The sequence below is a fragment of the Callospermophilus lateralis genome, chromosome 1, assembly GCF_048772815.1.
Source record: "Callospermophilus lateralis isolate mCalLat2 chromosome 1, mCalLat2.hap1, whole genome shotgun sequence".
NCBI classification, from domain to species: Eukaryota; Metazoa; Chordata; class Mammalia; order Rodentia; family Sciuridae; genus Callospermophilus; species Callospermophilus lateralis.
In genome coordinates this window covers 33,796,180-33,867,841 of record NC_135305.1, presented here as the reverse complement: position 1 = coordinate 33,867,841, position 71,662 = coordinate 33,796,180, and the positions used below count along the sequence as shown (strand labels likewise).

At 42.9% G+C, this 71,662-nt stretch overlaps 2 protein-coding genes across 2 annotated transcripts; one reads left to right on the top strand and one right to left on the bottom strand.

Moving 5' to 3' along the window:
• The first annotated feature begins 18,256 nt into the window (after window positions 1-18,256).
• Dlx5 (distal-less homeobox 5) lies at window positions 18,257-22,142 on the top strand. The gene is made up of 3 exons (XM_076861438.2): window positions 18,257-18,611; window positions 20,545-20,729; window positions 21,813-22,142. The coding sequence occupies exons 1-3, from the start codon at window positions 18,257-18,259 to the stop codon at window positions 22,140-22,142; spliced, it is 870 nt and encodes a 289-aa protein (XP_076717553.1).
• Window positions 22,143-32,852: 10,710 nt separating this feature from the next.
• Dlx6 (distal-less homeobox 6) lies at window positions 32,853-36,817 on the bottom strand. The gene is made up of 3 exons (XM_076861428.2): window positions 36,388-36,817; window positions 34,978-35,171; window positions 32,853-33,104 (listed from the first exon to the last, which is right to left on the bottom strand). Exons 1-3 carry the CDS (start codon window positions 36,815-36,817, stop codon window positions 32,853-32,855), a joined length of 876 nt encoding a protein of 291 aa, XP_076717543.2.
• Between the last annotated feature and the right edge of the window lie 34,845 nt (window positions 36,818-71,662).

The window sequence follows — 71,662 nt, the reverse complement described above, 5'->3', positions numbered from 1 at the left end:
GTTTGGGGCCAATACCATGTTGTTTTGTTACTACAGCTCTGAAGTATAATTTAAAGTCTGATATCATGATACCTCCTGCTTCACTTTTCTTGTTAAAGATTGTTTTGTTTATTCTGGGCCTCTTGTTTTCCCAAATGTATTTCATGACTGCTTTCTCTATCTCTATGAAGAATATTATTAGAATTTTAATGGTAATTGCATTAAAAATGTAGAGCACTTTTAGTAATATGATTATGGTGTGAATTTTGAGATTTTCTCCCCTTTTCTCTGCTGCATTCCAACAAAACATCTGGGAATAAGGGACAAGATTGGGAAGACTAAAAGCAGTGAGAGGGATGGGATCAGATACACATATGGCCTAAGCTACAAAGGTGGCTGGGCAGGTTCTTGTACCTTTTGTCAAATGAAAGATACTTGTTGGGCCTGTGACTTTGGCCAAAATAAATCACAGATTTTTTTTCACACTCCAAGCATTACAGTTATCTGTATATGTCATTTTGTCATCACTATTTTGGAATTATGTTATTAGCCATGCCACCACATCTTATAATCTGATGCATTCATAAATAAAAGCATTTATTACTATATCACAAATTTGCTTTTTAAGATACTTGTTTAAGTGCATTTCGAAATAATTGAGTTTCATCATGATCTTTTTGTTTTATTTTATGCATTTCATAAATACTATTCTAAAAAAGAGTGCATAGATGTCACTAGACTGCCACGTGGATCTGTGATGGCTCAAAAGCTGTTAAGAACCCTTGCCTGAAATCCTCAGAGCTCCCCACTGTATTTGAGAGCAGGAGGCGCACACTGAGGGTTTTAACCACCCACCCTGAAAGTGGGGAGGCTATCAGCTTTGCCATATTTCATGTGCAAGATCTTCAACATGTGGTCCCACCTGACCACAAGGGAACCAAGAAATGCAGTCAGGGCATCTTCCAGCAAGTTTGGTGAGCTTTTAGCCAGCTTTGCCTCTAGGGCAAAGACTCTCTGTTTATGGTTTCCTGTGTCTGTCATTCTTTTTTTTTTTTTTTTTTTTTTTTTTAGTTGTAGTTGGACACGTACCTTTATTTTATTTATTTATTTATATATTTATTTTTATGTGGTGCTGAGGATCAAACCCAGGGCCTTGCATGCGCTAGGGGAGCGCTCTACCACTGAGCCACACCCTAACCCTCCCAGTTCTTAACTCCCACTCTGGAGCTTAGTGCAAAAGAGAATCTGACCACTTGCCCCCTACTATTGAGTTGCTCCTTTTCTTCCATGCACCCCCAGAAGCATAGCATTTTCCTTTTCTTTCTCTCAGCTGAAGCTCTTTATATCTTCTCTCTATTCCACCTAGGGCAGAACATGACAGCCTACCTGTCACAGGCAGAAGGTGAATCTTCCTCAAACTGTGGGAAAACTCCAAGATGTAAGTTTGGCTCTGGATGTGAGCCCTATGGGGGAGCTACTAATTAGAGATTGCCAAAGATAAAACATACCAGTTTAATATCCTCTCATATAGCTCCCCTGTTACATAAATGAGAGGCAAAAGGTAGTCAAGATTGATCACCATCTTTACGATCAGGAGCAACTTGGACTCGCTGAGAACAGAAACTCCAAAGCACGATGATGAATGCCATCCCGATGAAGTTGGGAGTAATTATGGGATGAACGGATATGTCCACTTGAAGATGTTTAACTAGAATTCAGGACAGAGGTTTGAAAAAGAGAAGTAAGATCTGGGATCGTGAGCATTAACAGGCTCCTGTGAAGAAAATCGCAGCACTGAATGACTTATTGCAGGAATAGGACATGTCCTGTCTCTCTGACCCACCCTTCTGTATTCAAGAGCTCATACGACTGGACTGAGCCCACTCAAATAATCCAGAATAATCTCCTCATCTCTAGTTTATAAACTTGATCACATCTGCAGAGTCCCTTTTGCTATGTAAGGTAACTTATTAACAGGTTCCAGTAAGACATTGATACCTTTGGGTGGCCATTATTCTACCTGCCACACTTGGCTTTCATGCCAGGATCACTTCCTGATCTAGTTTTCTATCTTTGTTTTCTGCAATCAGAAGAGAAGGAGAACTGCCTCATAGTAACTTGAAGGCAGGGGCCATGCCGTTGTCATTTCCATATCCCCAATAACCTATAAATGTATCATTGGAATAGATCTCATTAGTGTGTTAAGAAGGATAAAAGGAAAGAAGAAAGGCAGAAAACAAAGAGAGAGAACTAGATCAGGAAGCGATAGTGGCGTGGAAGCCAAGTGTGGCAGGCAGAAGAGTGGCCACCCAAAGGTGTCAATGTCCTACTCACTGGAACCTGTAAATAAAATACCTTTAGTAGCAAAAGGATCTCCATAGATGTGATTAAGTCTACAAACCAGAGATGAGAAGATTGTTCTGGATTATTGGAGTGGATCCAGTCTAATCGTATAAACCCTTAAATACAGAAGGGTGGGTTAGAGAGATGGGACATGAGACCCAGTCACTGTGGCTAGCTCTAAGATGGAGGAAGCAGCCCAAGAGCTAAGGAACACAATGGCCTCAAGAAGCTGGGGACAGCTTTCGACTGACAGCAGAAAAACAAGGACCTTGGTCCTACAAACGAAAAGGAAATGAATTTGAAAAACCACCTCCTGAGTGGGAATGGATTCTCCCCTAGAGGTTTCAGAAGGAACCCAGCCTACCAACACCTTGATTTTAGTCTGGTGAGACCAACACCAGACTTGTGACCTACAGACTATAAGATAATAAATTGTGTTATTTTAAGTTTGTGGTTATTGTAATGGCATCAATAGAAAACTCACGGGCCATGTAAAGGCAAATAAGGAAAGTCACTACAATAATATTGATACAAAACTTTCATTATTTCATGGGTTTTAGGCAAGTGACAGATCAGTGCTCTGAAAAACTGAAAGATGGTAAATGAAAAAGTTCTACAATATAAGGCAAATTTCCAGAGAGTAAATGCCCATGGATAAACTTAAGTATACCTAAGACAATCTTGGGAAGCCAGAGAAAGAAGAAAGAAAAAAAGAGAAAGGTTAAAAACAGGAATAGACTAAGATAAATTTCACTTATTTTGCAATTTTTCTCAAAGTTGGACTTGGAAACAAAAAGCAACACTAGAGTTTCTAATCTTAAATAGATGTTACTTTAGTGATTTGGAATTATTTCCTTGACAGAAAAAAAAAAAAGAGCAAAGAGAAGAAAATTTCAGTTACTAGGCTGATGTGGTGGTACACACCTGTAATCCTAGCCACTTAGGAGGCTGAGTCAGGAGGATTACGAGCTTAAGAACAGCTGGGAAACTTAGCCAGACCTTGTCTCAAAATAAAAATTTTAAAAAAGGGGGATGGCCAGGGATGTAAGTCAGTGGTAGAGGGCCCCTGGGCTCAATCCTCAATAATGAAAAAAGAAATAATTTCTAGGGTTCTATTTTATACATTTAAATTAATGGTCAATGATAAAAAGCATGAAAAATTTGAAATAGATACATTTCTAATTCCATTTTGAAGTGTAACGTTTGGTTGTCAGATAAAATATTATATTATATACTATCTGTGTAAGCTTAGAAGTTTACCTAAGTTATCTGGGCCTTGGTTTATCCATTCTTAAAGCCAGGTATAATACCTTTCATGCCTACAGACGATGTGCTATACCAGGTTATCTCTTAGCCCTTTCTAGATGTAAAATTTGATGATTCAGAAACTATTCACTTTCCCCCATAAATTCACAGGTGTCTTTATTGCAGACCATCAAACTATTCTAGGGAACAATCATCAAGTCAGAATTTCAACCTAATACATTAGGTTGTCCAAGGCTGTCCTGATACCTAAAACATCAGCATCAGGGATGCAAACTGGACTTATCTGAGGCCTCGTCTCTAATCGGTTGATTGAGGTTGACCTGATAAAAACGATTCCGAGGCCAATTCCAGGCTAAGTAAATCTTATGCTTTAATCTTGCAATTCAAGTAGGATGACTGGGACAGGGTGTGGCTATGTGAACCACCTATTTACCATCTCACCAATGTCGGATAAGGATAATTAGGATGAATAAGGTCTATCACTAACTTTGCTTGTTATTTCTTGGAGCAGAAGACATTTGGATTGAGGTTTGAAATGGACAAATAAAATTTTTGTGGTCAGAGAAGGAAGAGGGCAGACTTTGGGGATGTCAGTAGGGACTGCTGTTAAAACCACAGACTAGCTCTCCAAAACGCCCCGCATTCAATATACAGTTGCCTTCATGTTCACTAAGACTTTTTTGCAACCAGAATTCTGTAATACAGAATAAACTGCATGCCTTGTATTCTGTGTAGGAAAGATAAGAAAGGGGGAAACCATTTTCATATTCCTTTTGGCTCTTTACTGACAGTGATAGGATACGGAAGTATAAATTTAAAAAGGGTTCACCCAAATGCATTCTAGTGTTTTTTTCTCCAGCTGCTTTGGCTGAGAGGCAGCAGTTCCTGATCCTTGAGTCTAGTAGCATGTTACACAGTCAATCTTCCTGGCACCAGCTTTCCCAGTACTCCAGGAGTTGTAACTGGAAGCCCAAACTGGGCTCTTCCTCCAGTCCTTCTGACAATTTTAAGCATCCAATACGCTGTATAAAATCCCCTTCTGCCTAAATTAGAATAACATGTCCCTCTGACACCAATTTCTGATATAGGTAGGGGTAGAATAACCAAAGATGGAGAGGTGGAAAATATGATCAGCAAACAAGGAAGAAAATCAACCAGATAGAACAAATGAGATTGGGGAGCTCAAAGGACATGGAGAGATGCTGGTTTGACAGGCTTGGACAGATTCTGGAAGACTTTGGTGCCATGATGTGGAGCTCAGACCTGATCTCGGAGAAAGTAGCTATCATTGGTGAGGTGGCTGGAGTAGAGCACAGAGAGACCTAAAGTCGGAGGACCAATTGCAGGCCATTGCAATCGCCAGGCATGAGATGGCCTGAGAATGAGGCACTCAGGTTGGGAGTAAAGGGAAAAGAGGAAATCCCAAGGTGTAAGAAAAGACTGAAGGCTGTGCCTAAGATGTCAAAGATGCAATACTCCTCACCTCAAAGTCTCATTTGATTAAAAATACTTGTTTGTCACAAAATTAGTATGGCTGTAAGTGGGCCAATATATATGGATATATGGGGAATTCCAGGTGTTATGACATAATCCAATTAAAATGAAAATAGTATTCTTCTTATTTGGTTTCAACCTTTTGCAAGTGTGGAGAGGAGATTTGGTAAAATAATATTACTCAAAGTTAGATAAACTTGTTCTTTCTTTTTTTAATTTTTAGTAGTAGGGATTGAACCCAGGGGCACTCTACCACAGTACTATATCCCCAGCCCTTTTTGTTTCTTTCATTTTGAGACAGGGTATCTCTGAGTTGCTGAGGCTAGCCTTTAACTTGTGATCCTCCTGCCTCAGCCTTCTGAGTAACAGGGAGTATAGTTGTGCACTGTAGATAAACTGGGTTGGATCCATCCATAGGTTCTATATAGTGGCACAACAAAATTTCACTGCTGAATCAATGCAGAGGCTATCCAAGGGAAATCCTCAGAGACTCTGGAATATTGTCCCATCCAGCAGAAGAAGTGCCAAGAGGGAGGAAATGTCTCTGTCAAGTGCCACTCACAAGTCACCATTTCCTGTCCTAGTTCCCAGACCACTCAAGATCTCCTGAATTATAGAAATCATTCCTCCTTTTTCAGTGTCTTCTATGCCCAAGCCAAAGCCAAGAGTTTACATCCGTCATCTCATTTTACTCAAATGATAATTCTATGATAAATGTTTGCTTTCTAAGTGTATAAATGAGAAAACTGAGACTCAGAAAGTTTATAAAACTCTGACCAATTCATACAACTACTTAATTTTATCACCTTAAAATTAGAAAGCAGACGAATGATAGAATTTAGAAAAAATAATTAATTAGTCCATCCTATCCTATTCAAACACCATATCTCCCAAGTCTGGGATGTCACTGGTAGGGTATAATCTTTGTGAAACATTTTAGAAAGAAATGTGAAGGAATTATTGAGGTTCAATTGTGAAGTCCTAAAGTTGTTTATATATCATTCTTGGATTGCCCCATTTCCTGAAGAGCTATCCTGATGTGGATATTTTTTCCTTCAAACCAAATCAATTCCATTTTGTTATGATAGATCCTTTAAATAATTCCAGATTATTTATCTACCAAAACCTAGAATTGACTCTCACATGTTGCTGTGACAATGATGTAAAACGAAAACAGGAAAAGTAGACTTCCAAAATTAAGTGGAGTTTTCTCACATATAGGGCCTTTCAAGATAGTGATTAGTCACGATGAATCCTTACACCTAATTTTCTTAGGCTTAAAGAAGTCAAAGAAGTTATGAAAAGTTTAGCCACTGCCCATTCCTCTGATGTTGTCTAAGTTACTCCCTTTCATTATCCTACTTGGTGAAAAAAGAGAAGTAAGTTTCACTGGATCTCAGAAGCTTGGGCAGACTAATTAATAGCTATAAAATGCTTTCAAATGCAGGATGCTATATCTGTATGTGCTAACTTCTTCAGTGATTGTGTTAATACCCTATTCATTTCACTGGTAATTGTATAGCGCCATCATAATGTAATGATGTGCGCCACGCAAAAGTCAGGTGAGATGATCTAATGATGTCTAGATGAATTGCTGTCAGTGTAAGTCTATAAAGATAGTATAACACTGTCAAAAGTGAAAGGAAATTATGGCATTGTAAGTTCTACTACCATTAAAAGATGTTAGAAGGAAAGGGTTCCACAATCTGGGGCAATGTCTGTTATGACAGATCTGCTCAAGCAACTTATAAGACAAACTGGCATTCCTCATCTAATTTTCTTTATCCAAAGAATTTTATTAAAATTCTGTTAATTTTCTACATGAATGTCTTCAAGCCCAGAATAGGACCGTGATTCTCAAAAGCAATTTTTGTTCGAAATATTCATTGTTCTTTGGGTCTATGGTCCAATGTTAATTATACCAGATAATCATTTCTCTTGCAAGGGCAGGGAGTACATTTTAAAAGTTCTGTGAAAGGTAATAGTCCTCAAAGTTTCATTCTTTGAAGAAGCCTTGGCAGTAAGAGAGATCTTTGTTGTACAGGGCGCTCCTCACAGAAGAAAAGAAATGCACCCCTTTAATTCATGGTCAGTTTAGGCACATTTATCCTCTCTCTATATATTGGATTTTGAAAAGCCTTAGGAAAGTTGAAACTTGAAAAGAAAATAAAACCTTTCAGTATAATTTTGAGCATTTCAAAACCTCAGGTTTCAATCCTCTGAAGTTTTCTATTATGTGGGGGATTTAAATTAAGCGATTTAAAAAATATATAAAGGCATGATTTCTGCCAAGACTATTAAAAAGATAATAATGGAAATGAAGGAAGGGATATACAGACAACACTTAGGAAAAGTTAGACAAGGGACTGAACTTTTTTATACTCAGGGATTCCATCAGCCTTTCAGTACCTTTGTGTGAGTTAGAAACAGATGCCCCTTTCTCAGATCAGATGCAGTCCCTTATCTGGGCATATGGTAGATTTCAACTCCCATTACCTCTTCACTGTGGTATGCTTTTGCAGTGTACAACCTGCTCAACCACAGGGAGTGGTCCTGGCCATTCCTATCTGCTAAGTAGATCAGCCCTCAGGCATCTAGAAAATTTCTGCTCTTCCAACCAAATTTCCATGATGCCAGGCTACTGGACAGGAGACAGCCTCCTAAAGGACTTTGGAGTGTTATAAAAATACCACAAAATCAAGATTTGCTCAGGACCATTCCAGTTTACCAGTTTACTTCTACTGTCATAGTACAATTATTACCATCTCCTTTTTTTTTTTTTTTTTTTTTTTGGTACCAGGGATTGAACTCAGGGTCACCCAACCACTGAGCCACCTTCCCAGCCCTTTTTTGTATTTTATTTAGAGTCAGGGTCTCACTGAGTTGCTTAGCACCTCACTTTTTGCTGAAGCTGACTTTGAACTTGAGATCCTCCTGCCTCAGCCTAACCAGGTTTGGATGTTAAATTACATGGTCATCGAACACAACTTAGATAAGAAACAATGTGAAAATTTTCCAGAATAGTATGCAGATAGCCGTGTGATATGTGAATGAGTGTGAAGAGGAAGGATAAGGAAATAATGGAGGCACATCCAGAGACAGGATGTCCTGCTAAGTTCCCTGTGGATTTGTCCTCGGTTCCAGGGACCAGTTGCTCACTGATGTGTAATAGCAGTTATAAATTAAGCCTTCTTTTTTTAAATATATTTTTGTTTTTGAGTGACACATAGTCATTATACATATTTATGGAAAATGGGATACAGTGTGACATTTTGATACATGTACAGAATGTGTAATGATCAGATCAGGAAAATTGGAATATCCATACCTCAGACACTTATCATTTCTTTGTATTAAGGACATTAAGCATTTCCGCTACTAGGTATTTTAAAATATATGTTTGATTGTTGTGTCCCATAATTATCCTATTGTGCAATACAACATTAGAAGTTATTCCTCTTGCCCAGTTGCACTTCTGTACTTCTTAACCATTGTCTCTCCACTCATCCTTCCCAGACTGTAGTAGCCACTATTCTATTCTTACTCTCTTTTAGATCAATTTTAGCTTCCACGCTTAAGTGAGAACACGCGTTTTCTTTATGTGCCCAAGTTAGTGGAATTAAACTTCCTGCTGAAAAACTTGCTCCTGAATTTCCTGTGTTCCAGTGTTAGAGACTCCCTATCCCAGAACACAGCATATTTCAAATCAATTTGCTAAGATATGGATGCTTATATCTAACAATTGGATTCCAAAGAAAAATGATATTCATTAAAGGAAAAGGAAACTATTGGTAATCATTACAACTGAAGGAGACACTATTGCATACGTCTTTAGATATACAAATACAAAGAAAAGAAGATGAGCAATGGAAATATTATTCTGAATTAATCATAAGATCATCATTAAATTTTCTGATCTCTCTGTATAAAATTGTATAATAACAGCACCTCCTTACAGGTTGTTGTAAAGAGTAAATGAAATAATGCATGAAAGACATTTAGCACACATAAAATGCCTACTGAGGGTGGTTATTTTTTATATTAAAAGAATAGCAAGGGGCTGGGGATGTGGCTCAAGTGGTAACACACTCGCCTGGCATGCGCAGGGCCCTGGGTTCAATCCTCAGCACCACATAAAATAAAAATAAAGATGTTGTGTCCACCGAAAACTGAAAAATAAACACTAAAAAAAAAAAATTCTAAAAAAAAAAAAAAAGAATAGCAAGTTTGCTTCAGTCTATGGCCAACTCTTATGTGTGTATAGACAGATCACCTTTTGATTATGGGAAATTTTGATTATTCTTAAGTAACAACACAGTTTCACATAGTGTATGTCAAATAAGAAGTTAGGAAATCAGGTTTCTCCCTGCATTATTTTTACCCTTTAATACTAAAAGGTAAATATTCTTAAATATTAATTATTAAATATTGAGGGAAAAAGGTAAATATTAAATTATATAAGAATGTCCTGAGGTTTTAAAAAAGTGTTTAATACTCTAGGCAAATTATGATTTTTATTATTAAAGTGGACTTTTTGGGCCTCAGTGTATTAATCTTGACAAATAGGTATTTCAGGAGAACCTTTTATTCAAAATGAATGTATTGAATGTAGATGTCCATTCCCACAGAGATAAATTAATATATAATCCCTAACTGTGGTTCCTGTCAATGCTACCTCCCTTTGCCCCAACCACCTGGAAAGCAAGTGAGGTAGCTTGTCTTTCATGGATGTGAGAGAGCAGAGCAGACATATCCCTTTCTCAGGAGCACATTTGCCCTCAGAGACGAGAATTAAAGGTTGGGTCTAGCCTCCATATCCCTAGAAAGCGTAAGGATCCCAAAGATGGCCATAGGGAGGAAAAGAGACTGGCAAGGTGGGAGGACACGGCAGCCCTACATCAAGTCAGCAAGTCTAGGTTGGCTATTCCTAGGCCTAGTGAGAGGTAGAGGGACACACACTTGGCACCATTCGTACAAGTCCTCAAAGACCAGGCTCTTTACTCCCAACAGCAGTGGCTGGCAGCAGTGCCACCACATCACTGCTCAAAACCACCAATGAAGGGTGGGGTAGGAGTGCCAATATGGAACATGAGCAAGTTCAAGTAAATGAAAGGCAAATATATAAAACTTGAGGACCACCCATAACAGCCTGACATAGCTACTTCTCAAGGCTACTGTGAAAGTAGAAGTGAGTTATATGTGAAATCCCTTTGGAAAATACCATTTAATGGTCTATAAAATCTGCAAAAGACATGCCAAATGTTCACCATAAGACTGCGAAGAGGAATGGGGCCCAATAATGTAACAGAAGAATTTAAAGAATATTTTTCTTAATCTGTGGCATTTAGAGCCAGACTGGAGTTGAATGACCCTTATAAAAGAAAGTCATGAAGAAGAGAACAATCCTTAGAATCTGCTACTCCATTCACTCCAACTTCTTTAAGAGGTATTCCCCCCCAAAAAAGGTTTTGTGTTTTCTTACTGTTTGTTAATCTATTAAATGATATGATTAAGGCAGAGTGCAAAATCTTTGAGTGCACAGTGCTTTTTCTTAACTGTTAACCCAATGATTACTCTAGTTAGGAGAGAGCTAGATGATTCCATTATCTTTTTGCCTTTCTTTTTTCCTGCTTATTTCTCTTCTAATCTTTTCCATGGTTCTTAAAAGTCATGAAAATTTACCAGGCAATTATAATTATTAGATATCAGTTTTATGCCTATTTGACAGGCTTCAAGAGTAATTCTATTAGAAATATTTTCACTGTAGCAAAGATGATCTCTTTGATTCATCTATTCTTCAATTATACAAAATTCTCCCATCCTCTCCAAGTTTATTATGCATGTTAACTACCAACAACCTAGCACAGTTACTCTATAATGTGACCCTGAAAGTGTCTGAAACTCTTAAATGGCAAGTGTGAAAAAGCTATAAAAAACACTATACCCTGAAGCAGTGAGAGACTCAAATAACCAAGAAGGGAATAGGAAAGTGTAGGGAAAACAGTGCATCCATCCCATAGTATGTACAGAATTTCCCCATGTATGGAAATGATTATCCTTGCCTGTATCTCTCATATGTTTATTTGATTTGTTGATTTCCACCCTCACTTCTTTTTCTAGGAAAGTATTTAATGCAATGTCTGATATATTCTATGCCTCGCTGAAGTTCAGTTTCATATGAAGTATCTCTCCACTTTATAGCTCCAATGATTCCTGGAAAAATTCTGGATTTAAGGATTTAAATCACATTTTAAACTAACAATGGTGAATGCAGACACATAGTAGGTTACCTGTGAAGTGAGGTTTGTTGAAAAGTTGTAGCACCAACCAAAGTGTTCCTTGAGTTCATAGGTAACCAATTGAAAATGCATACATTAGTTGGGCTGGGGGCTTAAAAAATGCACACAGAATTGGGTACCTGCAATTACATATCCAAAATTATACACCAGGATGCCAAATGTTCTAAGATTGGCTATTCCTAGGCCTAGTAAGAGGTAGAGGGACACACACTTAGATGCAGTGATAAATTATATAAATGTATATGTTTACATGTACATTACTACATGCACTGGCAGAGAGCCTGCTATACTGAGACAATGAAATAAAATAAAACTGAAGACTAAATGTTGAAAAATTAAAATTTTGCTTAACTCCCCATAGGCTATATATTCATTCCTCTGTATTCCAGGAACCACTGCTCCCATCCATAATACTAAAATCTATACACCCTCAAGCCCTATAAGATGGTACAGTATTCCCATATAATTACCCACATTCTCTCTATACTTTGAATCATCTCTAGATGATTACTTATATTACATAGTACAATGAAATACTATGTAAACAGTTCCTATATTGTTTAGGGAATAACACAAGGGAAAAGAGTATTATGTTCAGCACAAATGTAATTCCCCCCAAAATATATCAATCTAAGGTTGGTTGAATCTGAGGATGTGGAACACGTGGATACAGAGAGCTGACTCTATAAACTGAATATTACTAAGATCTGGCTTCCAGCAAAGTATATTTTCTGCCCATGATTTTTTAAAGTGACTCCATTGCAGTGTCAGCTGCACTTTACTTGGAAAGCTATTGACTTTTCCTTTCTTTGCCTTAATTTTTCTTCTACAGGAGCACAGAGGGATGCAAGTCCAGGTGGGCACTGTGCCTTCAACTGATTATGCTGTGTATCACAGCAGGGGAACCTCTTATCTCAGACTGGGGTTGCCTGTTTAAGAATTTTTTCTTTATAAAAGGTATAAGGTAGTAAACACAGCTGTGGAAAAGGTTTTGTGTTTTCTTGCTGTTTGTTAATCTATTAAAATGATATAATTAAGGCAGAGTGCAAAAATACCCATAAAATTATACTATGTGCCCTGTGCTTATATGTCTGGGCCAAGTTTTACCTGGCTCTTGGTGTTTGAATAATCTGGATGTGTTTTACTTTAGAAGTAGTTTTCTACATTTTTTTTGCACAGTATTGTCAGATCATAAAATACAGAGACCTAAGATCAGTGAACTTTAAAATTCTAAATTGATCTTGGATTAGGATGTTATTAAAGATGACTTAAGCTTTACTCCTGTTATTTCCTTGACAGAGCTGGATCATTGCTCTGAATTCCTGTATGCTGATTACTTTCCTTTTAATTCTAAAAGGGGCATTTTTAATTGGAATATTTATATATGTTTAGGAAGAATAAAGATTTTATAAATAGGATCACAGCCAAACTTTCCCTACAGGAAGATGAAATCTGAGTTAGGATGATGAATATGCCTGGATTTCAATTTGCAAAGACATATAATAATATAATCCCATTTACTTCCTACTTAGATGAACTTGAAGTGTTTTCAGCTGTGATATATTAAAATCATCTCATAGAGAATAGATTTGAGTGGATACTTAAAGCCTTTTCCTAGCTAGCAATGTTTAACTTAAGTGAATAAACATATTTTAATGCTCTTAATTATAAAAACAAAATGTGTAGAAATCTATGATCTGCATCATCATTTGGAACAAAGTGAAAAATTCTATTAGATAGAATTAAGTGGAAAATAGTTTTTCCCTCTGGGGATTTTTAATTTATTCAGAATATTTATATAATTGCCTAAGAGTGAATCCTTTGAGATTACTTTGTTGGAGATACTATTTAACTCCAAACACATTTTTCTTGCAGGCAAGGAGGTATTGTAATTAACTTTGGTTTGGGAAAAATCCTTTACATTTATCCTTTCCATTGCCTCTGTATGGTTTTTCCTCTTCTCCCTCCATGAGTTTGCTTATTGCTGATTCCTATGAGTTTCTAAGCATTTTGGCTTAGGCCTGGTTCGTTAAGCCTCATAAGAGCATTCAAAGGAAGATCTTTGAATCTAGGTGAGGAAGTAAAGAGTTTTGCTAACCCAGAAAATAAACCACCTGTCTATGTCACTTCCAAACTAGAGTGCTAGGCCCTGTAAGGGGAGACAAAGGCCATTCACCTACATTGCTCAAACCAATAACCAACAACTTGTAAGAGTTTTGAAAGCCTTCACTAGTTTTCAATCTTCACTCCTAAATTTTTATATCACCACAATTCATGGGTGATATAAAAAGAAAGACACATTTATCTTTTCTGTATAACTATCATATTGAATATTTCAGGACTATTACCTTAGGTTATTAAATGGCCTTAGTGCCCTAACTCAAAGATAAATGTGACTCCATTGTAAATATAATGATTACTTAGACCTACCTCCATTAACCAGTTTTGTTTGTGTTTGAGATTTCTGGGTTGAAAATCATGCTAGATGGATCATGATCAATAAAAACATAATAAGAGTAAACTGCTCTGACAGCATCTTTCACTGGACAAATAAAGAAAAGCAATAGATAAACCATTACAAATAAAAAGTAAAGTAAACCTATGCCCAGAACAGAAGTTTAAAAAGACAGTTATGCCACTGATAGAAATTCTAAACCTGAAAAGCATAGTTTACATCAAGTGTGCATATAAATAATATTAGCATCATATTATTCAGTTGTTTATTTACATGAATTATATGAATGGTGTGTACATGTATTAAATAAATGAAAGTTTCCACTTTTAAAAGATATTAAGTTCATAAATTAAATATTTTTCAAGTGCATTGTATTGTCTGATCTACAAGTCCAAAGGAAGGAATTCTATACCTTTGGAACCACATCTACAAACAAATAGATTTCCAGAAGGGCCAGAAAAAAATGGAGTTATTGCTGATGTTATCCCCCCGTTGCCCTGTGTAGCACTCATCTGTAACCCCCCAAATTCAGGGGGCTGAGGTATAAGGATCAAAATTTGTAGGACAGCCTCAGAGATTTAACAAGACCCTGTTCCACAATAAAAAGTAAAAGGGGCTAGGGACATAGCTCAGTATCCCAGTACTGAAAAGAAAGAAATAAATCTCCCCACCCGCCCCCACCCCTCCTCCTTCCGTATAGTATTCTCCTTGTAAACTCTGACACACACACTATCCCCAGATAAGGGGGAGTGGGGGCAGAGACAAAGACAGAAGTGAATGACCCCTGGGAGTGAAGCCTACCCAGCTCCTCATACAGACAAGACCTATTTCTTCATAACAGTCTAGGAAAAGAGGGTCACATTCGATATCTTCCAGTCACCCTAGTTGAGAATACTGACCAAAGCACATAAGAATTTAAATAGGGTGCAAGAGAGGATCACTCAAAAATGGAATGCATGAATATGTAAGAAGTAAAAACAAAATGGAAAGAAAGGGTGAAAAGCTGGGAAGAAAGATCTACTGAAAGATGAGAGAAAGAATCCCACCTGGTCCTGGGCTCAAACCTGGAGGACCATCAAGAGTTGTCCAACCAGCTCAGAGCTTTTACAAAGTTTGCCATTTGTACTCTGTTTCTGGAGGACACTGGGTGGCGCTCGTGGTAAAGAGTTGCACTTCTCTTAGGTCTTGTCTTAGGGTGTCCCCTATTCACACACACACACACACACACACCCTTTGCAAATTTCGGCTACTAAAAGATAAATTACTTACATTTTTCCTACAAGTCTCAGTGGGGAGCGCACTGCTGGAAGAATCTGATGCTGTGAAGTTGTTCCTCCATGGCTGGGTCCATTGATGGGATCTGAGAGTAGCAGTACCACCCGCTGGCCTTCTGGACAAAGCTCCAGGCCTTGGTGTTAAAAATTACCCCATAATACCAGTAAGAACTGCAGCCTTGAGAGCCCCAATACCCAGTATGTGTGCGGCCCAAGTGTGGGTCTGAAGCCACTGCCAGCCCTGCAGCAGGGCCAGCAGTGCACAGAGCCACAGTGACTATATTGTAAAAACAAAGTGATGATGCATATATTTTGAACAAACTCCTGCTGCTTTTAACTTGGCGCCTGTTCTCCCTCCCGCTTTGTTTAAGTAAAGTGTGTGTGTGTGTGTGTGTGTGTGTGTGTCTGTGTGTGTCTGTGTGCGTGCGCACAAGCGCGTGCGTGTGCAGGCGTGTGCACGCCTGGGGAGCCTCAAAAAGAAGCTGTCAAAAAAGTTGAGAATCTGGACCTTCAGAGACACCCAGATTTGGTCTCATCCAGAAACAAACTTTGCACAAGTGACTCGAATCTCCAAGAGGGTTAACATAACGCTTTAGGAATCCAAAGAAAGAAGTTAAGTTCTTCCCTCTTGCCTCCCTTTTTTACATAATGTGGGCGAAAATGTCTTTTGACCACAGAGGAGGGGAGGTAAGAGGTGAAATTAAACAAGACCTAGAAATTGTTCAACCAGATCCTAAACTTTAAAATTTTGTCTCCTTCTATCAGTTTCCAATAGGTTCTGCCTTCTCAATAAGGTGCAAGGGGCCCTGCAAGGAACATACTGATTAGTATAACCTTATTAACCATATTTCCCTCCATGTTGCTAAGCTTAAACCTCTATTAAGGGAGATGTTGGGTAGGGAGAACCAATGGAAGGACAGCCCAGCTCCTTGGGCCACTTGACTTTGCTGGAAGATGCTTTGACCTGTCTCTGGCATTTATTTGGGGAAAGCAATTTGTGCAATTAGGCAGGTTGTGTGTGAGGTGACTTGATGGGAACAGAGAGCCCACATTTGCAGCCCAGTAGGGTCAACACTGTTTCCTTGCTGCCTTGATGCTCCTCACAACCTGAAGCCAGATGGTGAACACCAGCACAGAAATGAATAGCACAGGTTCAAGGCTGGCTCCAAGTGGGGCTATTTGCCTGGATGACTGTCTCAGAAGAGAAACCCAGGGCCACAACACAGCAAGAAAGTGATCCTAGCTGGGGGGGAGGGGGAGCAGATTGGTGCTGTGGAATTCCTGCTTCCTTGTGTGCACCCCGCACTAAAGTCACCCCCCTACACACACACCCTAGGAAGTAGGACAATATCTGTGCTTTTGTAGTGCCCAGACATCAGTAGCAAGGAGCTGATGCATGTGCTGATGCTCAGAGTTGGAGCATCTTGCTCCAAGTTCCAGACACACTCTTCTTGTTCTGGGTTGGGTAGCTCCATGGCCTAAATAAAGCTAACTAACATAGGCCAAGACTGGTGCAGATGCTTACATCTTCAGTTGGGAGAGAAGAGGAGGAAAGGCCTAATGTTCCCATCCTAAATACCCAGTAGAGCTCCCAGGTTCCCGGCCTTGGGCACCAAAGGGGAAGATGCAGAAAAGCCCAAATCAGAATCCAGCTCCTGAAGTTTCCTATTTGAAGGGAGAGGAAGTGGGGAGTCGGGGAGACTTATGTTAAACTTCTAACCCCCCACTGGATCACTACTAAAGCAAAAGTAGCACATAATAAAAAATAAACTTTGGCTTGTGTGTACCAAGTATATGATTCTTGATCTCTTTCTCCTTTTGTATTTGAACTAAGATGTCTTCTCCCTCTGGGAAAATAAAGGGAGAGGGTACAAGGAATCTGGACCTGAAGAATGGAGAGGTGGGGCCTAGAGTGCAGGGTCCAAGAAGCCAGGAGGGGGACATCTGAATTCCAAAAAGGGCTTTGATCTCTACTATCCCATCTTCTCCAAGTGAGTTCCCATTTGGTCGGCAGGCATAACAGGTTACACGTGGACTCACTCACTTTTGCAAGAGTCTCTGGTTACTGAACAGAGTTAAAATTCTCTAGTTCAATGAATTCCAAAGAGATAAGAATATTGAATAAAAGTTGGGTTTCCCGCTCTTCTTGGAAGCCAGCAACGAGGATTTGGGCGTTATTAAGTTATTTATGAGTAAAACAATGATTTTTTTTTAAAGTCCATGTAAAGACTTAGGTTACAGGAACTCTTCTGCCTTTAACAGTTTTATGGGCAGCAGGGATTCTCTCTGTGCAGCTGTATCTAAAAGATACTCAATTCGTGCAAAAGAAGTGCTTGCTACATATTTGTCTCCTTCCCAACTTTCAATACAAGTAAGTTACAACTTGCTTCCCAACACTACACTTTAAAAAAGAAAGAAAAGAAAAAACTGCTCCACGTTCTTTCTCTCCTTGGTCTAAATTTATTTTCCTTGATTTTCCATTTCAGTAATGTGTTCAATTCTATACTCTTGAACCCTTGGTGGAGCTCACAGGGGCAGGAAGGTGGAGAGCAAGGAGAGACCATCACCGACCTCATCCTCGAAACGTGCACTTTTGAGGCTGCAGATTGGAACACAGAGTATCCAGACATCACAGAGCTGGGTGTTGGGCCTCTGCCTTGTCTCTGGTATTCACTAAAAACAGATTGACGGGGACCCCCCTCCCCCAACCAGCAACAAAACACATACGCGTGCACACACTCGCGCGTGCGCGCACTTCCCCTTCATTCCCCCGCCACCCTTCTCTTTTTAAGCAATGCTTTGTTGTGCTAAAACTAGTTGGACGAGTTAGGGTGTTGCTGCTGCTCCCGAGGCCCTGGCCAATGGAACCTGATCCACCCCGCTGTGCGTAAGCGCGCAATTAAGGATTTAACCAAGGCAGTGCTGCGCCTCAGCCAGCAGTCAGCTTGCCGGAGACAGAACCTCCACGACTCCCAGCCTCCTCCTCGTCGCCGCCGCCACCGCCTCCTCCTACTCTCCTCCTCCTCCTCTTCCTCCTCCTCCCTCGCGCCCACAGCCATGTCTGCTTAGACCAGAGCAGCCCCACAACCAACTCGGGCAGCAGTCGCCGCCACAGCAGCAAGGACAGCCGCCGCCGCCTGTGAGCGATGACAGGAGTGTTTGACAGAAGGGTCCCGAGCATCCGATCCGGTGACTTCCAAGCTCCATTCCAGACGTCTGCAGCCATGCACCATCCGTCTCAGGAATCGCCAACTTTGCCCGAGTCGTCGGCCACAGATTCCGACTACTACAGTCCCACGGGGGGAGCCCCGCATGGCTACTGCTCTCCTACCTCAGCTTCCTATGGCAAAGCACTCAACCCTTACCAGTATCAGTACCACGGCGTGAACGGCTCCGCCGGGAACTACCCAGCCAAAGCTTACGCCGACTACAGCTACGCCAGCCCCTACCACCAGTACGGCGGTGCCTACAACCGCGTCCCGAGCACCACCAGCCAGCCAGGTATGGGGGCGGGGGCGGGAGGCAGATACCCTGGACCAGGAGTAGAGTGGTAGATTGGGGGCCACAAGTCCACAGCAATGGAAGGCACAACCGGCAGAAGGGAGTGGGGACCCGGACTCTGCAAACAAGAGAGGTTCTCGGGCCAACACTTTAGGCGCTGAAGTTTCCCCCTTAGTGGAAGAACCCTGCGGAGGTTTACACTAGCGCCTCTTCCCTCCGGCACCTTCCCGGGATCCCTTAGTCGCTGTATTCCTAACTCGCCTGGCCAGAAAGCCAGCTAGGCTGGAAAAAGAGTAGGGGTGGAGAGAAGAAACAAGCAGCCCTAGTGGCGTTTGCGTAATAAAAAGGGAAGGTTAGTTGTTGGAATTCTTGGTAAGTGTGCTAGGTTGGTGCGAGTAGGAATGGAAGGCTGCCTCAAACTGTCGGGATTAGTCTGGGAACGGCCAGGAGCCAGCGTGGTGCGGGTGCCCGAGAGCGCGGTATTGGGGTGGGGGGTTGGGGAACTGTGGCTCGCCAGAGAGGAGCGAGGCAAAAGCTTTGCGGCTTATCCAAGGCATTTCCAAAAACAAAAAGCCTTTTAAAGGTGGAGGAGGGTTGCTGAGAGGTCACGTTGTTGGAGGGATTGCTGGCACACTCTCTCTCCCTCCCTCTCGCTCTCTCACTCTCTCTGAGCCTAAATTTGCCATCTCCTCATTTTTTGTCCACCTTGAAACTTAACTCAGAGAGTTCAAGAGGGTTTGTGAGCCCGGCGGTAAGAGAGGGGTATTAGGTCTCGGTGGATAGATTTTACTGGTCGAGGGTGATCTCTTCCCACCAGCACGTTAATAATCCTGCTAATATTAGAATCCCCTACTTTGGCAGAATGGAGACCACAGCCCTCATTCTCCACCCTTCATCTCCCAAGACACACACACACACACACACACACACCCTGAAGAGGTTCTCCACTGGTTTTAGATAGGGGGAAGGGACTTGAGGCTTCAGGGAATGTTTGTATAAAAAAAAAAAGCGTTGGAAAAGTCTTCCCTCTACCCCCACCGGGATCTACATGCATGACATGAGAAATTCATTCTAACCTGCCTCCCCTTTGCTGCGAAAATGTCGTACCACAGATTTCTTTTCACTGTGACTCTTGCTAAACTTTTTAAAGAGATCGTTCCTTTCACTGTCTCTCTATTTCGGACACAAGTGGAAGATTTTTTTTTTTTTTTTTTGGCCAAGAACATATTAAGTCTATTTGTAAAAGAAACCAGACACATCTGTGCCTTCGCAGATCTGTAGTGAGATTATGGGGGCTGCATAATCGGCCCTCTGTCTGCGGAGGCCCCGACCGCTTGCAGCTGAAGTGAAGGAGCATAGTTTGCTTGTGGGTCTTTGAACTTTGGAGACCTCGGTTAGCGTCTTCCCCTGCCCAAGCGTCTGGCCTCTGCGAGCGCCCCAACAGACGCCGGCAGAAGCCGGGTTACGGCCCAAGGCCTCCTGGCTTTAAAACCCAGGAGGGATTGTCAGTTTTTGCCCCAGAAACTCGGGGAGCACAGGATGCGCATAAAAAGAAACTCAGGAGAAATAGGAATCGCCGAAAGGGCAGAATTCTGGACGCCAATAAGAAGCGCATCGAAAAACCGGAGTGGGCAGAGTGGGAATTAGTCAGAGACTACCCAGGTCTTCCATGATTCGAGAGAAGGCTGTATTTCTCTGGGTTTTGGAAAGCAAAGGTGGCGGACTGGGGATGTAGCTCCTTGGTATAGTGCTTGCCCAGCCTGGGTTCTTACACAGCATGGGGGACGGACAAGTGATAAGGGGAAGGAGAATAAAGATCACTTGATTAAAAAAAAAAAAAAAAAAAAAAAGCCTCAGGACTGTGCCTGAGGCCCTTCTGCGAAGGACTATTGTCTGCCCCAAAGCGCTAACCTAGTCTGTTTTGATTATCCAGAGAAAGAAGTGGCGGAGCCCGAGGTGAGGATGGTGAATGGCAAACCAAAGAAAGTTCGTAAACCCAGGACTATTTATTCCAGCTTTCAGCTGGCCGCGTTACAGAGAAGGTTTCAGAAGACTCAGTACCTCGCCCTGCCAGAACGCGCCGAGCTGGCTGCCTCGCTGGGACTGACGCAAACACAGGTAAATCCCGCTGCGGTCGCCTCGCCTGCAGGCCTGGCTGGGCCGCAGGGTTCGGTCCCGACCGGCTGGAACCGATTCGACGGTACTCGCGGGAAAGTAAGAGAGACACCAGCCCCCGCGCCCTTCCCTCCATGAGTCAGGTTGGCTGTTGCCAATATGTCACGGTGGGGACGAGATTCGTCGTTTGTCCCAAGGTGCCCCCATGCATCAGGCCTCCAGAAGTGGGGGTTAATTTCCTAGGAAGCAAACAAGGTGGGGGGAGTTATTTCTAGGACGGTCTTGCAACCTTGAGAAATTGATTCTCTTCGCGAAGTGAAGCCTTCCCGGGGTGAGCAGGGACTGGGGCCTCGCGGTGGTCTCAGGCCTAGCAAAAGCCGAGAGCATCGCCTCGGGCGGGAGAAACTTAAAGAGTCATGCCCCCCAGCCTCATTCTTGCGGGAGCTTTAGGCTGTAGCAACCTAGGGGTCGCGAGGTGGGGGGCGCTGTTGTACGGGGAAATATTCCTGGATCGTCCCCTTCCCTTCACTCCCACTCCAACCGCCTTGGGCCTATAGAAGCATAAAGAAGGTTCAAGTCGTCACCAGAGCTGCAGGAGGATTCTAGCCTCACGGAGCTGAGGAGAGTGAAGGGAGTTGTGCCGAAGGTTGGGAAATCGTTCCTTTTCCTCAACGTAAGCGCGCGTTTAGCCGGGCCCACGCCCCTTCCCCGCCGGGCTCAGGCCATTGTTGGTGAAACCTTCCACGGCGAGGCCATCTGGGCGCCCCGCGCAGGCCTACAAGTGCGCGCACGCCGCTGCGGACCTCGGGCACACGCACTCTCCTCCCCAAGTCCACACAAAAGACAAAAGCCTTGGGGTCGTTCCCTTGCAGTCGCCGGTGCGGGTCCAGCCGGCCAGGGCGCCCCCTGGGGCCCGCGCTCCACGCTTTGCCTCAGGTCCAGCCCTGGGCAGTAGGCTGCGAGCCGCTGGGAGACGCCAAGGCCGTGCTGCTTAGGGGCCCGAAGATGCCTCCAGTCGCTGCCCCGGGGAAGGCGCGGGCGACCTCTGAGTGTCCCGGTAACGTGTGCCTTTGTTCCCCCACCCAGGTGAAAATCTGGTTTCAGAACAAAAGATCCAAGATCAAGAAGATCATGAAAAACGGGGAGATGCCCCCGGAGCACAGTCCCAGCTCCAGCGACCCTATGGCGTGTAACTCGCCGCAGTCTCCGGCGGTGTGGGAGCCCCAGGGCTCGTCCCGATCTCTCAGCCACCACCCTCATGCCCACCCTCCGACCTCCAACCAGTCCCCTGCATCCAGCTACCTGGAGAACTCAGCTTCCTGGTACCCAAGCGCAGCCACCTCAATCAATTCCCACCTGCCGCCGCCCGGCTCTTTACAGCACCCGCTGGCGCTGGCCTCCGGGACGCTCTATTAGATGAGCTGTTCTCTTTCTTGCTCTTTTTTGGGACTACTGTATTTTGCTGTTTTAGAAAATCATAAAGAAAGGAATTCATATGGGGAAGTTTGGAAAACAGAAACAAAAAAAGATTCATGTGTAAAGCTTTTTTTTTTTTTTTTTTGCATGTAAGTTATTGCATTTCAAAGGACCCCCCCCTTTTTTTTTACAAACGAACTTTTTTGCGCAACTGTGGACACTATCAATGGTGCCTTGAAATCTATGACCTCAACTTTTCAAAAGACTTTTTCCAATGTTATTTTAACCGTGTAAATAAGTGTAGATAGAGGAATTAAACTGTATATTCTGGATAAATAAAATTATTTCGACCACGAAGCAGAATGTTTCTGAAAAGCACACCTTTTGCCCTCTTGATAATGAGCCTAGTGTAGCTTTATGCAGGCAATTAAAGAAAGACAAGCTCTGCAGAGATTCAACAAGGCAAAAAAGAAAACAGAAGTCAGGGGTTTCATGGACACAGAAGACAATGTGTATATGTTGGATGTTGTACTTTGTCTATATTACATGTGTGGGCTGTTTCTAGTACTGTCATATAATATATATTTAGGTATTTTTGGCCTAACCACAAAAACCATTTAGATAATGTTAAGTTGAACCCCAAATTATTTAAGGTAGAAAGTAATGCTAGAATCTAAACACATCTCTCCCACCCTGGGTGTAAGAAGGCAACAGAAATCCCTCAATAACCCCTCTGAATTCTAACTCAATGCAATTATCTTGGAGAACTGCACTCCCCCCCCCCCAGCCTCTGTATTTCCAGAGCAATTAGACAAATTACACTCTCTTCAAAAGGGAGCTTCCAAAGATAAGAAAAAGGGAGAAAAGGCAGGGGGGATGAAAAAGAAAAGAAATTTCCTGTAATTCCTATTGCTTTTTTTTTTTTTTTTTTTTTTTTTTAATCTGAAGTGTTTGGGGCATAGCAAAAGGTAGAGCCTTGGACTTCTTGTGTGTATGATTATAACTTTGTTCAAGCTCCTTCAGAGAAAGGAAAAGACCACGGGCACTGGGAACAATGATGAACAATGATGAACCTAAACCACCAGGCCAAGCATGGAATATGGAAGGGGGCTCATTTCTTCATCCTCCAATAAAGGGTATTGCCAAGACAGGGAACTTCCGGCTGAGAGAAAGGAATGAAAGCACTATGGCCCTGTATAGGTTTCATTTCATTTCAGATAATGTTCTTAATATAATCTTCCCCTACATTCTCTTTACCACTCTTTTTTTTTTTTTTTTTTTTTTTTTTCAGGAAAGAGCTGCCTCTACTTTGTTTTTACTTGTAATACAATGCACTACAGGTTTTAAACCATGGGAAATGGAATCTATTTGCTGGGATTTCTTATTTGTGAAGCTTTCTTTGGGGTAGACACTGAGGACTTACAACCTTCAAGGCCTATGTCTAGTCTTTCTTCTCTTATCCCTCTTTGTGGCTATTCACAATGTGACAGAGCTACAGGCCAGGTCCAGAACTGTACGGCCAGGCCTGAATTGTAGACATTTTTCTGGCTGACTGTCCCTTAGTCCACCTGACTCTATTTCCTTGGAATACCAGGGGAAATCTTGTGCTGAAAATTGCCTCTTGCATGTGAAATATTTTATAGCTAGGAAGTCAGCAGCAATAAGTATGACAAAAAAGAGACTTCTTAAAGGGGGTGGAATATAAAAAATTACATCCTGTCATCTGAGGATTTCTGAGAAGGCTCTTCCAGGGTTGGGAGACTAGACCTGAAAAGGCATGCTGCAACCTGGAGGGGAATTTACCTGTGTGTTCTCTCTTCTCCCTGCTTCCCTCTTCTGTTCTTTCCCCACCGTCCTTCTATCTCCTCTCTTTCTTCTTTTTCTTTTCCCTTTCTTTCCAGAAGAGACAGCAAATCCATCAGTTTGGGACAGCTTGGGCCTCAGGGGGTTGTACCCTGCCTGACTCCAAGGCAGCAGCGGCCTGGGGTGTGGACCTCTCGTCCCATACCACAATGCCAGAGCAACCACGTCTCCCAGTTTTTCCCTCTCCCCATTCCGGCCCAATCGTTTTTTCTCTCGAAGAAGTAAGGGGTGGCTAGGCACACGGATGGGGCCAAGGGGACGGTAGAGGGAGGACAGTGCTCCTTGCCCCCCCCCCCCCCCCGCAACGTTGGCAGAGAATACGATGGGGGAAGAATCGAAGGTATCCACTTCCTGCTTTTCCTTCTTTGCTTGCAAGGATTTCGGTAGTTTCCATTACACCAAAGCCGGCGCTTTATTTCTGGCGACTCCGGCTGGGAGAAATCCCCGCGATCGATTGTGGTTTGTGAGAGCCTGGCTTTGCGCTGCCCTGGCTTCTCTCCCTGAGTGTTTGGGAGGACTGATGGGGGGCGCATCCACTGGACACCTCTAACATTTTCCACCCACTGGTTACCCAAAAGTGTCAAGAATGCTTGGATTATGCTTTACCTTTCTGCACATGGGGAAGGTAGCTGCCCTCCCCCCAGCTGTCCCCGACATTACCCTCTTTCTTGGAGGAAAAGGAGGGATTCCTCCACCACCTCCAATCACCAGGCGCAGCCCAGCTGATAATGACCACCCTCGCCCCTAACTTTGATGCTACTTGTTGTTAAAGACTCTAAAGCCTGGTTGCAGGGCGTCCAGACCCAACCATCCGCCGACCCAAACTTGGTTTCAGGATTCCTTCCCTGTGCTAACATCACTTGTTCCACTCTCGATGTCCTCTTCTCTCCCCGAGCGTTTTTTGTTATTTTTTCCCCCTTGGTACGGGAGCCGCGAACAAAAATATTCTGGAAAGTCAGTCTTTAGCGGGCTTTCCCTGGCACCACGGGGTTTCTCCCCGGGGAATTTAACTCCCTGCAGTCCCGCGCCCAAGGATGTAAAAATAACAGATCCTCAGCAAAGTCTAAAAATATCTGTGATGTTTCTCTCGCGCGCCCTCCCTCCCACCTTTCCTCTTTCCCTCCATTGTTCCTTCTAATATCTACGCGTACCGTTCCCTAGAATATTCCCAGACTGGTGGACCCCACTCTTTCGGACTTTGCGCGGGTCATCCCTCTGCCTGACCCTTCCGGTTCCCACTCTCAGCCTTGTGCTCCCAAAATGAAACAAGTCCACTCCAAGACTAATTCCCCCCCGCCCCCCAGTGGGTTTCTTCACCTTTCAACCCTCCACCTCGGTCTTCAGACCTCCCACCAAAGCCCAGAAGACCCAGGGCAAGCGATTCCTCAGTGCCCTGCCCAGCTCCCGGGGCCTCCCGTAAGAGAACCGATAAATTGGCCTTTGTTTGAGGCTCGGGTTGAGCTAGACAGATTTCTGCCCTTTTTCCCCCCTTTTTCCTGGCGGCCACCTCCTTGTGGGACAAGAGGCGGCCTGGGGATCCGAGAGGAGCCGCATTCCTGTGGGTGCCAGGCGGCTCCAGTGCTGAGCCACAGGGCCTGAGACACACACACTCAGAGGAACCCGCAGACCTCGCTGCCCTTGATCTCACTCTCTCTCCTTCCCGTCGGGGCACCCACCCGGGAGCCCGTCCACCCACACTCGGATCCACCCAGGGCTCGGCCTCAGGCAGGAGAGCATTGACCCACACAAAGATGCACACGAACCCCCTCCCAGTGACACAGGCAAGGCCAGCATCTCCCCGCCCATGCCCATCCTCTTTCTCCCGCCCCTTATCCCACAATCCCAGACGCGCCGGCTGGCCTCCTCTGACTCCTTTGATCCCACCCGACGCCCCACGGCTCGCGGCGTCCCTGCCGAACAGTCCTGGGAGTCACCCACAGCGAGCCAAGGCCAGGCAGCTCTCGCCTTCCAGCGCGCCCTACAGCTCACTCTATAGGGCACCGCTGAGTCTCTGGAGCTCCCCAAAGCACGAAGCGCAACGGATGCCCGCTGAAACACTGTCCCTGCATTCCCACTGTCCTCAGCAATTCCTTGTTTTCCGAAAGAGGGACCTTTAGGACCACCCAACCACCCCCTCCACGCCCCATCCCCACAACCCCTTGGATCGCGCGCCTCCCACTGGCCACTGGGATTTCGCCAGCCTAAAGCTCTCCAGCCCTCCTAAGAGGCACACCCTGAGGGCAGAAGCCCTCGGGCACCTCTGGGAAGAGCGCCACGCCAGCGGAACCGCCTGTGGTCACCCCTCTCCTCCACCCTTAAGCACCCCCTCCCACGGAGGCTGGGTGGAGGCTCCCACCGCTTGGAGTTTGGGGAGAGGGCACTTCAGCTTGCCCTAACCCTGGGCTCGCGTTCCCGTGTTGCCCACGGACCTTGCACATGGTACTTGGTATTTTCAATCCCATCCTGGTCACAGCAAACTTTGGGCCTCGAAAATAGTCCAAATATCGGTGGCACATGTGGGACTGTTTAAATCTTTTCTGTTTAGTCCCGTCTTTCTTTCCCCCATCCCTGTCGTTTTCTCTTTCCCACTGACAGCCTTTAGATTCCTCAGTGGTGCCGGGCAGAAAGGATACCTTGCATCTACTGCCGGGGTGGGGGGGGCGGTAAGGAGAGGGGGGAAACCTTCCCTTTCAATCATCTAGGGCTGCCGGCTGTAATGTAATAACCTGTTTTATAGGTCAGGCTCTAACCGTGAAGATAGGAACTGAGAGAATTTACATGAATCTCTCTTTAAAGGAGATGAGAGTCCTGTTTGTAGCAATTAAATGTTTCTGCTCTTTTGTTCGCTTGGATTTCTTTCTTACTTCTGATTTATGGGGATCTGAAGGAGTCTCTTTGCCAAAAGCACATGTATTATTGAGTCTGTTCCACATCCTAAACCAAGATTTATATAAAACTGTGAAATACCACACATTATGACCTTTCACCAGAGGAAAGAAAAAAAATGGCTCATAACACCATTCTACACAATTCTTCATCATCATCATCATCATCATCATCATCCTGGTTTCAGTAAGAATTCTCTGTGAAATCTCAACTATATACAGTCCAGTGTATTTTTTAAGTGGGTGGGGTAAAGGACAGTAAACAGTTCCTAAGCTATGATTTATTTTAAAGCATTTTTTTTTTTTCCAAAAGGGTCGAAGACAGAAACTGCCACTGGAAGCTTGTTGTCATCCAAGAACTATTTCTGCCACTTGCCATTTGCAAGGTGGGGGAAGAGGGGCGGGGGAAGAGGCAGGATATGGACTCAACTTTCATCCATAAACAGGGGTCACTAAACAGGGGACATTTCATTATTGCCCTTAAATTCACAGGAGCTAGGAAGCCTGCTTGCCACCCTGCAGGGTGGCCCTGGCTGGGCAGCTCCCTGTTTGGTGAGGTGGTGGGAGGAGGGGAAATCAACACGCACTGGCCTAGATGCTGGAAAAGATGCCCAGGAAATTCTCTGTGCTCACTGTGGGAAAAATTGAGCTCCCGGGGATGTAAGGACTTTAGGTATACTTGACCAGGAGGTCCCCACCAGGAACCAAAATGAAGACTGGGGAAGTCTCCACCAAGGCAAGTTCAACCTCCTAGAAGCAATAGCTAGAATCCCTAGAGAGCTTGAACTCTGGCACCAGCATAGTCTCCCAGTCTCTCTTATTCTAACTTTCCCACCCCGTGTCTTTTTGGTCCTTACAATATTAAGGATACTGACCTTGTTCTTTTAGGCAATATGATGATTTAAATTGAAAGAAGCAGCTGGATTGGCTTACATGGAGAGATGTTAATAAACGTTAATGATGGAATTAAAACCAATAGCCAGTCAAGCCAATTGGAGAAGACAGCTTCCCAGCCCGCTAAATTCAATTAGCAGCAATTAATATATTTTCTGCTAATATTCTCTAGGACTCTCCATGACTTTTTCACTATGAAAGAAAATGGAGATGGAGCACAGGAACACTTATAAGCACCCAGGGCGTTTTGCTCTGATGACAAGAGAGATTGCAAATTCACTTAAGAAAATGTTCATAAACATGTGACAGGCACACTGAGGTGGCTTTGGTGGAAACAATAGTGAAACTGACAAATGTTCTTTGCTTTGAGGGAAGGGCACTTTTTATAGTAGAGAAATGCTTTGGGAAAGAGAAAAAAAAGACAAGAGCTTTAAAAAGATAAAGAAAAGGAAAAGAAAAATTATTTCAGACTCCAGGCAGCAGCAGACACTGTAGCCCTTACAAACACATCAGCCCTACACTATTGAAGATTTGGACACGTAATTCTTCAGACCACTGATTTGCTATTTTCTTAATTCCCGCTCTTCTTTTTCCATATGAATCAAACAGTCTTTTGTCCTTCAGGGTTTGATTTGATCGCTACTGTTCACATTTCACTTTTGTATTTTCCTCTTCCTATACCATTACTCATTGAGTGCCCCGTGAAATTACAATCGTACATTTTCAGCTCAGCAACCCATTTGCAGTGCAAAAATAGGGTCTAAATAATGGCTGAATTAGCCCTACTGGACAGTTTCAGATGTAACACTCTGTAATAATTATATTGCAGGCTGGATTAGGATGCTATTATCATAATCTGGACGTTTACAATTATCTGTAATTTGCAAAGATGCGCCAGGTCTTGATTACAGCAGTTTTTTTTTTTTTTTTTTGTATCACGCTAACCATCACTAAACAGTGACAGTAATAACAGCTAATTTTGCTGGCAATATAAGAGGTGCCGGGGTGTGCAAACAATTTCACACCTGGATGTGCTCACTCAACCAAGAATATAGAGAAAGAGCTTCTGCCCTGAGACTCAGAAAAATATTCTCCTCTGCTTCGGTTCAGTATAGATTTCTAGACCTTGATCATTGCTTAAGAGATATTCACTGAGGGTAAGTTTTTATTTCTTGCATACTTCAAGGCACAGTTCATATTTCTCTTCTCACACTTTCCAAGCTGTATGTGTTGTTGTAATTTATCATGGACTACAACTTTGCTTTATAGATTTTTCAATTCTGACCTTTTAGCCCCTTTAACAGTGAAAGTGTTGTTCTGGTGAGTAAACGGATTCGGTGTGAATGAGAACCTTAAGAACCTGAGTTGTCTTTCTTGCTTTCTGTGCTGTTGATGCGTTTGGTGCCAGTGTGTGACTGGAGACTGAGAAAAGGACCAGGTTTCTCTAAGGTTTGGAAGGAGGCTGAGATTCCAAGCTAAGATCTATTTGAAAACTGTTACAGCATAATCCTAGGTGAATCCATGTACATGTGGCCACGATTTAAGGTTTTGAGGCATCAGGAGATCAAATGGAGCTCCGGGCAGGACTCCTTTAGAATCACAGGTATGCGGTCATTTGCAAAGGCAGGTGTAGCCTGAATCTCCAGACGTTTAGCCTGTACGACATCTTTCTTCCAGTTGGGGAAAGTTTCTGTGATAACTGGCCTCTGAAACCCTTCAAGGCTGCTTTTCAGGGCCTTTGCCTCAAGCTGGTGTGTGTGTGTGTGTGTGAGTGTGTGTGTGTGTGTGTGTGTGTGTAGTGGGTGGGCTGCGGGGGAGGGGGGTGTTGGTGAGGATACCAGGATCTTGGAGCTTATTGCCCACCTAACCCAAAAGCTGTGACCTTGGAGCTAGAGGGGGTTAACTGGCTGAGATGCAGAATCAAGCTCAGAGCCAGGGAACTAGTCTGGTTTAGGAAGACATCAAGATTCAGGAAAGAAGCGTTGCTGTTCTATCTATAGATGACGCTGTTTCCTGACCCTGTGTTCATTATAAGCAGCTAGAAAAGTACAGAAGTCTGAGAAATCTTTGGCTTCCCTACCCCAGTGCAGAAAAGCCTTTCTCCTGTGGCAAGAACCTTTTGACTAAGTTGTGTCAAAAGATAATGAGATGCTTATTGGTGCTCAGGAGAAATAGTCTCCTTCACCCTTACCCCCTGCAGCTATTGTTCTCTTTCTCTTTCTCAAATGGGAAATAAGGTCAGAACTTGGTCTTAGAACCCGAACTCAGCAACCTCCCAGGAAGTTTGAACCTGAAGAGGTATGTAGTAGGCATCAGAGACTGGGTGAAGCCTTTTACCCATGCCCCTCCTACCAGTCCCTCCCTCAGGAATCAGTTTACTATGGGGTCAATACATTTCAAAGAGCAAAAATATTAACCCTTGAGGTTCAGAGGACCCAGAGAAAGCCCAGTTCCAAGGACAGTTCTAGGGGAACTACTAGGAAGTTTAATTAAACTCATGTTAAGAGATAAAGAGATTCATAGTGAGGCATCACTGACAACACCTCCAATATGTTAACATACATTTGCTGGATTTCAGAATTCCATGCACTCACAGTGGTTTGGCATATATCTGGTGAATTTTTTTTTTAAGAAAAATTAGTGTTGGTTTCGATGTATGGTAGCTTTCCCTCTAACATAATTTGAATAATTCAGCAAAGCCCCACTACCAGCTGTACTTCTGCAGCCTCTTCCATTCTTTTCAGCATTATAATTTTGGTTAATTTTCAATTTTAGGTCCTACGTCTCTGCAATTTGTGTATGAATAACAGAATAATTTCCCTCTTTTGTTTCGCCTTTCCTGTTCCTGAATCTAAATAAAGATGGCTTTTTAGTATTAAAAGTGGAAGAAAATTACAGGTAATTATCTTTGACGGTAAAAACGCTGTAATCAGCGGGCTACATGAAAAATTACTCTAATTATGGCTGCATTTAAGAGAATGGAAAAAAACCTTCTTGTGGATAAAAACCTTAAATTGTCCCCAATGTCTGCTTCAAATTGGATGGCACTGCAGCTGGAGGCTTTGTTCAGAATTGATCCTGGGGAGCTACGAACCCAAAGTTTCACAGTAGGAAGGGGGAAAAAAGAAAAGAAAACATTTTTCCTAATGTAACAATGCGAATGCTAGAAAATGACAAGACTGATCGGTTTTAAACCATTCTGAAGACTGACTGAGCGTGGAAGTTGCTCAACAAAAAAAGGAACGGGTATATTGGTAAGTAGTCTTTGCTTTGTGTCTAATTATAGTGACTGTCCTTTTGCACGACTGTATGTCGCTGTCATTATATGGAGCACTCTGAGTATCTCTATTGACTTCTGATAAATGGCTCAGTGGTTTCAAGGTTCATAATTTGAAGGATGCCCAGGTCTGTAGCCATTAATTCTCGCAGTATGGGGCTTCCTGCTTGTATGACGAAAGGACTTTTCATTTTCATTATTTCTTTGCTTTCCACAAGATCGGAAGGATGTGTTTCATCCAGGATAGTACATTTTCCTACCTACCTAGCTTTCAGTGGGTTTTAAACATTAAGCAGGTATAATTGTGCACTTTACTCTCTGTTTTTTTTTTTTCTTTTATTCTTTCTTCTTTTTTGTGGAAAAAAAAAATGCTTCCAAACAAAAGTAAATACAGCTGTATTATTTTGCTGGGAAAAGGGAAAAGAAAATACTGAGTTCCAGCATTAGAAATGAGTGGCTGCCTAGTAGTTAACCTGGAGATATATCATTCTAATGTTTAGAAAAAGATAGATAAATGTGTAAAAATCACAACAAAAATATGTAAAGGAACTGAAAAAAATATCCATGGTTAATGTTAAAGTACTTAAGACAAAGGCTAGTGGTGCAAACTGACATCTTTGTAGGCACTTGCCATTTATATAGAAGGTTTCCCATATTAGGAAACAGAAATTCTTTTAAGAGTGATAGAAAATATAATGGGAGGAGGAAGGAGGGAGGGGGAGAGAGGCAGAGGCGCATAGAGAAATATACAGGACACTCCGGCATTTTGTGGCTTTTACTCCATATATGAAAGAAGACAAAAACATACAAAGTATATATACAACTAAAATTCAACAATATATACAGAAATGTTTCTTGATATAAACGTCCCTATTAGCTTAGTGAATGCCACCAATTCACCTAGCAAAGGTGTCAAAGCAATAGAATGGTGATTTTGGTTGTTTCCTCTGTCTTTCCTGATTCCAGTTCAGGATTTGGGAGTGGGGTAGGAAAAGAGCATTTTTCTTGTTGTTGTTTGTTTGTATTTTAAATGAATCATCATTCCTGGTCATTGCATTTTGATAAAACATGCAGCATTCCCTTTGTGGCAATGTTCTAATCTTACAGCCAATTCTTCCTTTTTCTTTAGAGAAGGGCTGTCATGTGAGGGTTTTTCTCTCTCCTTTTTTTTTTTTTCTTTTTCTTTGTCAGTCTGGTATTGGTAAATAAAAATTCAGGAGTCCGAAATGCTTTTCTTTCATCATGTAATATCTTAAGCTCATTAAACAAGTAAAAATGCTGCCATGTTTACGCAGATTCTTCTGGTGGGGGGTAAATGTCTGTTTTTAAAAAAGTCATTTTGATGGATACTCCAAAATGAAGAGGAGGCTCAGAGCCTGGGTCCCAAGGGATAAGGGAAAATATCCTTATAGTGAGGGTTTTCCAGAATGCTGGCATAGAAACCAGTCTCGAGGTGCTCAGGGTCGGTCTCTCTCTCTCTCTCTCTCTCTCATAAGATTGATTACTTCAAGAAGGTAGATAAGGAAAAGACAGCAATGGAAAAGGAAAAAAGGTGGGAGGTAAAGAATGGAAAAAAGGTAAAAGGGGGATGATAAACAAGGAAAGAGTGAGAAAAGGAGAGGAAGAGGGGGAGAGAGACACACATACACAGAGACATGAGTGAGCGCCCAGACAGCTTCTGGCCATCCCCATCTGGAGCCTGCTTCCTGGACTTGGTTTGGCAGATGCAAGCAGGTCCTGGATCCTCCTTGCCTTTTTCAGACGTTCCCCTAGGATGTCCCCTCAGACAACTCACATCATCTGTGGTCTCTGCATCGTGTCCTGGTGTGGTGAGGAGTACCAGTGCGAATAGCCAGGCATGTAGCTGTTGGGAGGCATACTGACACCCTTAGCTGAGGCTGAAACGTCCCACACTGGAGGCAGAGCTGGTGAGCGTGGTGACAGGGCTGCCGAGCCTGGGAGGGGATCGCTTTCGTGAGGGTTACTGCCCTGCTTCAGCAGTTTCTTAAACTTAGAGCGCTTGTTCTGAAACCATATCTTCACCTGGAAGAAATGCAGCAATCATTAGGCCGAAGAACATTGAACTGAAGTCTCTAGCCTCACTTCATACTCAAAAGCAATATTAAAAACAAAACAAAACAAAAACACCCACCATTACACCAAGAAGCCAAGTCCCCGCCTCCTTCCACCTCTTTCTAGCCTCCTCCATCCCTCCTCCCTTCAACCTACTAGACATCTGTATACCTAAACTCCTTGTGATTCTTGAGTTGAGTACTAGCCTGGTTTTTAAAACAACGGCATAAATAAGAATAAAATAAGAACATAAATGAGATAACTGGATTCAAAGTTTGATGAAGAAGGATTTAAAAAAGGAGTTCTCTGATTTTATATTTACCACTCCCCAAAGCTAACATCTCTATGCATGTACAGTGAGCAAACGGCTATGAACACATTAAAGCCTATACTTTTATAATCAAATAAATATATACCTGTGCATATAGTACACATGCCATAGGCTGTTTTAAGCATTATATATATATATATATATATATATATATATATATATGTATATGTATATATATACATACATACATACACACACACACAATCCTGCAGCATAAAAGATGGCACCTCCCCCTTATTCCCTACTTTGAGGGATGCTTAGTGAAACTGTGGTCAACAATCATTACATGATTGTTACTGTAATTACTAAAAGTAAAAGGTTTCTCAAAACTAAATGTGAATCAGGAATCTGGAATGGAAGCACTGTTAATCCCATATTCCAGATCTACCTTATTTGAAGAAGGAAATTCTATAGTGTAGCTTCCTTTACCTTTAAAATTCATGGAATTTGCTTTCCCAAGAATAATACAAGTCACTGAGTAGCTGGGATCCTCTCATTTTAAACATCAAATATTTTCAGTGGTAACCGGGCAAGAGAAAGCAAGCTAAACTAAAAAGAAGAGTTTAAAGAGCATCTGTCTTAAGGTACCACACTATTAGCGCCCCCCCCCCCCCAGCAACTGTCTCATACAACCTGAAGTTCCTTTGCTAAATAAAGGCCACCCATCTCAGATGAGGTCTACCACCCCATGCAACTAAATTAGTTGGCAGGAAAAACTGCAGGTGATTGCAGTCTGACTTTATGATCAGTATCCTAATATACCCACCCAAGCCCCTTCCTGTAAAGTCTGGAATATCCCATATGTTTTTCAATTTAGTAGAAGTGGGGAACTTCAGCAACTGTACTTAACTGTGGCTTCGACTGCTATCATTTGGAGTGTATTTCTTGTTGATCTTCAACTCTGCTATTGCCTCCATGTCCAGGATCACACACCATCAGCTTGCCACCCAGGATGTTTAACCCATGAGCTGAGGGTAATCTTCAGAAAAATCCACCTCACCTATCCTAGGATAAATAGTTCCTAAACTAGTGCCCTCGCTGAGTGCCCCTGGAGCTTATGCCTATCTTACTTTCCCTACCCCATTTCACTTCACAATTTTTTTCTATGCCAATGAGTTGAAATTCTCATTAGCTCTCAGGGCCCACAAAAGAATTCTCAAGAAAGGTGGGCTTTGTTTTGCCTTCTGGCCTTACACATTTTTTCTCCTACATGATTGTTCTCTTTCATGTTGTTCTGCTCTGGAATAGGATTTGCTTGAATTATGAGTTTGGTCACCAAATGATGCTAGGCTGGGGTGGGGTCGCTGAGGTTTGAGTGGATGTTCAAATCCAATCCAGTATTCAATACCAGGTCATTTATTCCAAATTGTGTGATCCCAGGAAAGCACGCATTTGTCATTAAGCTCCTTCCATCCTTGGTAGACTAGGCCAAGAATTCTTCCTGATGTGCTCCCTGCCCCATCTGCAAGTGGGGCCAGCATTTCAGGGTTACTTGGGCTTCTCGGGAATTACCTGTGTTTGTGTCAGTCCTAAGGAAGCTGCCAGTTCGGCTCTCTCAGGAAGGGCCAGGTACTGAGTCTGCTGAAAGCGATGGTTTAAAGCCTGCAGCTGCAGGCTGGAATAAATGGTCCGAGGCTTCCGAATCTTTTTCCCTTTTCCATTGAACCTGATTTCCCCGTTTTCAATCACTGTAGTTTTTTGTTGATCTGTAAGCAAATGATACAGAGATGCGGTCACCCGTGAGGCCACTGCTGCCGTCTCCCTGCGCGTGGCAAGATCTATGTCAGGTTTCTCCCCCTCCCCTGCCTAATAAGGGTTTCCTCGAAGTAGCCCTTCCATGCCTTAACCTCTCCCGGTCCGTTGCCGGTATATACCCAGCGGCTCTGTCACTGGCCCTAAGAGTGAGCGATAAGCGCCCGAGGGTCTTGGGCAAACAGCCTCTCTCGCCGCAGCAGAAGCGGCGCCAGCCGCTTTCTAGGGCGCGCGGCGCGGCGTTGCAAGGCGTCTGCTCTCTGGGACAAACCGGACTCATTGGCCTGGCTTTACAGTACCCGAGGGTTGCTTGAGCCACCCGGGTATTTGCCTAGTCAATTGAATTGATGTCACCAGCTTTAAGCCTGGTGTACCAAGCTCCTTTGGCGTGTTCGAAATGATTCTGCTGAGGGGGACCAAACCTCCAAACAAAACACAACCAGGTGCTTAGGCCAGTCCTGCGAATCTCACGACAACTTTGGCCCCTCGGGTGTTGAGAACCGCCAACCCGAGGCCGTCTGCTTTGCCTCCAGGAACAAAGGAGCGGCCAATATTGTATCGAAAAGCCAGAGGAAAGGGGCCCAGACAGTGCTAGGGGTGGGAGACGCCTCAAACCCCACAGGAAAAAAATACCAATAATCATTAGTTTAACCAGAGCCATAGGCCACAACCAGCTTCCCTGCAAGTCGCCAAGACGCAACCGGGCAAAGTAGGCCACTGCTTGTCCAGTGTGGACTGGGAAACAAAACACGCTCCCTGTCGTGGCCCAGAAAGGTTCTCAGTCCAGGCAAAAGCGGGTTACAGCCGAGAGGGAAGGAGCAAGGCAAAGGGCGCACGGACTCGGAGAGCGCAGTGCGGATAGACTTGTAGGTAAAGCAAAGCTTAAGCTGAGCCAGGGGCGCAGCCCGAATCGTTCGCCGGAGGCTGGGGAGCTAGGCGGGCCGCATCGCGAGGAAGCCGGGGGTCCTTGGCGATGGGAAGGGGCCGGGCAGGGAGAGGCCGGCAGGCAGGCGCCAGGCTAGCGGGCGCGCATGGGGCCCGACTGGGGGCGCGCCGGGCCGCCTGGGGGAGGGGGCCAGCGGAGGCCCGGGCGTTGAGGAAGTGAACGGGGCGGGCGGGGTGGGGGCAGTTGGGAGGCGGGAGAAGCGAGCTGCCCAAGCGGCCTCTCACCTGTGTCGTCCCCTCGCGTCTGGGCGGCCGCGCTGCTGTTGTGGTAGGACTGGAGGTAAGGGCTGTGCTGCGAGTGGCTCATGTAGGGGTAGGCGGCGAGCGAGCGGTGGTTGTAGGAGTTGCCTCCGCCCGATGCGTAGGGCGAGCCGTGGTGGTGGTGCTGGTGGTGGTGGTGGTGTGAGCCGGCCGCCGCCGCCGCCGCTGCCGCCGAGTGCAGGCAGTGCAGAGGGTAGTGAGCGCCTGCCATGGCCGGGGAGCTCTGCTGCGAGTGCGGCTGCGGCGGCGGCGGCGGCGGCGGCTGCTGCTGCTGCTGTTGCTGCTGCTGCTGCTGCTGCTGTTGCTGTTGCTGCTGCTGCCCGAACTCCATGAAGGCGGATTTGGACGAGTCCTGGCCTTCCAAACCGTCAGCCATCGTAGTCATGGTCATCATCAAAACTTTGGGGGCTGGAGAAAGCCTTCTCCCGGGTTTCCTCCACCCTCCCCCACTTGGCTCGCTCCGCTCTCCCCTCTGCAGCCACCTTAGCTCTTGGGATCCTTGCAAAAAAATAAAAATAAAAAAAATAAAATAAAATAAAATAAATTTTAGAGAGGGGGCGGAGGTGGTTCTCCTTCTCCCTCGCTCTTCTCTAATATATATATATTTTTAATATAAAGAGATATAGTGAGCGGGCCTTGTTAACCCAAAGGGAGGAGGAAGGGGGAGGGATGGAAGGAGAGGGGGAGGGGGGAATCTGCTCTCCCCCCCCTGCTTTCCCCCCTTGGATTTTTTGGGGGCTGGTGCAGTTTAAGGCAGAGATTTTAAGGTGGATTCTGCGAAAGTTGCGCGTCTGCTTTCAGACTTGATGCAGACGCCACGAGTCGAATGGTTTGTCTCCAAAGGGCAGCGCCTCCCCATTGGTCAGTAGCTCCCTGACGTCACAGGCGCACGGCTTCTACTGGCGTGTGCGCTGCTCACCGAGTTCTTCGCCTACCTTCTGCAACTCCAATCCCAACCCGGAGCTGCAGCCGGGGGCCGCGCTGCGCGGCACCCGGGGCCGCCTGGGAGGGAGGTGCCTCCTCCCGGCCCGCCGCCGCCGCCGCTTCCCTCCGAAGCGCGTGCCCCAAATCCTGGAGCCCCAGTTTTGAGTATCGCAGCCTTTGAACAGCCTGCCTAGAGACTGCTCTCTCTCTCTCAATTCCCTTGCACCCTTGAGGGCTTGCAAGTGTTCAGAAGCAGTGCCCCTTACATTTAAAGCCAGACCCCCTCCCTGACCTCCCCCACCCAACCTCAGCCCGACTACACTCCCGCGGGAGCGCCCTGTCACCGTGGATTTTTCTAGACGTACTTTATCGAAACCACAGAGGGAAGAAGAACCCCCACACCTGGGCCCCACCCCGTTGGGGGTGGTGGCAAAGAAAAAGAAAAATCAAACCCTATTCTGGCGAGGTTCCTGTCTTTTCAGGCCGTATTTCCCATATATTGGACAAAAAAAGTGGGGGGCGGTTTTTCCCCCCAGAACGCAGAAGCCTGTTTTGAAAGCGAATCGTTGGAGGACTGACAGTAATGCATTTTTTCCTATTGAAAACAGAAGCTACTGTAATGCTTTCAAATATATGCAAATGATACATGCGGTTAGTGGTTTGGCAAATCTTGATTACAATATAAACTACCCAAGTAAAAGTGCCTTCGTCCTAAATTTGTCTCTCGATTACAATTCCAATTGATTTTATTTTATTGTCAACATTGTTAATGATAAAAATAGAGTCGTTTTACAGTTATTTTTACTTTCTGGAAGGAGGCAATTAGAGTTCTAATCAGGAATACACAAAAATCTCCCATGATTAACTGCAGTACTTTGTTCAAATTGCTGCTATAAAATTCAGAACAATTTGCCTGTAATGATTATGGACTGGGTTTATTTTGGGAGGTGGAATAAAAGTGGATATAGCATAAATTATCCTCTAATTATACACCAGTGTCGCCTCAATTATCCTCTTATCAAAATGGTTGTCTAACTGCCGCATTTAGTTTCAATTCTCTCCTTTTTTTCTATAAAAAGAACTTCATACCTTGTTATTATTAATCCATTTATTATTTGCAAGGGGATTTATATCCGCACATCCAGGTGGTAGAACCACTTCTCTTTCAAAGATGGACTGGGGAAAGACATTAAGTTTGGAGCAGCCCAGGGCTGCGGATCTAGCCTTTTCCCCTCCGGTCTCCAGACCCACTTGGGTCCAGGCAGCCAGGCACAGACAGCGGAACACAGCCGCGCAGCTCAGGCCCAGCTACCAGGTAAGAGAGCCGAACATGGCCCTAGGCGCCAAGGAGGGCTAGCCTAACGTTTCAGGGTCCTGGTCCCGGGACTGCTGGTAGGCTCTAGGAGCCGGTACTACCAGAAGATCGAGACTGGGTGGGCCAGACCTACAGACTCCCGCAGGCCTCGGTGTTGGTTTTCGGTCTGGTCTGAGCCAATACCTAAGCCGTTGAACTCCCGGAGAAATATGCAATCTAACAACCCTCTGTGTCGTCGTGTCTGGAGGTTGTGAGGACGAATCTGCCTTTGGGAAAACTACTGGAAACTTCATTGCATCCGACTTCGCCTATACCCCATGTGTTATGGGACCCAAGAAACCAGAGAAATGGAGAATTTAGTGGTGCCGCTTGCCCCTGCAACTCCAGAAAAAGGGTCGCTGCAGACGGAGCTGCTTGGACTCTGTTTACGCGTTTTGCAAAGGTCCCCGTCAGCGGCTTATGCTAATTGATTTTCCCGCTTCCAGTCCCGGGTCTGCAGGCTTTGCCAGGCGAGTTTGCCTCCCCCCCACCCCTCCTTTCTTTTTTCTTTCTTTCCTTTAATTTATCCGAAGACCTGAAACTTGCTGCCCGCGGGTTTCCACCAGAGTTCCCAGGACAGCGAGTCTGCTCTCCTCCCTCCCATCTTTCCCTAGCCGCTGTGCTGAACTTCTTGAGTCTCGGGAGTCGGTTCAGTAACTCTGAATTCATTTTCAAGTGGTGTCCCTTGTCCCTTTCCTCTTAACAAGAGGTGCACTTTAACACACGAACCAGTAACCCGATCCATGCGTTTACAAGTCGGCAGTGAATTAAAACAACAACAACAAAAATCTTGAAGAAAAATGAAAGGTGGGTTGGGTAAGGGGGGAAATGCCTGGATAGTGGTCGGGGGACAGAAAGAGAGGTCAGGGAAAGAAAGGGTTCTCTCCACCTACTCCTGGTGCGCTCTTGGGGCACCCGGGCTAAAAGCCGAGCTAGTCTGTAATATCCTCAAAGCCCGCAGGTCGATGTGGCAGTTTTATTGCTTTATACCCTACAGCTTGCCGTGAATGCGGTGAAGGCGTTTTCCCCCCAAGAGCTTGTCTAGGTCTCTCCCTTTACGCTCGCAGGTGCACAACTCTGACGGCATCCCGAGCGGGATGGATCTTGGCGGGGCCCAGGTCCCCGCACTTGAGCACCAGACCTAGAGCGCTGCAGTTGTCTATTTGCAAAAGGATATCCCCCTCCCCCTTTCTGGTTTATTTAATGCCTGAGAAAACCCGAGCAGGCTGGAACTGTCCTTCTGGGTTGAGGCTTAAGAACTTTTATCCCTCTTCCACGAGGTATGGATAAAATTCCTTCACTCGGTAGCAGAGACACAAGTGTGTGGCTGCACCTGGGTAATAGTTGTGTGTGATCAAGGTCCTGCTGAAACCTGCTAGGGGGCCCAGGCTAGGCTCTGAGAGAGTCAGGGGCAGAGGCAGTTACAGGGAACGAGGGATCCCTCCAGGCTTCAGAGCGGTCTCAGTGTGCGCTGCCGGGATAGAATCCAAATTTCAGACTTGACCCTCCGATTTTCCCGCCAGTCTTGGGCATAAGAGAGGGAGAACTGGTGTGTCCCCAAGCAGCCTTGGCGCGCTGTGTAAGGCTGCCACACATGTCCTCTGCCACCGGCGACCGCGCAGAGTTCAGCAGGCAGAGACTGAGAAATCGCTCCCGGCGGTCATTTCTGTTCCATCGAAGGCGGCCGCTTGCTTCCCAGTTCTTAGCCCTGTGTCATGGGCAGCGGTAATGAGGCGAAGCGAGGCTGCCCTGTCCAGCCCAAAACTTCAGCCCTCCTATAAGAAGCTAAAAGGTGTTGTTGTCGTTTTGTTTTTCCTCCCTTCTTCTTTTTCTCTCCCCCGCCTCCCCCTCCCCAGAGCCTGGCAAAAAGGCACACACCTCTGGGACTCCCGGGCCCAGCGCCGGGTTCGCCGCCAGCGAAGTCCGGCTCCTCTTTGTCTTGCCCGCCGGGAGCCCTAGCCAACTCTGGGGAGGAGGAGGGCAGTTCAGGCGGGCGAAACCTTTATCATTCAAAAGAGAAGGAAATCCAACGTTGTGGAGTCCAGACCTAAGGGCTCTTTTAGGGCCCAGGTGAGGGTCATATTCCATAAAGTTTTTAGAAGCAGAATTTCAGGCCTAAAGTGCATTTTGCTCTTTAAGGTGTGGAGGTGTTGGGGTTTGTATTGTGGCTGTCAGTGTCACTGGGAGAAAAATACTTGCGTATTGCCAACACAAGACCCCTTGATCTGTCTGCCAAAGGCTACTGTTAGAGGAATGCCCTCACTGGGTCTGAGAAACCCCGCCATCCAGTTCTAAACTGGTATTTGCGCACACATGTAGGCCTGGGAATGCCTGGATGCCCGAGGTGGGTTTGTAGCCTCGGTGGTGGTGGTGGGGGGGGGGGGGAGTGGAAGTACATTCAAGCCGGCCAGGACTTGGCTGGGTTTGGTTGCTAAGTTGGGCTCAGTTATCACGTTAATTCTAAAGAAATTAGACCTGGATAAATAGCCTTTGAATTCAAAGAAATAACTCGGTATTGATTTACATACTCTTGCTAAGAACCCCCTTCTCAACAGGAGACATTGGTGGAAAAAAATTCCTGCTAGTCTTTTCCTCATTCAATGAAAAATTCTGTTTTTGTATGTAAGGAAAGGGTGCCTGATATCCTGGAAACTCAGGCACCCTTCTTCTGTCCCCTGACACACACCTGCAAAAGCCTCAGGACACAAGAGAGCTGCCTTTCTTAACCCAGGCTAGTTATGATATTTTCAGGGGTAACCAAAAGCATTAGTTGAGGCAAAAAAAAAAAAAAAAAAAAAAAAGAAAAAGAAAAAGAAAAGAAAGAAAGAAAGAGAAAGAAAGAAAAGAAAAACCTCTTGAGATTTTGGTGACATTTTCTCTGGTGGTAAAACTTTAATGCTTGTGCTAACAAAGTCCCCTCCCAGGTTTCTCAAAATCCAACTTAAAAGTGGACGTTGTTTTCCTCATATCCAGAAAGCACCTCACTGAACTTTGGGGGCATTCCCTTCATCTCTTCAGTCCTGCATTCCAATAACAGACTAGTGGGAAACCCCAACATGGCACTGACCCACCAGGGGGCTTCACCGAGTTTTTTAAGTGTCCTACCTGGAGAATATCAACTAAGCATGTCCCAATCTAGAGGTTCCTGTTCAGGGCATTTTTAAAGCTGGAATATAGTGGAGTTAATGAAAATGAAGTCAACTCGGTCCTCAAATTTAACCCTGTTTGCCTCCTCTCTGACTCCAATTTCAGGTATGCCAGGACCCCAAAGCTTTCTTAATACAGAGGGCTGAGAGACAATAGAGAGTTGAGAACAGCACATGTTCTTACTCCCCTAAATTTGGAATTATATAGAGAGGTCTTTATGATTGTCCTTCTTTTCCTTCCTTTCTTCTGTCACTCTCTCTCATTCTGTCTCTTGTCTCTTAGCAAGTATAGGACACTACTCCCTAAAACACCCTTCTTTCTCTTAGCCTGGGGTGGGGGAGAATTTCATAATGTTTAAACAGGATAAGTGCAGATGTTTGTCTTTTCAATATGCAGGCTAAACCAATGCTAAGTCCCCCCCACCCCCATTATCCCTGCTGGGAAATGTAGCAGGGCAAAGGGAGGAGGGAAGGGATGTTAGAAGTCAGCTTTCATCAAGTCAGTCTTTGGAAAGCAGGACCCCCTGACCATTGGAAGATAAATGCAGCCCTAGAGTGGCAGGGAACAAGTATCAACAGGAAACGACAGACTATTTTTAGGCATAATAAGGAGTTAATATAGCTGCCCAAGCGTCTTCCGAAATGCCTTGAAGCATCCTCTGTTTAATTCTTTCATCCCTTCATCAGTAGTAACAATAACAACGTCACAGCAAATGCTTCAACATTAAAGAAGAACCAGGGCTGGGGCAGCTCTTCAGGAAAACCTGAGATGAAAAACATCCTCTTGCTATATCATGTGAGCTCTTGGTTCTCTTCTTGCTACAGAAAAATAAATGAAAACCATTTTTCAGTGGGGAGGGGGAGAGGTGTTCTGTTTCTGACTATACTTGTAATATAAATGCAGTGGTAATTTTTTAATTTTTACCTGTTCATAGACACTTTTTTTAGTTGTCAATGGACCTTTATTTTATTTATTGATACATGGTGCTGAGAATCGAACCCAGTGCCTCACACATGCTAGGCAAGCACTCTGCAACTAAGCCACAATCCCAACCCTCATAGACACTTCTTATCACCTTTATTTTGTAACATCCCAAATAAATAGGAAGACAATTTATTAATTTTTAAGTAAAACTTTCCTTGGAGGGCAACAGATTTGAGATTGCTTAGAAGAAACTAAGATTTAAAAAAAAGAAAGAAAAAGAAAAAAACAATTGTGAGCTTTTTCATTTGTATAGAAAAAGATCTTTTACACAAATGGAAGGAAGCCCCTTCCATTCCACCCTGAGAATGGAATGGTGGCCTGCCCCCCACTTGTAGGTTTTACTAATTTTGTTCAGGAAGATGTTCTTTATCCATTTTACTAGGGTAAAGTAAACTGGGCCCCTTCCCCTCATAGAGGGCAAAGCCCTTGATTCTTAAATATATACTGAGAGGATATATTTATTATTGATAAACTCATATCTGAATTCATCATCTTTGGGAAGATGAAAGTGGAAAAGAATCAAGCATAGGTGGGAAAGGGGGTTAGAAAAAGAATATTAGAGTGTAGGCAAAAGAGAATGAGTATGAATCTGCTTGTCTTGGGAGTGCCTAGTCTTCAAGTTTTCTTCCCATCCTGTTCAAGTACCATTGCCCCCACAATGTTAGTAGCATGAGTAAACAAAACTAAAGCTGATAAATGGGGCCCTGTTTGGCTGCAGAATCTGCCACAGTATATATTTGTTTGGAGACCTGGGCGGGGGCGTTGAGGCTGGCGGGGGTGGGCTAGATCAAGCAAACTGTGCTCCTTAGCTATCTTCTACTATCTCCTCCCCTTAATGCTCCTCCCCACTCCTTAACCTGATTTTCCCTCGAATATCCAGGGCATCAAGTTGCCCACTCCAACTGCAAAGTGGTAGTAAGAGAACCTTAAAAAAAAAAAAAAAACTACAAAATAGCTCACCCTTCCGGGACAAAAGCCAATTTAAGAACAAGGCTCCAGAAGCTCCAAAACTTTGGACCCCCCAGAAAAGCAAGGTGGAAGGATAAATCTCCAGCAGTCCCAAACAGATAGGCAGGCATTCAGGGGTGTCCACGGGTCTAGGATGAAGGAAGGGGCGAGGGACGGGAGCCAGGAAGGCGAGCAGAAAGCGACAGGAATTCTCGGGCCCACAGCTGGCTCCCACGCGCCGACGTCTGCGGGGAACAGGGACTCGATAATGGAATTCAGCAGGCAGGGATCCTCCGAGAGCCAGCCACTGTCTTGTACAGATTTGTAGAGAAACCCTCACTGTAATTAAAACCGTACAGTCAGATTAATTCAATGTGTTGCTCGGCAGCGTTTTTAATAGTAAAAATCCGCTTTAAAATTGAATTAGGGTCGAAGAAAATTTCTGCGAGACTCGCCGGATTTGCCAGCTTTCATTGAAGCCAGCTCGGTGGATTTAGGCGGTGACTGCACTGGGGGGAGGTGGAGGTGGGGATGGGAGGGTGCTAATCGACAGGGGGTGCCAGGTCAGGCGCTAGGCTGCCCTAGGTAGAGCGCACCTCCCGGGCTTAACTCTTCTGATCTTGGGGGACTGTGCCAGATTTTTGACTCTCAGGACACCCCCTTCCTTACCAAACTCTCAGTGAAGTTCTTGGCTTAGGAAAGTTGGGGCTAGGGTAGGGGGTAGGGTAAGAACTGAGCCCGACTGTATCTTGAAGCAATTTCTCACTGTGTATTTCTTCGTGAGCTGGAGGTTGGAGCCCTCTCTGGCCTCTTGAGTGACAGCCGGGAGAAAGTTGTGATTCTCTCACAGACCACCCCCCACCCGTCCTTCTTTTCTTGAAAATCTTCCAAAAGTTAAGGGTAATACTTCAAGCACGCTGTCAAAATGTCTCCCAACCTTTGATTTGACTGGCCGCCCCTCTTTTCCCTCCCCCTCCCTGCTCCACCCTGAATCCTTTGCATTTCGCGTGATTGTGAAATAGAAGTTAGAATGATTGTTTTCTCCCTTTAAAGTTAGACACCTTGGATCTGAAAACTTGCTTTCAAAAGTTCCTGCAAGGAACTGAGAGCTAATGGATAGGTGCTCACTTGAGACGGGCCTGAGGGGTAGGGTGGAGATCAGGAATGGGGTTTCTCGATGCTAACGGGTTTTTTTTAGGGCTCAGAAGCCGTCGTCCTAGGCTCCCCCTTCCCCACGGATCACGACATTGCACAGGCTTCTTGTCGCAGAATACACACACACGCACACGCAAAAACCTAGCACGAAAATTCCCTAACAAGTACATCCTCAGGCCTGGGAAAACAAAAACCGCTGTGGGTCCTTGTTCCTCCGGCAACAGCGTGCAGACGCTTTAATTGCTGCAAATTGTCACTCTGTCCCCTTTTCGTTTTCTCGCTCCTTCGTTTATTTTTAGTACACTTCAAATGCCTACACACTTCCCTGGTAAGGAGAGCACGGAGCAATTATTGCCTTTGCCTTCAGGGCCTGCTTTGCCAATCACTGAGTAGGAATGGAGTAAACAGGCGAAAAGCCAGGCGCGTTATTGGTCTTGCTTATTTCAGGTGGAGAGCGGTAAATAATTCTTCCTACTGCGCCACCCCCGCCCTCATTTCTTGGGTACCAATTATCTGGAAGAAAGGAGATGTGCACCTCTCCCTGTGCTCCCCATCAGACCCCACCCCATGTTCACTAAGTTTTACTCCGAATTCAGCAAATCCCATCAGAATTGGTGAGTTCCTCAGAGAATAGTTAAGAAAAAAGATTTCCACAAGGACTCAGCCCTTAATTCTTAAATAGAAGGTGCGCTAGTACCTTCCCTGTCCCCATGCTGGGTAATAGGGTCCTTTTTCTCCTAGGGCTACCTGGGGGATAGATGTCCCCAGGCAGGATACAGTGAACCTCCAGAGACCCCTTCTAAGTTAAAGCAAGTTTTTAGATTGGTTTGGAGCAGTTCGGACAGTCTGTTAGGACCGCTTTTGATCGAGATTGTTATTCTAAATATTAGCTATAAAAGAGGTGTGCTGTTTTAAATATTGCAAACGTCCATTCTGCACCTTGTATCTCTTCCTCTGTCTTGGGATAAACACAGCAGTCTGGGATCGGAGGGAGGCAGGTGTCTGCAGCAACAGTGCGGGGTGAGAGGGGTGGAGGGGTGGGGGTGGTGTATGGCGTCGTGCAGATGGATCCGAAACAAATCAGCGCGGGATTAACTTGTCTGTCTGCTGAATTGTCTCCAACTGCTAAAGCAACGCGGGCCGCGCCTGCCAGGGCGGGTTCGGGTTACTTGCTTGTCCTGGGCAAGAGGAATCGCCCTTGTGAGGCTGGAGGACACGCTTGAGACCTGTCCGGCGCCGATGCCCGTTGGTTGGACATTTTAAAGGAACCAAGCTAGTATCAAATACTCCATTCTCACATACACCCCCCTCCTATTTCTTTCCTTCCTTCTTTCTTTATGAAAACATTTACAGGGAACCTAATTTCAGATTGTGGAAGTAAATTTCATGCTAGGATATATTTTACAAAACATGTAATCTTTCAAGGCCGGAAGACGTTTAATTAAAACCATACTTTGACAAGTTGAGTTTCAAAGTGAAGTCACACCAGCGCAGAAGGCTAATTCATATTCAAGATGTAGCCTGTAATTCAAGTTGTTTGAAAACGCCGGCCAGGGCAACGCGCTGCTCGCCTGGCTAGTTACCTGCCCAAGGGTTTCAGGACTCCAGATTCCCCACCTGGACCAGAGCGTTGGTCCACCCGCTCCCCCTTCCCGCCCCAACCTGCTCAGCGGCTCTTCAGCAAGTGGCTTGAGTACACTGCGTGGTGGGGGTATGTGACGACGGGGTAGGGAGAGAAAGCTCATTAGCTCTAGCCCCTCAGTCAGAGGGGCTCTAGGTGCCCAGGACCCCTGGGAGAGCAGTCAGAGGCAGAGGGGTGACAAGGCACCTTCTGGAAGCACAGAGGGACTGATTAAAGTCCCAGGCCCCCTGTCTTCCTAGTTGCCCCCTGGCTGACCTATGCTAGAGAAAGGGAATCTCTCACACTATACTGATTCCTGGTGACCCAAACATGAGGTGGGGGAGGTTTGTGTCCCGCAGATGATTAATGGGCCCAACCTGCAGAGTACTCACAGAAGAGCAAGTGTTGGTTCAGAAGCCTCTACTGCATTTTTGTAGTTATCATCCTCAATAGTTCCCCTCTGTAACCTCTTTTGCTGTTTCCTTCTAACTTGACCAGTTTCAACTTAAATTTGGGAGGTTAGCCCCACTCCCAGAAGAAGGAAATGCTTTCAACTCAGATTTTATTTTTAAACCTACCAGTCTTGTTGATACAGGGTACTAATGGCCTGCCATGCCTGCTATGGATGGGAAGGAGCTAGTAGGTACCCTGAGGCTTGCACAAATATGAGACAAAGAAATTTTGCACACCTCCCTGGGTTGAGTTGAGTGATTGTAAACAGCAGCTCCAGAGGCTGAAGCTGTAGCCAATGCTGGGTTCCATGTCATGGTCCTGAGCCCACACCTCAGTGCCCCTATTCAGACCCTCAGCTTTCTGGTTTTCTCCCAGGGATGACAGTGAGTTGTCATCAAAGTTAGCCTCATGGATGATTTGAAACTTGCCTTAAAAAGAGGCCAGAATATGAATTTGCAACTTATGTTGGTTCAGTTTTCCCCACAAGACTTAAGAGAAACCTTTTCACTTATCCCAAATGGGAAAAAAGATTTTGCTTCAACTGGTGGCAGAGAAAATTGATTGGTTGATGGACATTCCCCCCCACCCATCTGTGTTTCTTTTCAAAAACATTATTATTCTATTTTCTATTTCTTTACTTTTCTTTCTTTCTTTTCTTTTCTTTTTTTTTTTTTTTTTTTTTTTTTTGTACTGGGGAAAGAACCCAGGGCACTTAACCACTGAGCTACATCCCCAGCTGTTTTTTTTTTTTTTTTTTTAAATTTTTATTTAGAGACAGTGTCTCACTAAGTTACCTAGGGCCTCACTAATTTGCTAAGGCAGGCTTTGAACTTTCAATACTCCTTCCTCAGCCTCCTGAGCCATGGGGACTACAGGCATGCACCACCATGCCTGGCTTATTTCCCTATTTCTTAAAGCACAAAGATAAGTCAGTTACAAGAAAAAAGTCTAAAATTCAATGTGCTCAAGAAATATTTTAGGCTGGGAGTTCAGCTGTATGATAGAGTACATGCCTTGGATCTAACCCCCAGGATCATGAAAAACAGACAAAAAAAAAAACAAACAAACAAAAAAAAAAAAAACAAAAAAAAAAACAACTTTAACTTTTGCAAAGGCAGTTCCAAAACATGATTGTGAGTAAGTTTGTTGCTCTATACATAGAGTACCAGCTGGCATTTCTGAAGGTTCAGTATGTCTCCTTAGAAGCCATGTGCTTAAACAATATGCCACCTTAATACTCATTGCTCAAATAATGATTTTTAGATGAACAGGTAAGACCTTGAGATTGCTCTATATTTTCTTACATAGAAGACTGGGGTAGGATTTTGGTGTGTTCGTGTTCTCTCTCTCTCCTCTCTCTCTCTCTCTCTCTCAATAAGCTGTTGTATAATTGTGGGCCTGAAGGGTGAGAAAGACAAAGACACTGATGGGGTGGTTTTAAGCATGGTATTGTATGAGCTGAGCACTAAAAATATGTACCTGAAGCCTAATCCTATGTTGGAAACTTGTGAATTACAGAAGACAGAAGGATTGCAAACAATAATTTTCAACTATTTTATTTCAGTGATAAGAACAAGCACTTTCTTGTCATACTGTGTGAAATCTCTTAGGGTTGGTGGAATCCCAGTTGTGGGCAGCATTTCTAGCAGTGATATATGATGGGAAGAGTACAAGTTGGTTGATAAAGGTCAGGCCAGTATGATACCTAGAACAGTCTTGTGCAGAAGGGGCAGGATGAGTAATACTTCCCAGCTGGCCCACCTGTTCTATAGCCCCAGAGAATAAACCTCATTGTTTCCAGACTCTGAGCTTGGGTAGAGGCAAGAGAGGCCCAGACAGGGTGGAGATCATGCCATTTCTCTACCTTTCTAGTTCCCTCTGCCTTTCTATTATTAGCCCCATTTTGCAGATGTGGATACTACCACGTGGACTGACCTAAAACATGGACCTCACCCCATAGACCCCTTTGGTGTCTGGGAAAAGAGAAGGATGGAACACAGGTGTTTCAGCCTGTCTCCCTGGCAACCATGTGTGGCTGGGGTGAGTGAAGGAAGCTGGCTTTGAGGTTAGACCATACAGGTGATGTTCTGTTTTTGAGGCTCATTTGGTCAGTGAAGAAAGTGTGATTTTCTTGTGACAATGAGACTTAGATTCAGCGTTCATCCAAGACTGGGGGTTCGAAAGGCAGCACTCCCAGGATTCCTTGACTTCCTGCCGCTGCTCTTTCAACAGCCTCCTCTCTCCAGCCTTCTAACTTTTTCTTAAATTCTGAATTCTTTAACCCTTGCTTGTGGTAAATTTATTTGTACTTCTAAAATGTGTCTATTTCCTACAGAAATCTTCAGTGCCTAGGTGAGAATCAATACTAAAACACTCTTTATTTTTAAAGTGGGTTTTAAAGGCCTATTGTGGGGGAACCGAGATGTCAATGTGACCTAGAGGCGCAGTAAGAGCCTGATTCTATTGGCCGGGGCGGGCTGGGGATGCGCCAGAGTTGGCTCACGTGTGTGCCTTATCATGCAAATCTGAAGACTCAGGCATGCGCACTGCTTCCCTTGAATACCCGCCTTCGTCTTGTAGTTGGGACCAAGACTCTCAGATGCGCAATAATTAGGTTTCCTCATTAAACAAAGGTTTCCCCGTCATTCCCCTCCTCCCACGGTTATCAGCCACCGGAACTCCTCACCAAACCAAGCTGCTCACCCATTTCCATCGCCCCTCCCCTTTCTACCTCCCAATTTCTAATATCCAGACTTCGGGCCACCTCTCCTATTTCGTAGGGTCCTCGAATTTTAGGGTCCTTTATATACCATTCTATCATTTATCTTCTTTTGATTGACTTTCAAGGATATTAAAATCTAGTGTTCTCTCTTTCATGTCTCCTAACGAGATTAAAAAAAAAAAAAAAAAAAAAACTAAACTAAAAACAATTCCCTACCCATCAATCGAGGAAGATAGGGTGTCAACACTACCGCACCTCATTCCACAGTGATTCCTTCACCCTTCCTGGGTATTTCAGTCCAAAGCGCTGGATGTGCCCATCCAAGAACTCGACGGTCACTAGAGCTAGACACTGGCCAAATCCAATCCCCACCATCCCCAGGCATGAACCCAGGCTGTTAAGAAACCCAAGCCAGGCATGTGTAGTTTTCTCTGGGTGTGTTTGGGGGGCTGCTCTTTGGCTCTTGGTAAAGGCGCACTACTCGGGGAATGCCTCCAGGGTGTCCTCTAAGCCCCTCCAGGACCCCCCTATGCGGGCATGGGGACCTCAGGGATCCATCTCCTGGAGCAGGAGAATGGCCTTTTGCAGAAGTCATCTCAGTAGGCGAGAAATAGCCACCATTACGTTCAAAGCTTCCCGCGGGAGAGCTCCGTAGCTCTGCTCTGAGTCCTGCCCCACCTGCGAGCGCCGTCGCGGCTAGGACCGCGCCCACCCGCACTTGGCAGAATCACAGTTAGCTCGTTCTCCCGGGTAGAAACAGGTATCGCTCTTCTGGCTTTCAATTACTCTCAGCTTACCTGCAGGGCGAACGGATTTGTATTTTTCCACCAGAAACCTCCTGCCCCAGATTCCCCCTTCCCCCCTCATCCAACCTTAACCTGAGAAGGGCGAGATAGGGGTTTGAGTCTCTGATATGACACGAATAATTGTTGCATCATGTAACTTCCCACATCTTGGTTTTAATTTTCAGTGAACCAAACAGAGATATTTGCAATTTTAAAATAAGCACTCGATTTAATAAATGGGAACATTGTACAGGAAAGACTATGCTCCCCCCTCTACCCCCTTTAGAAGACGTTATTAGCTCTGACAGCATGCCGCTCAGGTTTGCGGAGAGGATTTTGTAAAGGGATGACAGACAGGAAGGCCAGCAATCATGGACTCCTTGGCTGAAGCTTTTTTTCCCCTTCCTTTCTTTTTTTTTTCCTTTTTCTTTCTTTCTTTTTCTTTTTTTTTTTTTTTTTATCAGAATGTTCTGTTCGATGCCATTTATCCTTGATGATAGAAAATTGCGCTGTTGCCAGGACGCTGCTGCCGCCGCTGAAATAGAGGGCAGGAGCCACATTTCCATTTTCCGGCTTGAAAGCTATTCAAATGAATTTGCCGAGAGGGGGGAAAAATCTGCCGATAAACAAATGAGAATAAATCGAGTTCCCCTTTCCATTCTTTCCTTTAAATGGGTAGCTCTTCATTTCCCATATAAAGATCTTTTTGTTCATCACTGTTTGGGAATACCTGGGAGATCGTGGAAGCCAACGCACGATTTATTTTGATACTCTTGTAGTGACTAACCATATACACATTTTAAAAGAAGTATACATATAAATATATATAAAATATAAGAATTATATGCACATAGATCATGTACATTCCTCCCATCGCACAATTCCAAACTACAATGAAAGATAAACTAAGCAGTGGTTCAATTGAATATAATTTGCAAGCAATGCCAGCTGTTGATAGATATGGACTTCTCACTACTTGTGAATAGGAAAGTATTGCTAGGTGGGATAATTTTTAAAGCCCTCCCTGCTTGTGTTATGTATTTCATCACACTATGCAATTTAATTGTTCCTTAGTCTTAACTAACTTAAACACACTCCTGGCAATAAAACAAAAATAAATGTCACTATCTGTTATGTGTTCACTTCACATTAATTTTCCAAATTTATCTTTAAAGTTTTTTTTCCTACGATAGGAAATGCAAGTTAAAAGAAATGGCATAGTGTCTATAAAAGATGTGAAATAAAAACAGCTCACAATTTCCCTTGTTTAAAAATTAGATTATTTGCTAGCTTAGAAGGTATATATTGAAATTCAAGGAATCACGACCAAAATATGACATCTAAAAAATGAAACCTTAAAAAAATGCAACCCCTAAGACACCCCCTCCCCTTTTAGGGACCCCACCGTGTTGAATAATCAAATAACTTTTATTCAATTCTAACTCTAATGCTTTGTTTCAGTCATACAGGCAGTCAGAAAATTTCCAGCAAAATAAAGGCCTTGATAATATAGCAAGTCATTATGTTCTAGATTTCAGCTAGTACTTTTAACTTGAAAGAAAAAAGTGCCTGACAACATTTTTAAACTTCACATTTTTAAAAAGAGTCATAGGTCTCTTTAGCTACTGTGCATTTAGCTACATGGGAATGATAGGCCAACGCCGGGCAAATCAGGGCTGCTCTGAGTAAAAGTATACAATCAGAAAGAGAAAGAAGTTGATACGGATATCCCAAACTTTCCAATAAAATTTTCTGGTGACACCTTCCACTCAACTGGGATGCCTAGTAACCAGATTAAGAACAACCCTTATTCAGCTAAAATTTTCTCTCTTAACATTAGCATAATAGTGAGAAAAACCACACCATCAGATAAAATTAACAAAGCCAAGAAACACCCCTAGAAAGTACAAATTGATTGTGTTTATTGTGGTAAAAACAACTGGAGGTGAGCTTAGAGTTTAGGTATTGAGATTCCCAGTCCCTTTTTCTTGGCCCTGGGAATTGTGTTGTGGGCAAAAAGCTTCACAGAGCAGGCTGTTTTCCCAGTGGAGGCTACTCACAAGGTTCTTCGGGTGAATTTCCCCTCCAGGTACAAGCTTGGGGCAGGCTGCGGGAGTCCGGCGCCAACAGGACGCTCGGCTAAGGCTCCAGCCCCTGGGAGCCCCTTTCCAAACCCTGAAACTCTTTCCCTGGGGGAAAAAATACCTGACTCCAAAATCCCCTTCACCATCCTGCTCCGTGAAAGACCAGCACGAGGGACGTTACACAAGGGAGGTGTAACCGCCCTTGGTTCCAAGACCCTGTAGGGGTATTCGCTGGAAGGACCTGGGTCTCTAGGCATCGGGTCGCGTTGAGATCTCTCTTTCTGAAATATCTTGCGGCCTCATCTGAGGTCACTTCCTGGACTTTGGCCATGCAATGTGGGCCATTTTGGAGTGGGGCTTCAAGCCAGGGGTGGGAGGAGACGTGTGGGTGAAGTGGGAGAAAGGTGGTGAAAGGAAAGATACGGCCTTTGAGTGCTTACCTAAAGGAATTTTAAGAGAGGACACGATGAAGTTGTAAGCAGGGAAAATATACCCTGCAAAAAAGCAGGGCTCATCTGGCTGAAGGGCTGTAGGTGTTGGGACTTGTCATTGTGGGGCTGGGTGTGTAGACTTGTGGGAAAGTTGAGCTTTGGGTGGAACTGTATAACCCAAGAGTGGAGACCCTGAATCGCATCACAGGCTAAGACTGGGGTACCCTCCACCCCCATCTCACCATCTTATTCTTTCAGGGAGTATGAATCCATAAAAAACTGTACATCGAGCTACATACTGTGGCACTCCCTCTTCCAGGTAATGCAGCTAAAATCACAGTCAAGTTTGGAGGAGCAGAGCTCTACCCCCACCAACCCCAAGAGGTGTGTACACTAAGCATTACACATGAAAGCGATTTTTTCTTCACCTTCTGAGAGCCCAGGAATATGGACTTGCCTTTTTCTTCAACAAAAGAACAAGCAATTCTAAAAGGCTGCAGAAACACTCACCCTTTAGGGGTTCCAGTATCCAGGAATGTCACATGCAGTGGAAATACAAAAGCTCAACATTTTGATATTTTAAAAGATTTTCTCCTCTTTTAAATCCTCCTTGTAAATGCCTGGTTGTAGCAACGTGAAAGTACTTTCGTGTGAAAACATGCAGCAGGGTTCCCTTCCCTTTTCATGTGTACTAGCAGCTGCAAAACATTCCAAATGAGCTAGAAGGTCATTATGGAGACTATTAATAAGATGACATTCAGTGCTGGCCTCATCCAGTAGCCAAAAGCCTTGCCCCAGAAAATGAGAAAAGAGAAAGCAACTGTGTTTACAAGTACAAAGTACTGTAAATTCTCTATTGCCTCTCCAATCCCAAATAACTTTTCATAGTTAGCTAGCCCTTGTGCTGTTAGCCCACCCCACTCAAGCTCCGTTTCTCCTGTGTTCCAGGGTTGCATTTATACTTATTTCTTAAGTCTCCAGAGCTTTGAGATGTGCAATGCAAACACTAAAGAATCACATTAATCCTGCTTTGATCTCAGAAGGGAGATCATAACAGAATTCAGGTCATCACACAGATAGGTGCTGCTGTGAAAATCAGCTCCACTTTTCTTTTTTCTTTTTTGTTCCTTCAAGATATCTCACTTGGTTTCAGAATATCCACTGACAAACTAAAAGTGTCAATATGAAGTATGAATAACTTGTGATTTGAAAGCAGGCCAATTAATCTTCTTAGGTGGAATCATTTTTTTTAATCTTACAGATGTAGATACTAGAGTTAATGTATTCATTCTGTCTATGAGGTTATTTACATAAATACATTGGACCACGTTCCAAAAAAATGCTCCCAAATGCCCCCAATACAACAACTTAATTATCTAAAAGTATTGTATTTCCTTTTCTTTTTTTTTCACCCCAAGTCCTGTAAGCATAGAATAATGGTAGTTAATCTGCTTAAATAATTTAAGACTTAAAGATTAGAAGGCCTATATTGACAATTTCAAAATTCAAGTCTGAGTGCTTTGGCTAAGCAAAGCTTAGGAGATGACAGATGTGATAAAAGAACTGCCAAAAAACTAGACTTTATTAAAAACTAAAAAGTGTGATGTTTGTGCTTTGAAAGAAATGATTGTTATAAAGCTCATTCAATCCAAATGTGTCCATAAATAAATAACTACAGGGATATTTTATTTTCTACTACCTGATATTTATACATACAATGCAATATTTTACTCTGCTTGCATATACACAGATAAAATTTATATCACTTTTCAACCCACCTCCCATATATACATATAAATATAGTTAATCAGTTGGTGTAGTTAATATAGCTCAGCTACATATTCAAGTGATGTATGTGTAGTCATAAGCGTTTGTACTTTATATCGGTTCTTCCCCTCATTTCCCATTTTTCTATCATAGCTTCAGCATTGTCTTGCAGGAGGCTGCTTATGAAGGGTATAGTTGCTACACAGCTTTCTTCAGAATTTGTGGACTGGGAGGCACATATGCAAATATCTGAATTGTTAAAAATGCTCTTCTGCTTCAAGTCATCCCTATTAGAGAGTTGGTTTCCATTTAACCTCAGTGGTCAGTATTGTTGACAGCCCAAATCACAGTGACACCAATGCTACCCAAATGCTTTTACAAGCAGGGCAAAGTACATTAAATCACTTTGCATCAAACATGTCCTTTTAAAGTAATTTTAGCCCATTGGTTTGGGAGCACAACTTGGAAAGAAGAATAAAGTGGAAAGAAAGAATTCAGGGAGGAAAAAAGCAAAGAGAGAAAGTAGGTAAAAGAAGGAGAACCACATGACTGATGATTTAGGCAAAGAAATATTTTGTGGCCATAGATTGTGTTGGATGAATTGTTGAGATTATTTTCAGATTCAGTGTTTGCTCTCATGTTAGTAACCTCCCTTTTCCTGGACCCATTCCTCTAAATCTGATTCTAGAGAATATGTAGTGGAAACTACAAAAAACTTCCTTGATAGGGTATTGGGTACTTTTTATTAGATACAGACACATAAAGCATTACATTAGCCATTATAGGTATGCTCATTTTGGTGATATTTAGCTGGAAACTTCACTGTACATATGAGCTGATTTGTGTGTCATCTTATTTGTGACTAAACCTGATTCTACAGTTCACTTTATAAGCTGACTTTACACATATTTTGAACTCAAAACTATTTTCTCTCTGGAAAAGCAACCATGTTGGTTACTGGTTAATTCTTAAAGATGACAATAGCCATTCCATCTTAATTAGATTTAGAGTTTTGTTAAAAATTGTAATCTTTTCAGTCTATTCTTTTCCTTTACCAGTATCCCAAGAGTCTAGCAGGTCACATGTAAGGACAGAGAATAGATCTCCTTGTCTTTTTAATTAAAGTTTATACAGCTTGTAGAAAGCAGTAATTTTCTAGAAAATTAAATCATTTTAGATCACTACAGTTCTACTTTTCTGCTTTTAACATGGTTCTAAGCAGATCTTTCCCTTTAAAAACCATCCATTATGGAGCAAAAGTTGCTGGAAAAGTAATTCTGAATTTAAAGTATTGAGATTTAGAAATATATCTGGTGTGACAACCCACATTGGCCTTTGTGTGGCATACTGGAGTGATACAGGACAGTTCGCATCCCTGCTTGTTGGAAACAGCATCATGGTTCTTTCTCTCCTCATTCTGAGGTTGTGATTCACATGCACAAAACGGTCTTGTTAAGTCACACTTTTTCTTTTCTAAATAAGGTACAACCAAACTTAACTAGGGTATAATCAAAGTTTTGAATCAAAGTTTGAAAAAGATGACAAAGAATGGAAGTCATTTTCTCATAAAATGTTATGATTACTTTTAGGAGATTCATCTAAAATTCTTAGTGGCTCCCCATTGCCTATGAAACAAACACAAGCCTCTTGTGGAGGCACACTTGGGGAGGCAAAGAGTTTAGTGGTGGGAGTGGGCTCTGGAGTTTGATGGCTGGTCAGTCCTGAACAAGTTGTTTTACTTTTCTGAGCCATAGTTTTCTTTTGGTACAATTATAATAATAGAACCAACTTATATGATAATGATAGAATTAAATGCTTATAAAATGTAGCAAGGTATTTTGTTAAAAGTTAATGTGCAAATAATACCAGCTAATGCTTAACATTAACATTTACCTTAACAAGACTTTGGTTTCTGCTTTTGTGTATGATATTTCCCTATTCTAGAAAGCCCTCTCTAATTCAGCTCAGGTGATACCACCCCTGGGAAATCTTCTCTGATGTTTGAAATTGGGTGCCTGTTTTGATGTCTCCATAGTACCCATTGCTTTTTTCTTTAATAGCATTTTGAAGGTTTTATTGTAATTATTGCTTTACTTTTTTTGTCTTATTTGGACTATAAGTTGTAGTCCCCCCTAGAGTTCACAACTGAACCTGATAACCTGATAAGCAATATATGTATATTGAATGAATAAATATTTTTTTTGCTTTTCTGTTTTGCTTAGCTTATGAGTAAGTTATACTTGGATAAATTCTTCTACACTCAGTTTTCTCTACTTGTATTTCTTAAGAGTGCTAAAAGAAACCTAACTATTACATCCATAAGTAACTTTATGAAGAATTTTGGTTGTGGTTCTGCAATGTTTTGTTGGAATTTTTAGAACAAACTATCTTTGGTGAAATTTCCTTTTTTAATTGAAGAACTCATGGACAAGTTGGATTACCTGTCTAGTCCTTATATATTTGACAATAGTAGTCAATATATGGCTCCTGCATATTCCTTGAGTGGTGATTTGAATTATTTATATAAATGTTAATAGATTTCAACTCCTCAATGCCCTGGTCAAGTAGACTTCCAATGAATCCTATTGTGTCATGAATTTAAAGGTCATGTGTATATGTAAAAGTAGTTAATAGGGATGGAGGGACATAAACATTTCAATAGACCATTTAAGCTTACTTTACTGGTATCTTGGGTTTTTACAACTCTTGAACAGAAATGCCAGGAAACCTTCAGTGTGGCAGGCTAATTTGAAGAAAGACCAGTAGAAAACGATGGTATTTCAGAATTGTAGAATATTGTAGTCTACTGTATAGAAAATATTTACATAGCCAGGGACCAATACTCTGTGACTGAGAGTAATAACTGGGTCTGCTTAATAAGTAGGCCAGATTCTTTGTAATTATTTAATTAAAATCGTCAGAAACAGTTGTTACTGGAGTGTTTGAAAGCAGTTTGTTTTCTTAAGAAGATTAATCACCCCCTGCAAAGCCAATGTAATTAGATTGTAAACTCTCTTTCTTCCACTGGAGAAAAATTTAAGCCAATTCCCTATCTTGGAATTACCAAATGTTTCGAAGGCACAAGGTCCAAATTAACTATATTTCCCTGGAAAAACTTAAATAATATATGAGTTAATGATAATAACAATGATTCCTGCTGTTTTGCTCATGTAAACTATAATTAATGTTTATCACCTTTATCTTCACCCCCTCAAAAATAAAATAAAGCAATGCAAAAATAACAAAAGAACAACAACAAAAAAAGGAAATTCCACTTCATTGTGAGAATACAATAGAATTTCCATTGATGATGACAGTATATTAAGGTCCTCAGATAAAAGAATGAAATAAATATTTTGATTGGGTTGTAGGTCCAGAGAACCAGCTTCACAGAAAGCTGCCAAAAGTGCTTGGGAGGGGTCATGCCATCTATTTTCTTGCACTGTGCCAAGGCACTGCTAAGCCATCCTAGTTCCATATTGCTTGATACTCCAGACAGGACTACACATCACACTCACACATTACCATGAGGCATTTCTGTCGCCTGCTCAGACAAAGGCAATCAAAGAAAGCAAAGGAATGGAAAGACAGGAATTGTATTTTGCACAGGGCATTAGGAACTATGATATGGAACTCTAAGATCAGGAAATGGTAAATAGCTAGTAAGAAAAATGGTAAGGTTTGCCATTCCAGTGGATCTTTCCATTTCTGCCACTTCTTTTGTGGCACTTCTTATTTATTCCCCACATCTTTCCATGAAGGATTTGAAGTGGCTTTAATAACTGACATGTAAGACAAAACAAATACTTTACTCTGCCCACTCTCACTTCAGATTCAAGCTATGCAGTTACTCACAGCAGGCTGACCCAGAAATTTCTGCCAATGGAACTATTCATTAACTAGTTTTATTATTAACACAATGACATGCACAAAACCCCTTACTTTCTTTTTCCTATGTAGATAATATTGGTTCAGAAAAAGACAGCCTCCTTTGCTCTCTCCAAATATCAAAATCAGTTTTTGTCACATAAATATGGGACACTGGTGCACCTATGAACACTATTGAAAAGATATTCAAACAGGGATCTACAGCTTCTCTTGGCAACATGTTCCATGCGGTTGCTGAAAGTATGGTGTGAAAACTTTTATTGTTTCAGATTGGACCTCCCAAGCCTGACTGCGAATTTTTATGCCTGAGTACCTAAAAAAAACTCCAAGAAAAATACAGCCCAAACCACCACATTTTGCTTTCTTTCAGGTTCAAACCCTGTAAAACCACTACATTTTGCATGGTTTCCACCCCAAACCATAAATTGGCATGAGATCTTTCTAGATCCTCTGCTCAGGTCTGATTGAAATGTTTACCACCTTGACAACATTTTTGGTGAACTTGTCACTAACTTGGAATGTAGGTGACACAGGTGAGTTCTCAGCAATAGTTTCTTCATTTTGATCCCGTTACCCTACCCCTGCCTCCCAACCTGGGATGTGGAGCCATTCTGTTGTCCTTGGTCAATCATTGTTATTCTGTGACATTTTACTCAAGTTTACCTTGTATTTTTTTTTTTTCTTTTCTAACGCCCCAAACTTACTTTTCCATGTATCATTCCCTTAGGTTTTGCCCTTAGAGGATAATTACATAGATCAGTTTTTGCTAGGGTATTAATGGGTTTAAAAATTCTTAGGGAATTAATAGGGCACTAGATAGCATGTTCTTTGTGGTCAGACATGATCTCTTGCTGAAAATTTAGAATTCCCAGTAAAATACAGAATTTTTATTTACTAAATACGGCAACCCTATGCTCATTGTACCTTCATCTCCTAGTAACCCCCATGCAGCAAGTACTCAATAAATATAGGTTGAATGAAAGTTTTAGGGGATGTATATCTTTAAATCTTTCAACCTCTCTAAATGTTGTAACATAGGGAGCCGGCTCACCCTGTAGGTCTGGACTTATTTTATATGACCTCAGGCCTCTAAGTCTTACTTTTTATGAAGTTCGGTGTAGTCGTGGTTTTTTGGCTTTTTTCACCCAATGTTTTGGTGTGGCTATGGTTCTAAAAAAGCATCTTTTCCTGGAGGAACCTGTAGGATAGAAAACATTAAGGGAGGGATGCTTGCTGTCGTCTCCTAGTTTACTAAGGGAAGAACAATCCTGCTATTGGACTGGTGGGGTTTGAGCAAATGGAAAAGCTAACTGGTTATATCTTCTGTCATTCTTCACCCACAGAGAAGTGGGTGCTCCCTTGATAACTATGAATAAGAGGCTCCTGGGAGTTCACTGGTGCTAGGAGAGGAAGTAATAATAACAATTTGGACCAGCTAGAATCTTTTATAAATTGTCTTAATATGCCCCCAAAGTCATCATCCCAAGGATTCTTAAGGCCTCTGTGGAAGGGGAAACTGTCTCAAAATTTTATTTTATGATTACATGAAATTATCAATTACACTTATTATCGCAACTGCCGTAAAATTATAAGAGTGCTCTTACTTTAAGTACTAAGGCCCATTGGATATAAAGGCAGTATTTATCCTGTCATCATTTATCACATCTATTGTTTTCTTTCCAAAGGTCCCTGAACCTTCTCAGTACTCCATTGTGTTTTGACTTGACGTGAGGCAGCCAGTATCCCTCAAAATTAAGAATTTGGTGGTGAAGTTACCCCATCATATGTTAGCATGTTATCTGTTAATTTAGAGCTATGACTGAAGCCATAGTAGATATGTTTTCAGTACATCTCATATTTTGGCTGTTCCTGAAAGACAAGGGAGAAGCTTAAACCTTGAGTTCTGAGCCAGACTGAATCCAGAATGTGCTTTCTCCCACCAGCTCCCTCAAATTCTGTTTTGTAAGTGAATTATCTCTGCCTCTTGTTTATCTGAATTCTTGAATCTACTTCTGACCTCAGGCACATTGACAGACAAACTATGTGCCCTCTTGATACTGAATTCTGTTTCTTCAATAAAACAAGGCCAAAATGCCTTAGAGGCCTATACAGGAAGAATGCTTTCGAAGGTGTAGAATTTTGGTTTTCTATACAACATGGTTAAAAATGTGGGCTTTGGATTCACATTTATTTGGAATGACATTCTGGATCTGTATTTAAGGATTGGAACCAAGTTATTTTAGCCTTCCAAGTCTTAGTTTTCTAGTATGTAAAGGAGAGATAATTATAGTACCTACTGAATGGTGTGGTTGTTAGTACTAAATGACCTATTACATAGACAGTCTAGCTCTACATAGTAAGTACTCAACAAATAACAGTCATACTGATTGTCCATATCAAACTCTACAACAAAAGATTTACTTTTTAAGCAGAATCTCAGAAAGTTTCTTCAAAAGACATAACTATGTGGCTTGGGTCTTGCTCTTGGGCCATGATAGGAACTGTGGCAGTAATGTCCCTGCACCTGGCTGGTCACATTCCTGGCCCCTCCCCTGAATGCCCAGCTTCCGGTTTAACTGGAAGTTAGGAGTCAGAGTTAGGACATTCTGGCACTATCTAACATAGCCAGGATTGGAGCCTGGTGGAAGGTGGGTGAGGTCTCCCTGGTGCCAACCCAAATTACCTTTGACTTACCCAGCTGCTGCTCCTCCTACTCAGCTTTCCTGGGGTTGTTTGGGGGGCTGTGCATTCCCAGTACTGCCAATGTGGTGGCTGGGCCCACTGCCTGAGGCCGTACTGGGTTTCTGGCCCTGCCCCCAAACTTACAAGTGTTCTTCTGGCTCAACCAGAAGTTCAGGTGTGAGGCTGCCTGGTGTGTGTTGGCCTGGGAGAGTGGGTGGGGTGTGGTGGAAAACACTTGAGCAATGAATGTAGAGGCCCTGGGGAAGTTCTGTGTATGTGTGCAAATGGAATTTTACTTCATTCCACTGTCCCTTCTACCTACTCTGGATTCAATTCCACTAGGAGGAGGGTAAAGGCCACTGCAGGAAAGTTGTGGAAAGAGGAGACTGGAAAAGAAGAAAGAAGACCTTGAAATCAGTTCCTCCCATCAACATTCTCTCTCCTCCCAGCATCTTTTTCCTTTTAATTTTTCTAGAATGTCTGTCCACTTCTGGCCATTACAGAGAGAAGCAGCTGAGAATACTAGGCTCAGGAACTTCAAAATTCTTGTTTTTTTTTTTTTTTTTTTTTTTTCATCTTTGCTCACCCTCCAACTCCATCTTCCTTCCTTCTGTGTGTCTGTCTTTTCTTTTCCACTGTCCTTTTTGCTAAGAGAACAGAGAGTGGGTGCTCTTAAATTTAAAGGATTCCTGTACTGAAAACACGAAAAAAAAAAAATTTTTTTCAGAAGCAAGTAAAACAGGGAAACCCAGATGACAAAGTAAAGATGATAGAGAACCGGAAGATGAGGAAGGGTTAGCCCCTAAATTCCAAGTTAACAAGAAATGATTTCAAGTTAATACAGAGCAGGCAAAGATTCTTGTCCTACTTAAATTTCAGAAAAGGATTTGCTAAAAATTGACAAAAATGGGAAGGAAAATCCTAGCGAAGGAAATCCCTAACATATTAGTGATGACATTAAACAACTCAAAGTGTTGAGGAACTCTGGTCCTATGTCTGCACATGGCTTATCCAGCTACATGAAAAGAATTGATGTTGGCAATAATTACTGATATCTTGCTGATCTTGATAATTCTAAATTTTAAATTCATTTTGATGATAGCTATGAGTTATTTTATACATAAGTTTTACAATTATAGGCTTGCTATAATATGCTTTATTTTTTATTTGGTGTTAATTTAGTTTAATTTTACTTAGTTGATTTTTAGCATAGTTGAAGCATCCACTAATTCTTGACAAGTCTTAGCACAATAAAAAAGATGACTATTGTACTTATGGAAACTATGATTTAAGGAGGAGTCTCCCAAAATATGAAAAAGTCGAATAACTTGAGTCATAATTGTTGAAAAAGCTTGTTTTCCTTTTACAGAATGATACTACTTATATGGATTTGCCTCATAAACTTTCTAAATGAATTACAGAGGTAAAAGAATCTGTCTTTGAAAGACTCCCAGGGGGTTCATATCTTCAGCAGAAGGGCAGTCCCTGGCCACAGTCCTCTTTGTGAGTACAGTATTGGTACAGTGTTGGGCACAAACAGAATCTTTCATGCCAAAACAAACGAGGGGTGGAGAATAATGACAAGGAAATTCAGAGGAAAAAAATTATATTTTTTCACTTATAGCATCTTTATTCTTTGGCAATAGTCTGGTTTGGAAACCTACTCTGATTTTTCTCCTGAGACTAAGTGCTCAGAATATTGTAATTAAAAAAAATTGCCTTTGTTTTCTGAATATCTTATATGTCAGGCCCTTAAATTTTCTGGGTATGTAGGATGCCTCACAGGTGATGTCAATTCATGTTCCCATTGTCCAGTAATGGTGGATCCTGGCTGTTGTACACGGTGTCTCACACATTGTCAGGGCTCAGTATATCATAAACAATAGCAGCAGCAACTATGAGAAGAATCCAAGGTCCAATTTGTTGGAATAAAGCAAAACAAGTCTTTGCCATATGGGAGATCTATCTAAGATGGGTTTATTAGATGTAGGATGCTTTTCCTTATAGCCTGAGGGCTTTCTGGAGGGAATCTGAAATCTTTTCACTACGTCCACATCATTGCCAGATGTGGATAGAATAAAATAGGCCTTATCCTCGTGTGTGTGTGTGTGTGTGTGTGTGTGTGTGTGTGTGTGTGAGAGAGAGAGAGAGAGAGAGAGAGAGAGAGAAGAGAGCATGCATATGTGTGTATGTAAAAATGAACAATTCTGACTCACCAAATTTCAGTAAATCTCACACTCACTTACTTATGCAAGAATTTCTTTATGAACCTTCTAAATATGTAGTGAGACTCTTCCCCCTCCCATATCTGAATAAATTCATGCTCAACAATACATAAAGCCAGTGGTAGCAAAATAATGATAAAACATGTTTTTTTAAATAAAGGGCCTTGTTAGTTTTGTGCTGTAGTAGTGGGATGTAATGGAGTGCTCCACTAAAACTTGAAAATTCACCATGATTATTGACACCATTAATCAGAATTTGCCTTGTGAACAGCTCAGGGATCTGCTGTATTAAGCTGTCATGTGGTTGCAATCATACCTTTTAACTGCCATCAGAGGTAACTGTCAGCAACACCATATCTTCTCTCCAGTCTATTACGGCTTCAGTTCCCCAGGGTTCCGTCCTGAGTCCAGGGCGATTTGTATGGTACACTAATGACCCGCTGATTGTCTGCACAGAAGTAAAATCATACGCTGTTCAGGCAACACAGTGATTCCACACAAAAGCAAAGGACTGTCTGGTGTCAAAATAATAGCATACTCTAACTTTGATAAAGGTTTTTTAACTGACTACCAGGTACTATTTGGTGATAGTGTGGTAGAAATAATGTTTATTCAAATAACTAATGAGTTGGCAGCAGGTAAATTCAAAAGTGTGTGAGAGTCTGTGTGTGTGTGTGTGTGTGTGTGTGTGTGTGTATGAATGGATGCTGTTTAGACACTATTTCTGTTCAAATTTTTGGTTCTAATTTTGAAAGGTATAGTTGATAGCCAAATGTCTTTGTTTCATTTGGATATTTATTTACATTGGTGGTTATTAATATACACTTTAAATAGTATGTCACCAAAAAGTTTTCTTAATATGTTTTGAAAATGTGTGGTGAACACTATATTGATCTCATCTGCCTGTTTATCTATTGATCTACCTGGATGCTGTGCCTCAATGCGCAGAGTGAGGCTGTAGGGCCCAGGTGAAGCCATCTCAGTCTCTATGTGGGTATGCCTTCGCCACAGTGTCTCCTCTGAACCTGAGGACACAGAAGAGAACCCGAGGACACAGAAGAGAACCCGGGCTGGAGCTGCCGTTTTTGAAAATCCTGCTCTGCTCCACTTTACACTGCCTGCAAACTTTATTGGCTCTGCAATCTGGTGTGTGTGTGTGTTTCTCTAACGGGTTGATTTTTCCCTATGGTACTTGTCACTGAGTCATCTATCTGTTTAGTGATAGAGAATTCCTGCTGAGACTTTGACCCAGATTCCAAAGCTTTATCCAAGACAAGGTTATTTCCTCGTTCAGTTCTTCATTCATTCATTCATAGTACCTGTTGTTATATACCAGGTACTATGCTAGGCACTGGGATGATAGTGAACAAGATTCAGTCTCAGCTCTTAAGCCTACTGTAGTCTTGTAGGAGCTAGTGATCAGTCAGTTGGTAATTATCAAATGCTCCACAGACTGTCAAGGATCCTTTGTCAGCTCAATCCTGAAAAGATTTAAGGAAAATGTGAATTGTAACATTGGCAAGATGAAGGCTCCTCCACTATATTGTGATCTTGTTTAGAGCAAGAACTGAGTTTTATCCCTGGAATTATTATTCATAGTTCTGGGCATAGGAAATACATAGAATATTTAAAATGTTAGTATTTTTTTTGAAATATCTAAGAAAAGAGTCTTTGGCAATGGACAACAACAAATTTCTTCCTTCCTTCCTTTCCCCTCCTCTCCCTTCCTTTTTTGCAGTGCTGGGGATTGAACCCAGGATCTCACACATCTAGGTATCTGAACCACATTCCTAGGCACCATCCATTTCAAAACATATGTGTGCTAAGTACAGTGGATTCAAAGGTGAACAAGGCAGAAAGAGGATCTTTCTTCATATAGCTCACAGTAGAGTGGGGTATATGAATCTCAGAACAGGTAGAGGATTTCAATAAAATGTGCTACTTTTTGTGAGCAAGAAAGACTACTGCTGTTTGGATTGCCCAAGGGAAGAAATTGGGAAGTTAGGAGAAAGAGTGCTTCAGGCTTCAGGGACTACTGTGTAAAGCCTGGAGGTGACAGTAAACATGATGCATTCTAGAGACTCATCAAATTGTCACCTGCAATGAAAGGAGATTGAGATAAAGTTGGAGAGATGAATAGGACCAGATCCTGAAGGAGGGTTTTGTAGGGAACGTAATTTTGACTCCATCTAAGATCAAAAGGAATTTATTCAAGGGATTTGAGCAGGGCAGAACCATTTTGAAATTTGCATTTTAGAAAGATTGCTTGGGCTTCATGTTGGATGAGGGGATTAGAGAGGGTGAGTTAGAAAGGCTTTTTCAGTAATGTGGGTGGAAGATGGCCCATAGTGCAACAGTGTGGCATAGTGGGAAATATATAACCATGAAGTTGGACATGGGGTACATACCTGTAGTTCCAGAACTTAGGAGTCTAAGGTGAGAGGGTCACTTGAGCCCAGGAGTTTGAGAGCAGCTTGGGCAACATAGTGAGAGCCTCTTTTAAAAAATAAGGCAGGCAAGCAAACACACACACACACACACACACACACACACACACACACACACACACATTGAGAATCCAATAAGGTTTGGCTCTAAAACTTAGGACCTGTGTGACTATTAGCAAGTAGCCAGTTTGATATAGCCTCCACATTTTTTGTTTCTGCAAAATGGAATACCTTTCTCCATCTAATGTGGGACTTCAATGGAATAAAAATGTAAGACGCCAGGCATTATATACTACACTTGAGTGATAGCTCCTGTCCATGATATACCCCCAACCTATCTTTTTGTGTTTTCCCCCTTTAATGTACAGCTTCATGTTATTAAGTATGATATTTTGTTACTGTTGGCAGAGATCCCCCCCCTTTTTTTTTTTAATCTTTGGACTAGTTGATGGTGAAGGCTCCTATTTTCTTCTTCCTGCCTACTGTTGGTCCCCCAGAAAGCTCTGGCCATCAGATGATGATCTCAGCAAAAGTCAGTTCTGTTGAGCACTTTATTCAGGTGTGGGTGATGTTGTAACCAATGAAAACCGAGCTTGGTGAAGACTAAACTCTTTGCTTCTTCCCTTCTGGGGCTTTCTGGCAACTACATTCTCTTCCTCATGCCTCTGGAATGTAGCTTTGCTGTTATCTTTGGCTGTCCTCGGGCCTGCTTCTGAAGCACTTGTGGAGAGAGAACTTTGTATTTTTTTTTTTTTTTTTACAGGACAGACCTTATTTTTTTGCTCTGAGAATATTCCAAAATCCTGTCATATTTTCCTTTCTGACATCTCTAAGACTCATCTTTTCCCATTGGTCTCTAATAACTGAAATCCTTTCCTGTATTTTGGCCCTCTTCGTCTTCTCTTCCTTAAAAACACCTCCATGGTGGTCTCTGTTCTTGACTTCTGTCTCTGTTAAAGCATGTGCCTTCATGATGACATCTTTTTAGTGTCTCTGATCGGCATGAAATCTGGACTTTTGGGCCTTCCCTGTTCATTGCCTGATTACTTTTTTCCCTGCTGGTTTCCCATGTTTCTTAATTTCTTAATACCTGACTTCCTTCTATGTGTTCTTTTTATTCCCCTCATTCACTTTGTTTTTCTAGGCAGTTTTAGGGCCGTCTCCTCCCTAGCCAAGAACATTTTCTTTCCTTTTTAGATGCCAAACCCAGCCTCAAACAAGTTGTAGCCCAACACCCCCTCTTTTCTCTTCCCCACATTTGCTAATGTCTCACCCTTTATGATGATAGTATTTTTTTTTTTAAGTCAAGTGATGCTTTAGTTATATAATAGAGTGTATGTGTAAATCCTGACCTAAACAAATCCAAAATTTATTGGGGAAGATCTTTGCCCTTAGCTGACTTGAGCTCCTTCTTTTGCCTCCATTGTCGTCAACTTTATTTGGGGCTGATGACTTCAGTGACCTCCCCACTTGGCTCCCTGCCTCAACTATCTTTCTGAGCTATTTTGCCTGCACAGAAACCTCAAAAATGTCTTTCTGAGCTGGTCCCTTTTCCTTCTTTAATAAAACGAGAGCTAGGCGCAGTGGCACACACCTATAATGCCTGTAATCCCATCGGCTCAGGAGGCTGAGGCAGGAGGATTGTTAGTGAGTTCAAAGCCAGCCTCAGCAACAGCAAGGTGCTAAGCAACTCAATGAGACCCTGTCTCTAAATAATAAAAATACAAAATAGGGCTGGGTATGTGGCTCAGTGGTCAAGTGCCCCTGAGTTCAATCCCTGATACATGCCCCACCCCTCCAAAAAAAACCCAAACCAAAACAAACAAACAAAAATGAAACAACACATTTCTGTCTTTCCTTGGCCTGTAGAAGAAAATGTATCTTCTTGAATTGTGCATCAAAAATATTCACACATTTCCCACCCCCACCCCCACCCCACTGTTCCAGGCTCACCCTGTTGCTTTTCACTCCAAATCCTAAATTGCAGTCACACAGAACTAACTGCTTCAAAGTTCTACACAGAACTATGTGCAGAGGTCAAGAGTGGGCTGCTGTGGGAAAAATCTGGTCTGCAGAATTGTCATATTTTAAAAAGACAAAGCAAAAAAAATTCAAGTAAAAGTCTGTTTTGTTGGTTTCATCTCAGAAAATATATTAATTCTGTACCATATACCACCCAGCAGCAAAGGGTAGGAATTAAATGGTGGTGGCCCCTTTTGATAAAGTGGGCTTTCTCTGCAATTTGCCCTGGTTTCTTCCATGTCCATTTGGGGGCACATTTATTATTGCTCTTGTGATTGGTTTTATTTTATTAACAGAAATTGTGCCATGTCTCTAAAGATAAATTAAAAATGGTTAGATACTATTTTGTATTTAAAGAAATATGTGGGTTCCACTTCAAACTTGCATTGTCATGACCCTTTTAGGCACCTGAGTTTGGATCTTTGACTAAGTGGCTATATTCAAATTCTAGCTTCCTTCCTTACTAACTGTGTAGATTTGTTCAAATTACTTAAATATTATCTTCTTCAGTTTCCACATCTGTAAGCTGGGGATGACAATAGTGTGTACCTCAGAGTGTTTTTGTGAAGATTACATGAGATAATCTATGTACACAATTTAGTGCAGGGACTAGAAAAATAAAAGTGCTCAGTAAATCTTAAGTTATATTGTTATCACTATTACTATTATTCTATTATCTCCAATCTAATGGTAAAAATGTAGATAATGAGGGATGTCCTTTAGGTCAGAGGGCTTTTTGTTGCCTATTAAACCACATCTCCCTTTCTGTGGGAAGGGTCAAGTTATTTAACCTCATTATGCCTTTATTTTACCATCTTTAAAATCTTAGCAATAGGCTGAACATGGTGGTGGATGCCTGTGATCCTACCTACTTAGGAGGCTGAGGCAGGAGGATCACAAGTTCAAAGCAACCTGGGAAACTTAGCAAGACTCTGTCTCAAAACAAAATATAAAAAGGGTTGGGAATGTAGCTCAGTGGTATAGGATGACTAGGTTCAATTCCTAGTACCATACACAAAAAATCTTAGCAATAAAAGTATAATAATATTATCCACATCTTTGGTTCTGATTATCATCTCAGATAACCATGTATTCAGGCAAATGTGTACCATGTGTAATGGGTATCACCACGTCACAACTATCTAATAAATGGTAGATGTTATTGTTATCAGCTATTCTGCATCTTGCCCAAAAGATGTCACCTAATAGTTGTGAGGACCAGGGAGTCAGGTAGGTTACCTGCATGTGAAATGTGTACCCACGCTGTGTATGGGTTTTTCAAAATTTCAGATATAATTTACAAACCTTAAATTTCATTTTTTTAAAAAAGTGAAATATTCCAGTGGTTCTTAGAATAGTCACAAAGTTGTATAATCATCACAACCAGAGGTATCTCCTTTAGCACTGATGCCTGGGCCTATAGAGAAGCCTCCTAATAATATCAGTGGCACGTCTATACCTCTGGGTGCTCTGAATAGGACTATTTTTCCAGACTAGAGTTAGCAGTGTTGTTGGAGGCAAAGCTGCTGAAATCTTCTGTATGTAGGTTTGGTGGTTGATGTGAACAGACATGAGATTAATATTAGCAGCCATGTGAACAACCTCCCTCTCTCTCCTTTCCCCCTCATATTCTAATGATTCAGAGGTTCATGTGTATATGTTACCTTGATGAATTATAAAAGTCTCATGGGAGTGTTAATGTCACCAATTGTTAATGCTCTAGTATGAATTGGAAGACTTTGAGTTCCAGTAATCTACTTTTTTATTCACCTTTAGAGACATGGCACAATTTCTCTTAATAAAATAAGGCCAAACACAAGAGCAATAATAAATTTGCCCTCAAATGGACATGGAAGAAACCAAGACAAGTTGCAGAGAAAGCCCACTTTATTAAAAGGTACCACCACCATTCATTTCCCACCCTCTGCTGCTGGGTGGGTGGTATATTATATACAGGATTACATACAGGTGTATATACAGGATTAACATATTTTCTGAGATGAAACCAACAAAACAGACTCTGGCAACCAGTAATGTACTTTCTGTCTCTATGGAGTTGCCTAATTTAGACATTTCACTTAAATGGAATCATATAATGAATGTGAGATGTGGGCTTTTGTCTATGTATTTTCCTCAGGAATAAAGCTATAGCTATTCCTAGAGAATATATTTCTACTGGGAAAATGGAGAAAGCCCTAAGTGGGAAGACAGCATAGGCCAAGGTTGTCCCTAGGAGCAAAACTAAACAGCTAGGGATTCAGGGGGGCCAATTTGAGTAGGTTAATATAGCGGAGCTGCAAATCACTAGTATAATGCTATGTTCTCTTAAATTCTTCACATCCTGGCTCTCAAGACTCTAGAAGACTCTCAAATGTCCTTTCGTAAACTTGCTGCATAGGATTTGCCTGGGAACTGGCTGAAAATACAACTCCTCAGGATCACTGAATTAGAATCCTAGGGGTGGGGTTTCAGACCTCACACAGATGATTCTGCCAGGCACTGGGTTTGGAGATCACTGAAGTACATGGGACATGCCTACACAACACTGATCTGTGTTATGTCCCCTTCTCAATGACATTGCTCTGTAACATTAATATTCTTTTTAAGTGTACATATCTTTTTTTTTTTTTTTTAATTTGTGAGTTTACGCATCTGATCTTCTTAACAGACTATTTACAGCTTGGGCTTACTTTTCGTCATCCATCTTGGCATCCTGCATATGATCTCACACAAAGTAGGGGCTCAGCACATGTTGGAAGACTGGTTATACAGAAATCTTGAGAGTATCACTGGGATGTTGCCAGTCACAAAGTCATTAAACCAGTTTGCTTTCCAGGCTCTGACTTGTGACCCATGGTCAGCAGCCTTTTGATATTTGGGCTCAAGAGGATGCCCCTAAAGCAGCCCTTTCAGGGAGACCTTCCTGCCTCTGCATGGTGCTGTTAGGTATAGGAGACCAAGTGTAGGGGTGGTTCTTAACCCGAGCTGCTCAGAGTCCTGCAGTAGCTTGTTATCATGCAGATTCTTGTGTCTAGCTCCAGACTCAGAGTCAGATTATTGTCCAGGAAGGGGAAATTATACCCAGACACTATCCAAACACTGCCCTAGAATTTGTGGAAGGTCATTTTCTTGCCTGGGTCTAGAGAAAAAAACACTGCATGTGCAGCACTGTGGACTGGGGTTCGGGAGACCTGGACTCAGTCTTGGCCTTAAGTTTTAGTCAATCACTGTGTAATGGTGGGTAACTCAATTACTTTTTAGTTTGCTTTGGGAGTATAGACGTGCCACTGATATTATTAGGAGGCTTCTCTATAGGCCTAGGCATCGGTGCTAAAGGAGATACCTCTGGGTGCTCTGAATAGGACTGTTTTCTCAGACTAGGGTTAGCAATGTTGTTGGAGGCAAAGTTGCTGTAACCTTCTGTATGTAGGTTTGGTAGTTGATGTGAACAGACATGAGATTAAATTAGCAGCCATGTGAACACCCTCCCTCTCTCCCCTTTTCACCCCATTTTCTAATGATTCAGAGGTTCATGTGTACATGTTGCATTAATAAATTGCAAATATCTCATGGGGGTGTTAATGTCACCAATTGTTAATG

Bases quoted from the DNA above. Each gene is read 5' to 3' on its own strand.
- Dlx5 (XM_076861438.2), top strand. From the start codon at position 18,257: ATGACAGGAGTGTTTGACAGAAGGGTCCCGAGCATCCGATCCGGTGAC. The intron at 18,612-20,544 runs GTATGGGGGCGG...TTGATTATCCAG, and splicing joins GAGCACCACCAGCCAGCCAG to AGAAAGAAGTGGCGGAGCCC. The intron at 20,730-21,812 runs GTAAATCCCGCT...TCCCCCACCCAG, and splicing joins TGGGACTGACGCAAACACAG to GTGAAAATCTGGTTTCAGAA.
- Dlx6 (XM_076861428.2), bottom strand. From the start codon at position 36,817: ATGATGACCATGACTACGATGGCTGACGGTTTGGAAGGCCAGGACTCG. The intron at 35,172-36,387 runs GTGAGAGGCCGC...ATTTGCTTACAG, and splicing joins GACGCGAGGGGACGACACAG to ATCAACAAAAAACTACAGTG. The intron at 33,105-34,977 runs GTAATTCCCGAG...CATTTCTTCCAG, and splicing joins TAGGACTGACACAAACACAG to GTGAAGATATGGTTTCAGAA.